At 44.2% G+C, this 71,710-nt stretch overlaps 4 protein-coding genes and 1 pseudogene across 9 annotated transcripts; 3 read left to right on the forward strand and 2 right to left on the reverse strand.

Annotated features, from left to right (window-relative positions):
- Nucleotides 1-8,972: 8,972 nt before the first annotated feature.
- LOC142931396 (homeobox-containing protein 1) lies at nucleotides 8,973-20,890 on the reverse strand. Of its 5 annotated transcripts, none has more exons than XM_076075295.1 (11): nucleotides 20,285-20,889; nucleotides 19,140-19,254; nucleotides 17,575-18,007; nucleotides 17,223-17,308; nucleotides 16,138-16,248; nucleotides 14,709-14,897; nucleotides 13,972-14,128; nucleotides 12,144-12,226; nucleotides 11,189-11,284; nucleotides 10,934-11,049; nucleotides 8,973-10,778 (listed from the first exon to the last, which is right to left on the reverse strand). In XM_076075295.1, exons 2-11 carry the CDS (start codon nucleotides 19,222-19,224, stop codon nucleotides 10,632-10,634), a joined length of 1,503 nt encoding a protein of 500 aa, XP_075931410.1. In that variant the 5' UTR covers nucleotides 19,225-19,254; nucleotides 20,285-20,889; the 3' UTR covers nucleotides 8,973-10,631. The 5 variants fall into 5 exon arrangements, with proteins under 5 accessions (XP_075931410.1, XP_075931408.1, XP_075931412.1 ...); XM_076075293.1 differs by having other exon boundaries at nucleotides 10,934-11,052; nucleotides 20,285-20,657; XM_076075297.1 differs by lacking the exon at nucleotides 14,709-14,897 and having other exon boundaries at nucleotides 20,285-20,890.
- A 1,494-nt stretch (nucleotides 20,891-22,384) lies between these two features.
- Nucleotides 22,385-23,630, forward strand: LOC142972131 (gap junction beta-4 protein-like; annotated as a pseudogene).
- Nucleotides 23,631-25,296: 1,666 nt separating this feature from the next.
- On the forward strand, nucleotides 25,297-26,302 carry LOC142931355 (gap junction beta-3 protein-like). Its single transcript, XM_076075246.1, has one exon. The coding sequence runs from the start codon at nucleotides 25,580-25,582 to the stop codon at nucleotides 26,300-26,302; it is 723 nt and encodes a 240-aa protein (XP_075931361.1). The 5' UTR covers nucleotides 25,297-25,579.
- Nucleotides 26,303-27,628: 1,326 nt separating this feature from the next.
- On the forward strand, nucleotides 27,629-34,297 carry LOC142971956 (keratinocyte-associated protein 3-like). Its single transcript, XM_076112709.1, is given in 7 exon segments — nucleotides 27,629-27,641; nucleotides 28,866-29,062; nucleotides 29,796-29,855; nucleotides 31,833-32,024; nucleotides 33,993-34,139; nucleotides 34,248-34,263; nucleotides 34,266-34,297. Coding segments are annotated over 7 exon segments (657 nt in total).
- A 3,881-nt stretch (nucleotides 34,298-38,178) lies between these two features.
- On the reverse strand, nucleotides 38,179-43,117 carry hpca (hippocalcin). Of its 2 annotated transcripts, none has more exons than XM_076112923.1 (4): nucleotides 43,022-43,117; nucleotides 41,610-41,673; nucleotides 39,263-39,370; nucleotides 38,179-38,637 (listed from the first exon to the last, which is right to left on the reverse strand). In XM_076112923.1, the coding sequence occupies exons 1-4, from the start codon at nucleotides 43,115-43,117 to the stop codon at nucleotides 38,540-38,542; spliced, it is 366 nt and encodes a 121-aa protein (XP_075969038.1). In that variant the 3' UTR covers nucleotides 38,179-38,539. The 2 variants fall into 2 exon arrangements, with proteins under 2 accessions (XP_075969038.1, XP_075969037.1); XM_076112922.1 differs by having other exon boundaries at nucleotides 39,263-39,368; nucleotides 41,392-41,673.
- Nucleotides 43,118-71,710: the final 28,593 nt, after the last annotated feature.

Raw genomic sequence — 71,710 nt, forward strand, 5'->3', positions numbered from 1 at the left:
TTAGTAGAGGGTTAGTCGACTAACTGGTCTTTTTGGTCTTAGTTGTCTACGGTCTTTACTCATTTATTTTAGGCTCTTTAATGCTGAATGATTTATTTCTAAGACACATCTGATAAACACAAGATATAAAGATGTGCTTTCGTGTGATTCTCTTCTGGAGAAACTCAGTTTAACAGATCTGCCGATCAAAGCTAAAATCCAATAATTGCTTAGTCGACAAAAGAGTATGAGTGTTAGTTGACGAAGAATTTCTTTGGTTGAGAATCCCTAGATTTGACACATAACCTTTCAACTTCTTTCATTGCTTCCATATGTTTTTAATGTTCAAGCTCAAATGACATTTTAAAAACTTTACAACAACCATGTCTGCTGTTTGTGCGATTTTGGACTCTAATCGCCCCCTTTACACCTTACCAAACACTTTGATTAGCTGAAATGAAAGCAGTTGAAGTGCTTGAACCCAAATTGACTTACACTCTTGTTCTACAACCTACGTACCGTATTTTCCGCACTATAAGGCGCACTTAAAAGCCTTTAATTTTCTCAAAAAACGACAGTGCGCCTTGTAATCCGGAGCGCCTTATATATGGATCAATTGGTTAATTGGTTGATCCATACTGGTTGTACACGGCGCTCTGTCAAAATGTTTCAGTACGACTGGTAAACTACAAAGCCGCACCGCGGTAAACACCGGTACTGTGCTTACTCCTAGTCCAACACCACTTGTGTGTATAAAGACCCCAAAATGGCACCTTTCAAGAGACACGCTTACGACGCTATTCTATTCTATGCGCCTTATAATCCGGTGCGCCCTATATATAAAAACAGTTCTAACATAGGCCATTCATTGAAGGTGCGCCTTATAATCCGGTGCGCTTTATAGTGCGGAAAATACGGTAGTTATTTTATGCAACAAGCGTAGTTATTTGAACTCAAACCCTGATCTCTTACTAACCAAGTACGTTTGTTGTGTAAGTAAATCTTAAAACGAAGTAATTTTGGCAAAGACACTAAATGCATGTAATAAGCCGAGGCGGGTGCAATGGGCGTGGCTTAGGTATGTGCAACCGGACACGGAGAGGCGGCTGTTCGCTCCAAACGACAATGGCAGCTCCCAGAGAGGTTTAGATGCAACAATAGCTTCAGTTACATCAGAACTGGAAAGTATTTATTTATTGAAACAAGAGCAAAGAACGACACTGAAGATTTTCTCTCAATGGAAAAGGTGTGCCGTCTCTTTTTTTGATTGACAGATGGTTCATCCAAAAACCTGCAGCAACTTCAACTCCTTAAAATGCTTCAACTACATTTCACATGCAAAATAATACCATTGTACCCGGTGTTTACACCTGCAGTTCTCTCTGTGTGTAACCTGCTCCATACCTTAAAGCAGTGTGAATACCATTAAGATATTCCACCCCCACCATCTCCTCCTCGTGATTTCGATTATGATACGAGCTGAGGAGTTAATAAGCGTATTAATTACCTGTGTAGGAGACAAACCAGCTCCCAGAGCGAACCCCCCCCCCCCCTTCCTCCCACGAACTGTCACTGTTGTGTTTAAATGAGCCATCATCGCCCGACTGTCTCCAAGGTCAGCCAAGGCTCTGCTGTTAGCGCAGTTCCCCACTTTGGGAAGTCTCTAAAGTCCCTCAGTAATGAGAATAATTAGAATAAAACAAGGTCAAGACGGACGACAGAGGAATCGAACAGAGGGACGTGGGAGGAGAAGGAGATGGTTGTAATCCTCATGGAGACTGGATGTGATCACGGCTCGATACTTAAGTTTCCAATTATCTCTCTGTTACAGAGAGAAGCAGAGAGATAATTGGCACACACACACACACACACACACACACACACACACACACAAAAGTCTTCAACCTGTCTGGCCATCTCTGAACAAAAACCTTCACAGAACCACTTGACGTGACTGCACGTCTGCCGCTCTCAGCCACACACACCGAGCAACAATGTGATATCTTCTCCAAATTTCAACTGGTATCTCTCCGGGCGCTACTGGGCATGCCAGGGCATGTAGGTGGCTTCTCGCAGCGTGCTCCTGTGGAGGAAGCCAAAAGCACAAGTCGGTAGAGAGAAGAGCATCGGCTCAGCGTGCAGAGCGCATACAACCGGAGGTCAGCGCAGGCCAGCACACAGGACACGCTCACAGTCCAAATAACAAGCAGAACAAACAGCAGGATTTCTATTTCCCAGCTGCAGGCTTTCTCCTCTGAATGCTTATCGGAGCTGGAAGTTCAACTATCACAAGCTGCAAAAGTCACGTTTCGTTGTGTTTAACCCTTTGTTAAATTTGTTCAAAATGAACTTAAAGACGGTAGAGTCACTTGAGGCTTTGTAGTTTAGTCACTTGGTCAGTTGGCATGATCTAAATCAAGTGCGTTGATCAATTAAAGGGAACCACGGATGAATGCTCCACATGGAAGTCTGGTTACGGGTCCTGCTGCACAGTTGGGTCTGAAAGCTACAAGTTTGAATATGAAAACAATCTGTGGGTGTGGAGATGTGAAGTGTTCTTTCCAGACCCCTGTAGCCCCCTCCTCATCTCTGCTGGAAGCTAACGGCTTGAGGCTACATTAGCCACTGCTAGCATAACACACCCGAATCTCCGACACAACTAATGATGGTCGACTTGCATTATGGGTAATGTAGGTGCCAGGTTATTGAAGGAAGAAGAGTGTGAGAAAAACAAAATGTATCCGTTTCTGCTCTAATCTCTCTTTCTTTTTCTGGCTACCTTTTCAGGATTAAATAAACTGAGGTGGAAATGGCATTAAAGAGGACCTGGAACATTTGTTTGTTCATAGATAAGACCTAATGTGAATTGATTGGGTCATGATGGTTCAAACTACTGAAAATACAGATATCACCCAACCACCAGTCAGAACCACCAATGTGCAGATTATCCTGCTCAGAAAACTGTCAAACAGTGCACAGCTGGGTCTCTGTGTTCTTTGGCCCTGCAAGGAAAAACACTTCCCCATTCCAGTCCTGACTCCACCAGTCTATTTGGACTTGGACATGCTGGGATGTTTGATGCCGAGCCCCTTTTGTTTTAGCTGTTTAACCCCGGTCCTCTGTCAACAGCCAGAGAAGCAGCTTCCTCCTGCTAGTTTTTTTCTCCCTCCATCGATCTGTTTACAGCCTCTGGTGGCGACGTGGAATTTGCCGCTTGCAGAAAAAACATTCTGTGCAAACATCTCGGAGGCCAACTGAATCCATTACGGCCGGCCCAGAACTGCTGTTGTTTTTCAACTTCACGGAGCAAACAGTAATGTGGCTGAGGAATTAGAGGCTGGGAGAAGGATCGCTCATGCACACCGGCTTCGGCGGCGTCAGCGACAAGCTTTTATCTCCAGATTGTTGGTTTTCGTGCGTCTGGATACGCTCGGTCTCATTTGCATTCATGCGACAGAGCAGCGGCCGTAAAACTGACATAGGCGGGAGCTTAACGTAATGGCCTTTTTTTTAAAGTAATAATGTACTGAGTGGGTATATTTATATGAATGTTGCCAAGTGTGTGATGGTAAAAGGGCAAGAGTTACAGTGCCTGTGTGTGTGTGAGGTTTATGTCCCTGCTTCATGAGGCTGCTGCACATCATCAGTGAAGTAAAAGAGCATTCTGGCATCTTCTACACTCCACTACTACACAGGAGAATAAATTCCCTCACAAGACCACCCTTTCCACCACACACACACACACACACACACACACACACACACACACACACACACACACACACACACACACACACACACACACACACACACACATATATATATATATATATAATAAAAAAATTAAAAAAGCATTAATATTAGGCGGGAAGAAGTTGCTGAGAAGAGAAAAGCCGTCTAAGCTGTTGATCCTGTTTGCTGCTTTGCAATTCTTTTTCCAGGAAATCTCCCCTTTCAATCTGCTTCACTGAGGGATGAGAGTGTGGCGAGAGAGGCTGGCGGAGACGGAGTCTTATCTGTCGCGGGGCAGCGTAGCGCTGTCTGAAGCTCAGTGCGCTCAGGTGCTTCATCTCCTGTGTCCTCTGCCAGAAAGCTTTAAACCCTTATGAAACGGCGGGAACATGAAATCATGAGAGGAGGGGCCGTCTGGTAGGCCGGGAATCTGAGAGCGACGCGCCGACGTGATGCAGACCGGTCTAAACGTTGAGATGTCTAGAGATTAGGCAGAGAGCTTTTGTCGGGTTTTTGGTCCAACAAGTCCTCCAACATAAAACGTTGAAAGTTTTTTTTTTTTTTTTTTTTAAATCTGCCGCCACTACGGTTATGGTTGAAGGGGAGATATCATGGACTACCGGGACAGTTCAGAGAGGAGGCACCCCACAGGGAGTCCGTTTCCTGTATCTGTGTCACGTGTTTCACTGCCCCGCCCCCTTTAGGAGACTGGCAGCAGGTTGTTAGCTGCTATGTTAATGCCTTAAATGTAGTAAATTGCTTTTTTTTAAGCTGGAATATGTCTGCACAAGTCGTGATTTTCAGATCAACAATGGATCAAATGATCACTTGTAATGCGAAAAGTCTCACTTGCAGAGACCCAACAGCTCTGGAGCGTTTTAGCTTCTTTCAGCTGATTGTTTTGGTTTTACAACCACAACTTTACTATTTTGTTTCTGCTCTCATCAGCATTGTTTCCAGTCGCAGCAGTTTTCAGCCAGAAAGCTTGAGAAGAAAAAAACCCGGCCGTACAATATGTGCCCGTCTCCAAAGACGGACACAGAAGTTAGCGTACGTTGACCGGACGTCCTGGTTCGTCCTGGTTTCAACTTGAGTGTCCTTTTATGGAGAAACGCTAATGTTGCTCTATTGTCTGCTTGAACACTACTAACAAGTTTGCCATATCAACTTTAAAAGGTGATGATCTCTCAATCTTGTACTCACAGATTGTTCCTGCTGCCTCCGTGTGGCCAAAACAAAATAAAAACATCTGTTAGTGCAGGTTTGAAGAAATCCGAATGTTTGAATGTCAGAATGAGAAAACAAAGGCGGGCGTAAACATTGGCCGCCGCCCTTTCTGTTGTTGTGAAGTCTCTTTTGGCCCGAGTCTCAGAACCGGAATGAAAAACTCTCCATCAGGCAGTCTGACCTTGAGCAAGGTAAACCCCACTGGGGCTTTATCAAGCAGCCAGCAGCAGAGCACTGTGAATAATGAGCAACTTTCAACTTGACATTTTATTTATATTGTCACGGGTTTCTGTTTTTACCTGCCTATAGGGACTACGGATGTAAATTAGCATTCTTGCTAACTTTTGCATGTTTACATCTTTTATCCTGAAAATATATGTGTAGCTGTCGTTTGCGTCTCATTTGAACACTTGACGGCTGACGGTTTTGGTGTTTCAGGAACCAGAGGTTGGATTTCTTTCAACATGAAAGACTTCTCTTTTTCTCCTCTGCAGCCGGCAACCCTACTGAGGGGAATGATGGAGGAAAGAGCAAAGCAAAGAGAAAAGAAGTTACGGGGGCCGCAGAGAAAGAGAAGGGGCGAGAGAGAGAGAAAGAAAGAAAGAGGAGAAGCCTCCAAGGAGAGACGAGTTGTGCTCGTGCTATTGGAACCTGCCCGTGCTCATTTGTGAAGTTGCTCGGTGCCGCTGAGGGATGCTCTGAATTATGGGAAGAATAAGTCTGAAAGAGGAAAAAAATTTTTTATAATAAGCACGGTGAGATTGCGACAAGTCCTTTGTGGAAATTTGTATCTGACTGGAAGAAGGGGGACCGAGACCCTGACAGATTCAGGGCACAGTGTGTGTGTGTGTGTGTGTGTGTGTGTGTGTGTTTGTAAGTGTTGCGTTTCCTTTTTATTTGTCCTGTGAAATAGGACATGGTGAAAAAAAGATTCCTACTCACCCAGTCTCGTGTCACTCTTTCAAGGGCAGATGACCCATTTGGCTGTCGCTGAGGCCTTATTTAAAACACACACACACACACACACACACACACACACACACACACACACACACACACACACACACACACACACACACACACACACACACACACACACACACACACACACACACACACACACACACACACACACACACACACACACACAGTAAGAGAAGTCAGAGCGCTGGAGTCGATGGAATGTTCTCTCCTATTCACACAGATTCTTCAGTGTGAAGGTAACCTTTCCCTTCCTCCCTTTATCTTCGTCTGTGTACCACCTTCTCTCCGTGACGTTTCTCACCTACTTTTCTCTCGCCGCACAAAAGGACACCCTCGCTTAAAAAGGTGAGCCTGCAATGAGATGAAATTTAATCAGACAAGAGAGGGGGACATTCAGCAGATCGCCAAAGCGAAGGAACCAACACGCTTTTAAAAGCAGTCCGAGGGACAGCCGACCCGACGGAAAAGGCCCGTAATCAAAACATAACTGTAACTGTCCGCCACAAAGTAATACCCACTGACAAACTGAATCGCCTACTTTTCATGCCACTTGTGTCGTCAAGTGTTTTGCAAGGCAACTAAAATAGTCGGGAAATCGTTTACCAAGGCGGCGGACGGCCTGTGCAGTCAGCAAAAACAGGTGACGGGTCATGAATTCTGTTTTCCTCAGGGAAGGAAAATAAAAAAAAAGAAGAGGATGAAAAATACTTCTGAGGGGATGAATGATAGAAGAGCCACGTTGGTCCTTAAAGCCTGACGTGGTGAAAACACACCACGTGTGTGTGTGTGTGTGTGTGTGTGTGCAGAGCTCTTGTGCAAAACGCTTCCAGTGTGTACGTTTGTGTTCCTGAAAAGGTTTGCATTCAGGTTTTGTGGTTATTGTGTGTTGGGTTTAAAGAGACGGTTGCTAATAAGACCGCTTAACGGCAACACGCCGAACACTCGTCCGCCTTTAGCTCAGAGGCGGCGCTGCGAAGTCACGTGACTCTGGTGTAATTCATTTATAGCCTAACGTTAGCTTTTTACTTATAGCGATTGGATTTACGCTTCAAAAATCCTAAAAGTAAAGTTTAATACTGATGGCCTTCATAAGTAAACAAGACCATCAGAGAGAAGATTGGCGCTTTCTATTTAGTTATTCTTAACGGTCAATCGGTGCCTCTGCTGCAGCAGGACCACGCTACAAATAAAACCTGGGACACGAGGACCGACATCTCATTTACAGACCAAGTATGTAACTCAGTTTCAATGATATCTTCATAAGGACTCTATGAGACTAAACGGTTAGCTCGGATCACCTTTTTTTGAGGCACGTTGAGATGCAGTTGATCTGTCGGATGCAGAGTTTGCTTCAGGCCTTTAAACGCACCAGATGGTTCAACTGCAACACGACTGCTCACGGAGTGTCAGACAAGAAAACAAACACACACACACACACACACATAAACACAGAGAGAGGAGTGCTGATTTGACTTGCAAATATACGTCAGTGTGATTGCCGACACGTGCAGACTCTGGACGTATTGTTTGATCCTGCAAACGAGATTGAGAAGGTGTAAACAAGATGTGGGGGAAAACTTTCCACCATACTTTATTTTTAGATCCGATTTTCCCCCCCAACGGTTTGAGTGTAAAATGAGCAGCACCAGTCCAACACGGATTTACACACAACGTCAACAGCTGCATCTGATTCCAGCGCTCACACATCAACAGAGGACAACGTCTCCCTCGTGTGGCTGAACAGAGGAACAACAGGTACAGAAGAAAAGGCTCACTCGTGTTTTACATCTCATTACCATACAACTTGTAAAAGGCCGTGATTAAGCACACACACACACACACACACACACACACACACACACACACACACACACACACACACACACACACACACACACACACACACACACACACACACACACACACACACACACACACACACACACACACACACACACACACACACACACACACACACACACACACACACACACGATTGAAACATTTGGAGTATCTCCAGACTCGAGGCCAAAACGTTCTGCACACAACAGCTTTCTGAGGGATTTGGGGGGAAATTCTCTCACAAATATCAGTGATTTTTCTGAGCACGTTTGGGGAAATATTTTCTCTGTTAAATGCTTAGAGAAGTCTGTTTAACGCTGAAAAGCTCCTGAAGGATTTGTTCAGCTCCAGGAGATGCAATGTTGTGACGTTTCATTGTTATAACAATGCATCTGCTTGTTATTGTGGACTTTTACTGCCACCTTCAGCTCAGCAGCATGTTAACATTCAGCATCACAGCGACACGTGTTCACACGTTTGACTCCGTCAGGATTCAGACCAGCTGACGTCACTCGCTCCTGTAATGACTTCACGTCTTTGATTAGTTGTTGAGTCACGATGCTGCCATCTTGTGCTGGAGAGATTTAGTTGCAACTTGGCAAAATTTCAGCAATTTGTTGTCTTCCAGATACACTGGGAACGGCAACATGTGGTCACTTACCACAAGAGCAATGAAGTGGAGCTTTGAGCTTGTAGTTTTATTACTACAGAGTAAATTAAGGGGGGGGGGGGGGCATATATCGAAACAAGACAAGCTTTTATGTACAGTACCTTGAAAAATAACTCATTTTCATTTCAATACATTTTTGCAACTACATGTTTTTTTTCTTTCATTCTTCTATTTGGTGTCGGTCCATCACAAGGACCTGAGACAGGAGATGAGCTCCAGCTTTGACCAGCAGTCTAGTTTTGGTGGCATGTAGAATCTTTACCGTGAATTTAGTTTTGTGTGTTTCTTTGTTGCTCACCTGTGTTATTAAGCGTCGTCTTCGTCTGCTCTGCCAGACACGTTCCACACAACGCTGGCACTCTTCACTGCGGGTACTGAATTGAGTAACTCAGCCCTACCGTGCGTGTGACGACAGGGCGAGACACTAAATGGGACACGACTCGTCTCAGGAAGTGCTTGAATCCAGCTCCATCACCTCGACACCGGCTGAACGCTCCAATACCAACCTCTTCAACAAGAAATCAAGACATATCACCGACATTGTTTACAATTTTATTATCGTCTTTTTTTTTTTTTTCCTGGTTGTCAGATAAAAGCAGATAGAGAGAAGCGGAATAATCAGAAACGGCGTGCAGCTTTGGGGTTCCCGTCCAAAGCCGGACGAGAGAACTGTCTGAGGTTGAGTTTACATCATAAACACAGGGTGGACCCCCCCCCCACGTCATAAATGCTACATAACACTGTGCACATCTTTTAAAACAGTCACAACAGCGGCTGCTGACACGTTAATGACAGTCGGCCTGTCACGGAGATATTCTGAGGTAAGCTAGAGTTGGCTAGTGTTGTACTGAGCTAATAAACATCTACGTAGTGTGGGTCAGTGACTGCGTCACTTCCTGCTCGCTCATCTCTACCTTGGCATAGCTTTGGCATTACGAGGTAACGTGGCGGCGCCCGAAGGCGTCCGGAGTCCATTTCATGAACGTTGAGGGAGTAGCTCCCGAGGCCTTGGGCCGCTAAGTACAAGGGGAGCAAAGGTACGCAGAGTTTAAAGTCAGCTATTCAAGTTTGACAAAGAACAGTTTCTACATCAGGTCATCTAAAGGAAAAGCACCCACAGACGTGTGTATCCTCTGGGTTATGTACAGGTCTAGGCCCAGTCTGATTATAGTGAGATCCACTTCCAAGTGCAGCTTTGCAGTCATACAAACGTACAGGAGCTTAAGCTTTAGCTTATTCCAACAGGAGAGAAGGTGCTTGTAGCGCATAGGCTGACGCATTGTTTTCCATCACATTTTGTTTTTAGCGTTCTTTCAAACGTAAAAAAAAGAAGAAGATAAAAGAAAGCGAGTAGACTTGTGTATCTCGTCTAGCTTCACTGGCTGAGTTGAGGTTTGAGACGTGAACGTTGAAATGAGGATACACTACAAAAAGGACCAAACGGCAGCATTCAGTATAACAAAGAAGACGAGATACTGTGATATATTGCTAATATAAAAAGGTATAAATAACACGTCCTGCTTTGGTTAAACACAGTTAAGACGAAAGAAAAGGAAGATGAAGAAAGTAAAGCACGTGTTGAGACAATTCATCGCCGTCCTTTATCCACCGGTTTTGGGATTACCTGAGATTCCAGTTGTCCCTCAGGGCGCTTTTTTTTACGGATTCCGTAGCAACAGCACTCGTTGATTGATTGACCGACCGATTGGATCGACCGATTGAGGTTAGAGTCTCACGAAGGTGTTCACATCACCCGAAACTAGATCCTCCACCACCACCACACCCAAACACACCTGACCTGCAGGCTCAGCACACTCACTCACTCTTTTTAAAAAGGCTAACAGAAGGCATGTAGCGAAGAAACGAAGAAAAGGCTTAGCTTAAAACGGGCGAGGTATCCATTACATAATCCTCCCTCTAAGGAATTTAGGCTTTTTAATACCATCTTGGAATGCACTATATATTGATATATATATATACTGTATATTGCCGTTAATATAAGCAGGATTACTGTTGATAAATACAGTGGCCTCCTTACTATAGAGGCACCTCAGCGAGCTTCAGCACCCTTCTCCCTTTGACTCTTGGGTGCGATAGCCCCCAAAAGGCTCTACGTGGTTGGAGGAGGAGGAGGAGACGCTTTTTCCTATTTAATCTCATTAAAATTCAAATATGATCCAAACTCCACCAGCTTTGGTCACTCTTCATCCACAGTCTCCCTTTTTGAATCCTCCTCCTTGCGATCCGGGACCTGAGGGGTGGGGCTCGGCAGGGCCGCAGCCTCCGTGGTGGCCAGCGAGGAGGAGTCTTGTTGGTCAACGATCCTGTGGGAAGAGGCGTCTTCCTGTGGAGGAGCAGGGGTGCATGTATGAGCGAAACATCTGGATTCTCATCGCTTGATTAGACACAACAGGTAAAGAAAACTAATTCACTTTCATGAACTACAGACACAAAGGGTTACAGTTCCAAGACGAAAACACGGACAACTCCCAGACTTACCTGCTCTGAGAAGCGGTGATTCACCTGGTCGGCGAACTCGTGCATCTCTCCCTCTTCACCATTAGAGTGGCAGCTCGGACTTGGCACCTCGATTCCATGGCTTTCCAAAATGGCAGCTTCTGGTTGTGTTAGACAGGGAAGTAAGGAGTGAGAGAGACACACATGGCTCCTCCTGTGACTCTTCATTTACATGCCATGACGCTGAAAACAAGGCTTTTCTTTTGGAGGTACACACACAGGTCATCAGGTCCTCACCGATATTCGCTCTTCTCTTCATCTCCTTCCGACGGTTGGCAAACCAGTTGTACACCTTCAACGCCGTCACGCGCTCAAACTCAGACAGCTTACAGCCTGGGCGATGAAAAACACAACACGTCACCCACAAAATGACCTCTTGTATATCACTGAACCACCTCGTGGCACCTTGAATTCTTGAGGAAAACTTCTCACACATCCACGGTGGATGAAGAATTTACAAAACGGGGGGAAGTCTTGATGAATGGAAGTAAACGGGGGCTGCAGCGAAACTATATCGAAACATCCTTTCACAAACACAGCCGTGCAGCATGATCCAGGTCTCATTCATCCCAAACGTTTTTGCTAAAAACCTTTGTATTTAGAACTCTTCTGCATGAACAGTCTCACGCTTGTTCAGGCTCGCTACTCGTCCGTGTGAGTTCAAAGTGTTGTTAAACAGGTTTTAGTGACCAGACGACTGGATGAATGAGACTCGGATCCGACCGCACGAGTTGTGCTACAGTTTGTAAACGGATATTTTGATGCAGTTTTTGTACTCGACGTGCAATTGGTCTTCTTGGCCGGCTCGTCATTGAAAAAAAGAAATACAATCTCTACAGGTTTTTTTCTGATTGAATAAAAAGTTACATTTTAAATAAAACTCAAACAAAGAATGTGGTATAAATACTTCAAACTCACAAAAACTGACAGCAGTAAATCTCGTCTTTTCTCTACGAGTGAACAAATTCACACTTTATATCTATTAAACAAAAGACACATTTAAATGTAAATACTATTTAGTTTTAACGGGCTTCACACTGAATAACATTAAAAAGATGACATGCAACTAATTATTCTTATTATCACTAACTATCTGTCAATTGACTAAATAATGAATAAAATAGACTTTTTAAACTGAGTATGCAGAATGCTTCTGAAGAGACGATGTAGAGCAGCAGCTCGTTACACTCGCCTGGTTTCTGAATGACGGAGTTACAGGCGTTGGCGATCTCCTCCCGCTTGGCTTCGTCTGGGTACTGGTTCTCCATGAAGAAGCTGTGAGACACAAACAGTCACGGGATTAAAATCAGATTGCATCACAGCGGGGCTCGAGATGTAGGACGTCCCGTCGTCCCGGGGCTGAAAAAAAAAAAAATAGGATCAAGGAGGATGAAACGTCATTTTAGAAGAGAGAGAAAAAGAAATACCCTGCAAACGTTAGAATATATGAAAATAAATACACGGTTTGTGTAGCACACACGTCTTATCAAAGCTCTTTGATAACATGAATACACACATAAACACACAGCACATACTGCACACCCTTTTGATGTTTTATTGAAGTTAAAGGTCACGTCTTAGTATTGAGCCACAGGAAGGTAAGAACAACATTAACACAGTGGAAGAGCTTCAGGAGAGTCTTCCTCGGCCTCCAGATCCTCTGGTAGAAAACAGAAATTAATAAATCATTTTTGTTTTTCATGTCTAGTTTCTTTATAACCTGAAAAATAATCATTAGCTCGCATTACAAAACACACAGAGATCAATTTCTTCTTCCAGCCCTTCCTCTTCCTCTCACCATCTGAGGTGCCCTATCCTGTCTCTCACACACACACACACACACACACACACACACACACACACACACACACACACACACACACACACACACACACACACACACACACACACACACACACACACACACACGTCCTTGGATGTAAACTAGCTCACGGGGATCAGCACTGCAGTGGGATTGCGTAATCCTGGGGGCCCTGCTGGTGAGTGCGAGGGCCGGTGTGGTCTTATTACTGAGAGTGCCCACACTGCGCCCGATACTTACAGCAAGCATGGAACAGAGAAAATCAATCGCACGCAGCCGGCAGGACGGCCGACTCCTCTTTCTCTGCATCCTTCTTACTCACTGAGGAGTCTGGGACAAATATAACACGAGAAGAGACAAAACACAGCTAATAAACGCCACAACAGTGAGGCACACAGCACACTCGGGTTGCTAATATTACCTCAAGCACTGCTGCATTCCTCTCACATGCGAGTACGACTATGACTGGAGGGTTGAACCAGAGCCGACGTGTTCGTACTCGTCTGGAGACGGCAGCTTCTTGCAGACCTCAGGTGCTCCTGATCAGCTTTTTATTAATGTAAATAAAGAATCTGTTCATTTTAGAGCTGAACCACTAAGTGTGATCAACAGAAAATTAATCTGTTTTGATAACTGATTAACTGTTGAAGCAAAAATACCAAACAGTCACTAGTTCAACTAATGTTTGGAGGACTCGCTGCCTTTCTTTGTTTACACCACCTTTCTTTCTTTGTTTTGTATTTGTTTCATTGGCTTTTAGGAAACTGTCACACTTTTCATTAAGTAACAGCCTCCTTTTATATAATACATCCAAAAGAGAGCTGAAGTCATGACGTCACATCTCAATCTCTCAGTCAGTATTTATCTCATCCGTCTTTTTTTCTTAAATGAAGCATCTTCTGTTTAGTATGCCGGAAAAACATCAAGTATGTCCCAACAAACAGAATGTGCTGCTGCATTTTGCAGTATGCTTGTCTGGCTGTTCTGACCCACAATCCTTTGCACAGAGGAAGATGCATCACATCGACCGATAACTCATAGACAGATATCACGTATATCGGACGTATGAACGAGAGGGTCAAAGTTATGACAAAGTAGGACGTCTGTATTGTCTGCACACTGCACGCAGCAGTGCATACTTTGTAAAGGCAGCTGCAGTATGTAATCAAAGTACGCAGTTAAGAAAGGACTTGATCACCTCTCCATGATTGATTGGCACTCCTTCCTCCAGGTGAACCTGCTTCCTCTGCGCAGCCTCAGAGGCCCGCCCACCATCCCGGCTCTGTCGCCGGCCATGATCCCCGTCCTCCAATCGGGCTCCTCCTTCACCAGGGACCGCATCGACAGGGTGGCCCCTGAAAGAAGAGAGCGCAGGCAGCGATGTAACCGTCGAGCGTTTATGGAAACAGAGACGGTGTTTAGACTCCAGCTTCCTGTCGCACCAGCTGAACAAAAAAAGCCGCTAAGGCGACATGAACTGCTACATTGTGACTAGTTAGTTTCACTCAAAACATTGTTGGAGTGAGGGACGTTTCCCGTTACATGTGCAGTTACTTTTTAACATTACCGCCTATAGCAAGCAAGAGAATAAATATATTTTTATCTCCCAAAGCCTGAATTCTGTGCTTTTTAAGAGCTGCAGATGTCCTGTTGTATGCTGCCTATAATTCCTACACTATGTTCACACTAAGCTACGTTTGACCTTACACATAGCTGGTGTGACAGCCTGCTACTATGGCAGAGCAAAGAGGATTAATAGTATGGAGAAGCTTCATTTGTAGCATCCGGAGTTCAATCCTCGGAGTTTATCGCTGCCATTTGAGTCTGTTGAAAGGCATCCCAAGCTACAGGGCGAATGGCATGCATGCATCTCCCTGCGGCGAGCTGCTGAGGCCGGGGGTGGGGGAGGGGGCGGGTGGGGGGGGGGGGGTTTACCTGGCTGGGCCTGGGCGGCGGCGGCGGCAGCAGTGTACCACGGCAGCAAGTGCATCAGCAGCTCTCTCTGCCTGCTCCACACGGGGTTGGGGTTGAGGTTGGTGTTGGGGTTGGGGAGGCAGCCGCTCGCCCCCGCCACCGTCCTGGGCATGGGACTCACGCTGTGCTGGCTTTCACTCCACCTCAGCCCTTCAGTCGGGACAAAACCAACGGTCAGGCGGGCCACAGCCACGGATTAGGTCATGGACACCAGTTTAAGCTAATTGGAAATTGAGAGTTATTTGGGTAACGTGACACACTCCTGCGGACCTGCCTGGCAGCTTCCAGCCGAAATAAATGTAACAACAAATGGCTGCTTTATCATGTTTTACACTGTATCCGCCGATAAGAAGTCAATTTGACTTTGTTGAGCTTTGTTTTTAGATTCACGGTGGGCAGGTCAATAGGAGTCTATATCGGATGCAAAGCATTGTGGCCACCGAGGAAATTAGTTATTGTTAGTATCGCTGTTAATAACCGGTTTGTTAGGCATGTAGGAATGAAAACCAGCACCAGAGTACCTCCAGCATCAGGGCTGAGATTTACAGAGGAGCTACGGCAAAGCTTGGGTGGGTTGGGGGGGGGGGGGGGGATATAAAGGATTAGGATGAGGGGAGACGGCAGGGTCGGCAGAAGGTCCATCGGCGGCTTTGTTTGTTTCATAGAACTCATAATGTAAAAATGAAAATGTCCGATATGATTTGAAACGTCTGCCTGACGCAGACCAATAAAAGCTCCGAGCATCTTCAGTGTTGTATCTGTTTAACACCAGACCAGTGTGTTTTATATAAGTATCCATGCATCCTAGGACATGGAGAGGTCGACACCTACCCGAGCTGTTACTCTACCCCGGACAGACAAACCGCGTTCCCCCGCTACGGTTTCACTTCCAAACCAGAAGGCCTGATCCTATCGATCAGCCTCTCCTGTGACAGAACTACCTTTATCCTTCGTCTTTCCTCTGAAATGTAGAGATTCGTCTCGTGTCCTTCCTCGACCTCGCAGCACCTCGAGGGCCGGGATGGAGTTAGCGTGAGGAATTAGAGGTGTGTGGGTTTACCATGCAGGAGGGGGAGGGGGGGGAGGGGGGAGGCAGGATAGCAAGCAGCAGTTCACATTCACAAAAAAAAGTTCTTATCCTTCTTTTCAAGCCTTCCTTCATTATCTAATCTATCATCATTAACCCGACACTCAACCTTGAGGCGCTGATCTGCACTTCTTCTCATCATCAGTCCTCCTGTACCGAGCATCCATCATCCTAATGATCTATAATCCCACTCCCCTGCTCTGTAGAAGTCAAACTCCACACCGTGCCTGAAACACGGTCCTGCCCCCCCCCCCCCCCCCCCCCCCCCCCCCCCCGACTCTCGGCCTGCTACCGGAGACTCACCGGGGTTGTTCCTCTCCAGCAGGTACCAGCGGTAGAAGGCGCGGCGCTTGGAGTCGCTCATCTCCAGGCCTTGCTGCAGCAGCCACTGGGAGATGTAGCTCTGGCTGATGCCTGCGTGTGGGGTGTGGGGTGTGGGGGGGGGGGGGTGAGGCATGTCATCTTCACACATTAAAGACATCGATTCATTTCATCTGGACCGTGGGGATCGGCTGTGAGCCAGCTCCTGTTGAGCTAATAAAGCCTCCCCAATATCAATACCTTAATTAAGGACACGTGATTTGGTGCAGTACTTTGAGAACATGCTGCTACTTGTAGTTCACGATTTACTGCCTCGAGGTGGAGCCTGCTGCGGGCGCCACAAGCTCGTTTCTACCGACCTGCTCTGAGCTATTGCATTGTTCTTCCTTCAGCATTATATTCAATAAGTAATTTTAAAAAGGGTTCAAAAAAACATGTCAAGTTCAGTTTTATCTTTGGAAGAAACTAAATAACAAAGGGATGTTGACGATTGGTTTTATCTGTCAGTTATATTTTGATTAATTAATTAATCTTTTAAGACATAACATTTCAGCAAAATGCTCATCAGTTCCTTGGATCCCAATATGACTTATTTTTCATTTAAATAATATAAAACAGAGAAACTTTGAGAAGCTGGATAGCGAGACAGACTTAAACTATAAATAAGTTATCAAAATGGCCGACGATTAATCTTCTGTTTCTGGGTTTCAGCAGGAGAGTTTATCATCTCCTGTTTAACATCAGTGAGAGCACAGATGACACATCTCTCACCCTCACTCCAGAACCTCTAGAATCTAGAGACGGTGTTGTCGGTCCCACACACTTCTCTTTCTGTTCATGTTTATGTTTGGTCAGACGGTGACCTTCATCTTAGCCAGTTAGCTTAGCAGACGGTTAGGTTTCTTATTGTAACTCAGTGGATTAAATACACAGAAAAAAGCCTGATAAAAAGTGTTTTCTACTTATTTAATCAAGTATCAATCCTCATCGGGACATCACACTCAACTCCATCATGAGACTGTGGGAGAGAATACCTGCCCACTAGCTTTACAGAGCAAACACAGTACCTGTAACTTGGCCCACGATTGCCTGAGAGATCCTGCGGTTGTTGAGGAACGTTTTGATCTCTTCTTTCACCAGGTTGCTGTCTCTCCTGCAAAAGCAACAACAAGCCGTGGCGGCATTAGAACGACTACGTGGTGGGTAAAACACCAGCCTTTGCTCTGACTAACCTTATTCACTGATGCTTCTCTTCTCCCAGCCGTCCCTAAAGACCTGACCTGAATTAACTCCACTAAAATTCTGGAGAATAAGCCTGCGCCTCAGGGGAGGGTAGCTGTCATTATCTGGCGTTATAATAGTCTCTCTTTGTCTCGACCATTCTCTCCGATAACCGTGAGCTCCACCACCGTTCCTCACCTCATGTACTCCTCCACCTTCTCCTCCAGGTCCCACTCCTCCTCTCCCATCATGTCGTAGCTGAACGACCGCTGAACGGCCACGCTGGGAGGGTAGAGGGGCGGAGGCGAGGCCTCGTAGCTGTTGCTGGGGGACAGCGCGGCGCCGTCCAGGCCGGAGGTCTGCGTGGTGGCGGAGGCTAGGGAGAGCGAGGAGGACGAGGACGAGGAGGAGGAGGGGGGGGCCGGGGTGGCCGCGGCGGGGGTGTTGTTGTTGGACGGGGCGGGTTGAGAGTCACAGTGGGACGGGCGGTGGTCCGGGTCCAGCCTCTCCAGGGACTCCAAAGCGTGGATGATCTGAGGTTTGGTCATGCCGGACAGACGCAGGCGCTGCAGGAGGTCGATCTGCTCGATGGTGTAGCGCGGCTCCGCCTCACAGCACTCCATCCTGGCATCTGCAGACATCATAAGAATAATAATTTTAGGCTGGCATTTTGAAGGAAACAAGACCAATTTTGTAGGTGAATACGAACCAACTTAAGCCCTATTAATACCCCAAAAGTCTGTAGCTTCGGGTGATTTCTCACCAGATAAACAGCACAAAGTGTTACCAAGACATATACCTCTATATTTATCTCCACCTTTGATGGGTCTTAAATTTAGATAAAATGTCGCAAACGATTTCGGAACCTGCAGACATACTGATAAAAGATGAAAAGGATTATTAATAGATGAAAAACATTTAAAGACATTTAAAGCTGAATCCAAACACGACGCTTCCTTTGTTGGGAGTTTATTTATCTCGACTACAACGCTTTAAATGATAATCAAATTAAATGATTTGAGTTACGCTAATACCAAAGAACTTTGAGTAAAAGTGAAGACTGCATTCTCCTCTGAGGATGCTCTTGGGTCATTGGAAATGTTGGCACCCTTTCAAACACTTGGCACAGACACTTGGGGCTAACCTTGCTCCATTTGTCCAGGGTGGAATTAAAGTAGGATCACCCTGGCATACATAACCTAACATCAGGTCCCGTCACATCCATCCATCCCTTCATGTCCTGTACATGCCTGTCATGTGCAGGGTCTGAAGCCTTCTCCATCAATTATAAAGACTGCTGCTGCTGCTGTGTGAAGATCACAGTAAACTCATTCAGACATCTGGGACAACATAACTTTATACCCATCTGATGGACTTACTCTGCATAGGTGTGATTTAGTGACCTTGTCCATCAATAGTTTACACCTAAACACACGGCTCAAACAAACAGAACTACCTTTAAAAAAGTTGCTATTGTTAAATGGGATGTATGCCGAATTCACCAGAAAGATTCATTTTCTAAAATGTGTCAAATCCAATAGTTTTAGGACAAAGTTAACAAAGTTAACTTGTCAGATACAGAGAATTAGGTTTGAAATGTGGAGTGTTTACAGACCAGCACCTATCAGAGCTACAGTATGTCTGCACACACTGGTAATATTGTGGGTTATTTATGTGCAAAACCAACAAAGATGCAGAACTAAAGCAGCGAGCTGGCTCTCGCTTTAAAAAAAAAAAAGTTAAAGTTAAACCGGTTATCTTACCTCCCGGTGGAGGAGGTGACACAGACAGGAGCCCCGGGAGTGGTTCGGTGCGAGGGGTCGCGGCGGGGACGCACCACTGTCGCATGGCTCCGCGGAGCTCAGCTCGGCTGGACCTCTGCAGAGTCGGGACAGAGGAGACTTGCTGCAGTGTGTTGCGGTTGTTAAGCGGCCCCTGTTAGCATTGTTAGCATGTTGGCAAAAACCCGACAACAGGCAGATGACTCCGCTAGCAGGCTATAGCTGGCTAAGCTAACGCCGTCAAACTCCGGTTGGTTCCCCCCTGAGCACCAGCCTCTCACATCGATAGCTGCTCGCTGCCTTGTTGTGTCAAGTTAGCAAGTGCGTGACGTATAGACAGCGGAAGTAATGCAATGTAACCTTCAGAATAAGAGCAACAGTACAAACTCCCGTTTTTGATCGTTCCAACGTCTCTTTAATAACAAGTACCTGACTTAAACCAAAATAAATACATATTTTATTTACAATAAGTGAGCCAGCAGAAAAAGCCACCACCCTACAGTAACTTACCTAGGTGATAAGGGTACATTTGTTTGAAAGTTAAACTTTATAGTTATATACTTTACATTATAAACAATTAATAAAGCTCGCTGTTTCGGTTCTAATGCAAAGCTTGGCAAGAGTTGTACGTGAAATATTTGGAGAAACACAACACTTCTAATGTAACTCTATGACAGGATGCAACTAAGTAGATTCGCTTGTGTAGCTTTGTTTTTATGAAAAATCAGTGTACAGTTGCGCTTTTATTTTGAAGGCCATATAAAACATTACTACGGATTTTGACTAAATTTACACTTTAGTCTGTTTTATCTTGGCTAACAACTTATCTAAAACTTCCACTTTTGAAGTTACATCGACAGTACATAAGATGGGCGGCTATGTGCGAAACATTTACAGTTAAATGTGGCTGGCAAGCAAACATCTGGTTCGGTAGGTTCGACTGTCTGGGACACAGCCAGATGCTAACTGACTTAGCTCGCTGGCTGGGACACAGCCAGATGCTAACTGACTTAGCTCGCTGGCTGGGACACAGCCAGATGCTAACTGACTTAGCTCGCTTAGCTAAGCTAAGTTAGCCGACAGCTAGCGGCGGATCGTCCCACCGCAGCGGAGCAGCTCTCTCTTACCTCCCGTTGCTGTGGAGAGACAGCAGCAGCCGGGGCTGGACGGAGAGCGGAGATGATGCAAACTGAAGGGAAAGTGGCGGGTTTCCCCCTAAACCCTCTCCAAAGAAATATAAGTCCTGGGTCCGGAGGTGACAGTGAATTAACGCGCAGAGGGTGACCGGTGCGGGGTCATTTTGTCTTTGGGCTATGCAAATGTGAGGAGTCTGTCTCAGTTTATGACCACTGTCAAGCTAGCAAAAATTACAATTATGACTTCCGGTTATACTGTACTTACTAAAATTACGTAGCTAACCAATAACAGCAATGTATTGAAGCCCATTTACGTCGCAAAAAAAAAAAATATATATATATATATAAAGTTATTTTTTTAAATTTACAAAATTAAATCAAGTAAAAAAAAATGTATTGTATTTTTTTGTAAACTTAAAAAAAAAGAATAATGAAATTATTTAATTTTTGTAGTGATTTTTTTTTTTGCTTGCGGAAATTGGCTTCTATAACAATGTGCCTAAAATGAAAGTAAAAAAAAGATTTGGAAATGAATATCTAAAATAAAAAAAATGTATTAATAATGTCATAGGCTACATAATAGCCCATATCTAGTTAATTAAGCATTAGTGGCACTCTATTTTCATAATTTAAGTAGTTTATCCTTTTATTTGGTCATGTTTATTCACATACCTGGTTTATTCATAAACCCGAGCAAATATTTTTAATTTAAAAATAAAAACATTTTCACAATATAAGTAGTTTATTTTTTTTACTTGTTCAGGTATTAAAATGTATATTTTTAAATCTGTCTGCCTCGACGCAGCAACAACCAAGCACATAAGTGCGTTTGTCTGCAGATATAAGCTCATTTGCAAGCATTTATTGAAGAAGTTATATGAAAATCGATGTCGGCAATAATGCTGATTAAAATAATAATGATAATAGCATCTTTTAAATCAATAGCATACTTTTAATCCCACTGCTGAGGGTTTTTCACCAGATGAAATGCTGCGGGATTGCCCAGGAACTCCTCATAATCGTCTGATTTACAATAAAACGCAGTGGATGTGTTTTGTTATTGATCCCTTTTGTTTATAACATTGGCATGTTGTGCCACATCATCACCGATGAAGTCAAATGTACAGTCAAAAACAGCAATTATGATCATAGGCCATTATAAGTATAGCTACTGACTCGTGCTGAAGCGTTGTTTGTACTACTGTAACACTATGATGGTTTCTCTTTACAGTGTAGATACTGTTTAATTCCATCGTCTATCAAACCCCTTCTTAGTTTAAATATGTGCATTTGCTAATGTAGTGCAACACCAGCTGAATAACTCTACGTGTGCTGAAGCTGAAGGGACCAAGTGGATGCACTCCCAGAACCAGACGCTACCTTTATATCTTTTAGAGTAGAGGAGCTTGTCCCCGGTAGTAACCGTCTCGTTCGTACCTCTAAAGGTCATCTGCGTGCCTCCAACATGACAAACACGTGCCTTTAAGATTCCAACAGCCACACAATTGTGCTTTCATACACCTCTGACGATTAACATATAATTCTATGATGTAATTGTCATACTGTATATTATATAACAATTGTAATGTAATGTTAATGATGTGTTAATATTCATAATATTGTGTTATTTTTTATTATGATGCTTTGACATCGTTGTTCTTTTTAAATGTTCATGATTGAAAGGAGAGAAAAAATCAATTGTCAATTAATCAATTATCTGCTATAAACAATTAAATCTGCCCACCGGTGAGAGGTGCTGGTGGGCGGATTCATTTTTTCCAACTTTGTAGAGAGTCTGGTCAGCTCATGGCTGTAGCTTATATTTAAGATGTGAGCGAGGTATTGATCTTTAATCGAAATCTCAACAAGAAAAGTGAATAATGGTATTTCCCAAAATGTCAAACTATCTCTTTAATATTTAACTTGCAGCACCCTGAACAGCAACCTCATTGTGTGAATTAAAGTATCCAGCAATCTCCCTGCCTCTCTCTCTCTCTCTCTCTCTCTCTCTCTCTCTCTCTCTCTCTCTTGTTAAACAAGGTGTTTGCTATCAACCAGCTCCACCAGTGACTCCAGCTGAGGAATGAGTCCATGTTTGCTCTCCTCGATATTCCTCCCTCCCCTTCGACCTGTGCCAAGAAGGCAGCAGTAATAGGTGCTCTATTAAAGAGCCTTCGTGCAAGTCTGAGTTCAGTTTGTGTGAGAGCCTTCTGCCGCATTCTGGTGCCTCCTTTTTCTTCTTCAAGGTGGTCCAAAAGAACATCTGAAACAACACCATGAACTGGGCCTTCCTCGAGGGCCTCCTCAGCGGGGTGAACAAATACTCCACGGCGTTCGGCCGCATCTGGCTCGCCATCGTCTTCATCTTCCGGCTCATGGTCTTCCTGGTGGCCTGCGAGAAGGTCTGGGGTGACGAGCAGAAGGACTTCGACTGCAACACCCGGCAGCCCGGTTGTCACAACGTCTGCTACGACCACTACTACCCCATCTCCTACACGCGCCTCTGGGCCCTGCAGCTGATCTTTGTCACCTGCCCGTCCCTCCTTGTGACGCTCCACGTCTCCTACCGAGAGGAGCGCGAGCGCAAGCACCGGCTGAAGCACGGGGAGGACTGCGTCCCTCTGTATGACCACACGGGGAAGAAGCGAGGGGGCCTGTGGTGGACCTACTTCTTCAGCCTGCTGTTTAAGATATTGGTGGACGGCGTGTTTGTCTTTCTGCTGTTCTACATCTACGAGGCCACATTCTTCCCGCCGCTGGTGAAATGCAACGAGGAGCCGTGTCCCAATGTGGTGGACTGCTACATCGCCCGGTAAGTTTACCTCCGAGGTTCATAGTTACAGATCTTGGAGTCTCAATGGCTGAACTGGAAATGTTAATCTTACACTATGTGACCATTGTGTTCCTCTAGGCCCACGGAGAAGAAAATATTCACCATCTTCATGGTGGTGACCAGCTTCGTGTGCATCCTCCTCACGCTTATCGAGATCTTCTACCTGTGCGGGAAGAGGTTCTGGGAGTGCTGCCGAGGAGAACGTCGCTCGGTGAGGGAGAACTCCTTCATGATGGTCAGAACTCCTCTGACCGGGAAGGAGAACTCTGCGTTCAAGGAGCCGCTCCCGGAGAAGACGGTGGACAACGAGAGCTCAGCCCCAGCGTACAGCATAGCAGTCTCCTGAGAGACATGTTGGGGGAATATAGAACTATGTTTGGTAGCTTTTGTACTGTTGGCCACATTTATCAGCAAAATGTCCGTGGTTTTGAAGAAAATGTTTTTATAAAGGTCATATCCTATTTTCTGTTTCTTCTTTTCTTCATCAAAATGGTGTAATGTGTTTGTCCCATAATGCGGTTGGCTTTTTAAAGGCTTCTGATCTAAAATAACTGATAAATTAAAGGGGATTTACTGTAATTTGACTATTTATAAGAATATATTTGTTACTTGAGATTATTTTGTTATCTGTAAAACTGCTTAACTTGTTCTGAGACGTGAGAGCTGCCGTGTGTGTACTTTAACACAAACGGACTCACTTCAACCAGAAAATAAAGATGATATTTTGTCAAATAAACAACCATCTTGTGAAATTTTGCTTTGCCACATGTTCCTCTTTTATTCCTGCACAGAAATCTTACCTTTAGACTGATTAGCTGAATATTGTTGAGGTCATTTTTTAGAGCGAGAGCTTTGTCAACTGTGTGTTCGGCTCTTTAAAGCATGCAGGGTGCAGCAGTGCAGAGTTAGATGAACCAATAGAGATGTAGATGGTGGAGTACAACATGTCCAAAAATAATCAGAGGAAAACACACATCGTGACGTTTCCAAATGGGCACAAAACGATCAACGCTCGGTTACTGATGGGAGAAACATTATTGACAATCGACCACATCCTGCAATCCTTCAGACCAGCAGGCCGAGAGTAGATTAAGACTGAGTGTACCAATCTCACCTGAGAAAAAGAACGAGCAAAACGCTGTTGTATCTGATTTTGCGATAGTGGGGCTCCGTATCTCGGGTGTATTTGAGTGCAAATGGTTCCGGAGTGCTTGCACAAACAAATGCTAGGTGGTGACCCTGTTTAAATCCAGATTTAAGGATACAAAGGGGCATATCGCCGCATCGCGGCCGCCTAATGGAGCTGATACAAAGTCACCTCTTGAGAAACGTGGTGATCGGAGCAGACAGCCACACCTACATGTGTCTCCAGTAAGGCCTAACTGATGTTCCTGATCACCTGTATTCATCTGCAAACAAATTCCTCGTTCGGTGGAACCCCTGATGTGTGTTTTGCTGTACAATACAACTGTCACAGTAAAGGTGACTTTAACAAGTGGAAGATAAATGAATGCTGACAGGAAGTAGCTGGAGGTTTAAAGGTACATTTTGGGTGGATGCCAAAGAAGTGGCCACACCTCCTGATAATGTCCAACAGTGGTTTCTTGTGGACAGTTAATACGCGATACCCGCTGTCGGAGAGAGGTTGCCTGTCCAGAGAATTCCTCATCTGAACACGATGGACTGAGTGGTTTTCTTAAGGTAAACTGAGCAATTTAAGTATTCAAGAGTCATATTTAGGAGAGGGGGATTGAGGTTCTATAGCTGCCAAAGAACTGGTTTAATAGGAAAAGAGAAGTACTGCGTTAAGTACGCAGTGAATTATTTGGAAGGGATTATAGAATATTTAGCTAAATCAAAGCTGATTTTAAAGGGACATTCAAAAATACACATTTACCCTCTTACCTGTAGTGCTATCTATCGATCTAGATTGTTTTGAGAGTTGCCTAGTTTGGGAGATGTTGGCTGTAGACTCGGCTTGCGGTGTTCAAAGTTCCAAAAAGAAAAACGTTTAAAAAACTCCTCAGCGATGTCTCTTTCCAGGATCCATAACCCGGTTACTCAAGATAATCCACAGACCTTTTTGTGAGCAGTTTCATGTTGGAACTATATACATGAAAACTGTTCACAAAAAGGTCTGTGGATTATCTTGAATAACCGGGTCCCGATTTCTGTTTTTTTCAGTTTTTTTTTATTTTTTGGGATCTTTGAGCTTAACAAGCTGAGTGCCATGTTGTTCCGTTATAGTTGAGAGAATGCAGACGTCTCTACGGCCGATATCTCCAACACTCGGCAACATGTATTTTAGATTTTGGGGTAAATTTCCCATTTAAAACCTTGTGTTTCTCTGAGTAACTGCCTAACTCTGTCATTGTCTCTTCATTGTGTTCTAGCGCTCCAGTTTTTAAAATCTTTCTAAAGAGTCTCAAAAGAAGCCGATCAAAGCTGAACTCATGGATTGGAAATTCCTCCAGGGTCTTCTTAGCGGAGTCAACAAGTACTCCACTGCCTTTGGACGCATCTGGCTATCGGTGGTCTTCGTCTTCCGGGTGTTGGTCTTCGTGGTGGCTGCCGAGCGGGTCTGGAGCGACGACCAGGGACACTTCGACTGCAACACCCGCCAGCCGGGGTGCACCAACATCTGCTACGACTACTTCTTCCCCATCTCCCACATCCGCCTCTGGGCGCTGCAGCTCATCTTCGTCACCTGCCCGTCCTTAATGGTGGTGCTGCACGTGGCCTACCGGGAGGAGCGGGAGCGCAAGTACCGGGCCAAGCACGGCGCGGACACCCGGCTGTACGACAACCCGGGCCAAAAGCACGGCGGTCTGTGGTGGACTTACCTGTCGAGCCTCTTCATCAAGACCACCTTCGAGATCACTTTCCTCTACTTGCTGCACTACGTCTACCACAGCTTCAAGCTACCCAGGAAGGTGCAGTGCGACGTCAAGCCCTGTCCTAACCTGGTGGACTGCTACATATCCCGGCCCACCGAGAAGACCGTTTTCACCTACTTCATGGTGGGGGCGTCCGTCGTGTGCGTGGTGCTCAACATCTGTGAGATCTTCTACCTGATTGCTTTCCGGATGGTGACCCTCAAACACAGAGGCAGCGTCCAGACCCCATCGAGGAGGGTCCACCCGAACCTGGACTGCAAGTCCTCTCTCGCGTCATAATAGGCAATCGATGCTTGTTGTTATGCCTTTAATTGACTTACAATCATTTTTCCCTTTGAGGGTATTTTCATTTAAAAAGTAATTTTATGTATAATTTCTATATAAATATCATGTTGTAAGAAACATTGTAAGAAACAGTCCTATGCTCTGTAATGATATTTAAAAGAAAAATTGTAGTGTAAGTGTAAGTATAATAATGATTTCAGTAGCAAAAAAAAGCTGAATGATTTGAAGTCATTGATCTAAAGATTGCTCATAAATGTCTCCACGACAATAACCAAAACTGACATTATTTGTTACTTGTATTCCCTAAATATATATATATATATATATATATATATATATGTATTGTCCAAGCACTGAAAATATTTTCAACTACATAATAAAAACCACAGCATGGATAAGATCTGCCTTCTCCTCCTTTAATGGCGCCATTTCTCCACCTGGTGGCACTACAGGCTCACTACACTACACTACTTCATGTGACGGATGTGAAAGTCTCCAGAAAACTTGGCAATGATCCCTCCCAGAGTTCAACTGTTGTGCATTATGTGTGTACTGCTGAGGCAACTATACATACTTACAACATTCCTAATTTATATAGTATATGCTGCTCTTTTATCTGGTAATCAGGTGTCTCATGTTTTTTTTCCAGGCTTTGATTCAGGTGTTGACACTGTAACTAGTAGAAGAGGTTAATGTCCATAACGGGAAAAATAAACATAAACATAACATTTATGAATACAGGCAGATGACTGTATTTGTTTTTCAAACACAGAAGGCAGCCAGGCGCTAACAGGTGCACGTTCACCTGTGTAAAGGTTGCAGACATTCTACAGGCAACGGGCAAATAGCAACGTTGGTTTCAAAATAAAAGCATTAAATGTTTTCTCAGAGAAAAACAACAACTAAGTGGACAGAGCATTTTGGGGAATTAAAAAAAGTATTACAAATATTAATTTACTGCAGATTATTAATCGAACATAATCAGAATTTCGGTTATTTTCTTTATTCGTTGAACCAATTGGACTATTTGCTCTTTCTGGAAGTTTCTCTGGCTGTCATCGAGACTACTGCACGTAATTGCTCGAGGTAATTAAATAACTGGTCTTTTAAAGCACTTCAAAACAAACGTATACGTTGAGACATTCTAAAATATGATGGGATCTTATTTTGAAAAACGTGAGAAGTTGTCACTTTACTTTCTGTCTGTCCCGCTGAGTGAGAGTGGTGAGGTGCTTATCGTTTGGAGAGTTAAGAGGACACGCGGATAAGCTCCACGCACGAGACGCGCTGTCACTGTAACCGAATGGTGACCTAACAGAGATGGCCGGTGCAGGTAAAAGGCTCCATGTGTCTGGGAACTGAATTTTAAATGAATTTAGACTGCAGCAGTTTGTTTGTTTCAAACTTTCGGAATGTTTGTTCGGGTGTGGCACACCTGCCTGGAGATGATCTGTGATGTAAGAGTTGATTGCATTAATAATCTAATAGTTTTGAAGTTGTAGTTGTTTCTTAGGATGAATCAAAAGCAGGCCCGTATCAAAGTCCTGATATTCCACGTTCATTTAAGTAAATTAAAGTATGTTTTTGGCCCCCGTGGTGAAAGTATCTGAGGCTGAACAATAGTGTGAATGCTGATGTCAAATGCAAATTGTCTGCATATGTTTTTGTCTCAGTGAATGCAGGAATGTGTGAGTGAGACATATTCAGCTGTGACCATGTTACACACACACACACACACACACATACAGATGTGTAGGTTTATATTAATCATCTTGTAGACCAGATGTACCATCTCATTGTTTTCAGAGGTTGGATTATGAATTAAGCCGAGACACACGTTTGTCCTAAATGTATCTTTTTAATTTGAAAGGTTCTCTGTCATGGGAGAGCAGTGTGTGTTGAGTTAAGACAATAAAGAAAGGTTGTGCCAGCAATAATTCAACGTGATCATTTATCGCCTTTCTAATGGAATCATATCGTGAAAGTCAGATATTGTGACGCACAATTAAGTCGTCTAAATCGATAATCACAAGCACACAACTCAACTTTCTCCAAAACTCTGAAGCGATAAGAATTCTGCTTGTGGTAATACTTCTTCATTGTCTTAATCTAATTACTCTGTATTTGTGTGCATGCATGTAGACACACACACGCATATTTCACTAAAGTTCTTAATTAAATGAGAAAATACTCTATTTGTCACACAGGAGTAAAGAAAAATAGGCTTTGCCAAGTGATTATTTATTTATTGATTGAATTACCAGAAAACATGCTATATCATGATAAATATCTTTATTGATATATGCCATATAGGCAGAAATTGCTAATTTACTATTTCAATTTCATGTCAAATGCAGCGTCACTCTTCTTTTTGCGTTTGAGCGACTTGTTCTGGACGGTTCCCGTCTGAACACCCTGTACTGTAGTTATGTGCTCAGCAGCTAATCATTAATACAAGTGTCATCTCCGCCGTGCGTTTGACCTCGCTCTGCCTCTGATCAATACAACGTGGATGATGTCACGTCATGAGAATTCACCCTCCTCTGTTGTGGTCCAGGTTTGTGTTGTGCCAGCCTGGAGGAGCCCAAGACCCTGATGAAGATGGGTCTGAGCATGATCCTCATCGGCCACGTTAACTTCCTGTTAGGGGCGCTGATGCACGGCGTGGTGCTCCGACACATCAACCTCCACAAGCAGGCCCGGGCCATGGAGTACGCCATCTCCAACGTGGTCGCCCTCACCTCCGGCCTCGTGGTGAGTGCATGAGATCCACCGTGAACCTGTAGCAGCTCTGGGGAACATTATGGCGGATACAGGAACTCGTAGTACACATTCCTTCGAACTAGATTTACAAAATAACAGAGCAATAAACACACCAAAAATGTTCGCATTAGTGCAGACTTTATGATGGTAAGTCGTGGGATTTTCCATCAGGGCTGAGGCTGCACCCTGCAGACCACACTTGCATCTAAAAATGTAGCTAGAATTGATCATAAGTCTGCAGAAAACGTTCTTGATCCAAAAATCAATAGTGCAGGATTCTCTGGGCTTCTTGTCATTAGGGCTACTTGTGAAACCACTTTCCTGAACAAACGGCCCTTGAAGAAACCTCTTTTTTTTATGTACATAGGAAATTAATTTAATTTAGATATATGTAAAGAATGCAGAAAATCGTTTGAATCAGTCAAAGATTTATCTGATAATCTGAATCATTCCAATTGCTAAAATGAGTTAGATGTGAAGTTAAAAGGATTCTGTGAGTGTTTCTTCTTCTTCTTCTTCTTCTGGCTTTGTAAAAACAACAATCAAAGCACACGGAGGTACCTGAAGACATATCTGAAATGCTTGTAGTTGTGTTGAGAGAAATCATCTTTTGACTTCCCCCTCGTGTTGCTACCTTGAGTGCGTCTGAGACTGAGAATGATGTTAATTTTATTTTGTGGTCAACGTGAACATTCTTTGAATCTCGTCCGTCTCGTCTCTGCAGGGAATTGTTGTCGGCATTCTGGCTATCGTCCTGTCTAAAAACAAGAAGAGTAGAGGCCTGGTTAGTATGTTTCCTGTAAACAGAGCTGCTGTCTTCACTCTCTCTCTCTCTCTCTGCTAACTTTGATCTGTCTGTCTGCGCCGCACAAACACTTGCTTTGTCTTTTGATGTTTTCATGCTTTTTATTCTCAGCTTTTGTCTCAGTCTATCTAGTCAAGGGGACTTGAAAAACCCCCCCAAAAAAAGCACCTTTGAGCTCCTGCCTGTCACCTCAGGTGTGTGAGTCTGCACCTGAAGAGCTGGAATAGTTTGTGTTTTCTCCCTGCGGTCGTGCAGAACGGCTTCTCCTCTGTTTACTCAGCCAGCTGTTGGGTTGCTCGGACGGGACTGACGAGCTGAGCCCGAGCTGAGCCCGAGCTGAGCCCGGGCGGACCAACCACTCCCCGTTTCCTTTGTTAGCCACAGCAACCGTAAACTGGTCAAACTCCTCATCGGTCTTGTTATCTTATGCAGTCATCCAGCTATGACAGTGCATGAATAACAAGTAATCGCAACACTCCCTTTTTGTCATGTTAACACAGTCCTTCATGACGGCTACTACAACTTCTAAACTACTACAACTTCTAAACTACTACAACTTCTAAACTACTACAACTTCTAAACTACTTCAACTTCTAATCTACTACAACTTCTAATCTCTCACACAGCGTCAGGCCTTGTTGTTCTTATCGAGTTTCGACTCACAGAGTGATTTTTAATTTCTCCCTGTGCCTACATGTCTAGCCTTCTGGAAACTTGGATAGGGTCACTGTTTTTCTACCCACTTTAGCATTATCATTGCTCACAGCTGACAGCTTTGGTTTGTAATGCTACAGCTTGTTATTGGTGGCTCTCGATGCTTTTAGACATCCTTATAGAGCTCTGCAGGGACGATGGGTTTTAGTAGGCCCGGGTGGTTAGCTTCCCACTGGTTCCCTCGACAAAAAGCAGATGTGATGTTTCCATTGGATTATGGATTACTGCAGAAAATAAACTATGTTTTTGATACTTACTAATGGTTTGTTCAGCAAGATAATCTTCACAAATAATCAACACTTTCAGGATTTTTGAAGCGTGGATGCAATCACCAGAAGTAAAAAGCAAACGTTAGGCTGTAAACAAACTACCTATGCCGCATGAAGGCGGACTAGTCGGCGTGATGACGTCCAGTAGTCTCATTTATCCACTTTTAGTAAAAGTAAAGTAAAAGCTTAAAATTTCCTGAGAGGAATATTTACTGACGTATTTTATATCGTAGAATAAAACATCCAAATCTCGTAATCTTGTGTCAACCACAGACCTTATTTCAGACTTCTATCTAGAAACCTGTCAAAGAAATGTACCGACTAGAGCCCAGGGAACCGAAGAGCAAAAGTGCTGACTCATTTCCTGGCTTTAGGACTCATTCCTGCAGCACTCTCTTCTGTCTGTGGCCTTTTTTTTTTTTACCTACTATAGATGTAAATCTTTAAAGAGTGGTTACAAACATGTAGTTTCAAATTAAAATGTTTTTAAAGAGACTGAATAAACAGCTAGACTCTAGCTTATAGGAAACGTCACTCAAACGACAGTAAAAATAATTTGTTGTTGCCTATTTACAGCATTCATTTTCTGTTAATCAACTAATTCGCAAAATGATGAATTCATTGTTTGTTTTAATCTTTTCGTGGGAATTGGTGTCCTCGAGAGAAATATAAAACCTCGTCAGCCTCCTTTACATCCAGCTATCTTTCAGGCCATTATGAATCCTTTAGGAACTGAGAAGCTCATAGGCCTACCTTTTTTTTTTTTTTTTACTTTAATTTTAGCAAATTTAGCAAATGAAAAATGTTTTGCTTCCATATCTAATGTTTTAATGCAGATTTGAATCTGACTAATTTGCTCCGTCTGTATTAATATTGCTTATTCTTTGCTGTCCTCTCATCTATGTACTTCTGCCTAATTTTCCCAACAGCCAGCGCTGCGTTTCTCATCTCTCCCTCTCTCTTCCTCCCACAGATGTGGTCACTTTTCACGGTGGGCCTGGCCGCGGCGCTCACGGCGGCGGCCTCGGCCACCGGGCTCTCCGTGTCCGTGGTGAGGGCCGTCGTTCACGGCGGGCGGAGCCTCCTGACTCACTGCCGCTTCCCCGATGCCGTCGGCTACTCCAGCATCACCAACGAGTGTCCTTTTGACCCCACGCGCATCTACGTGAGTGCATTCGTGCTCAGCGACGGACGCTGAGATCAAGGCGTGATACTGTGACCTTTGTTTCTCCAGCAGCTGGCTCTTTCAAAACGCTGACCATCGTCACTGCGGCACAAACACGACGGAGCACTGTGGCTGCACATCACGGAGGCTATATGTGTGTGTGTGTGTGTGTGTGTGTGTGCACTGATGGTGTGCGGCGTGAGGCCGGGTGTCTTTTCTATCACTCACTCAGTCACGTTGTGCAGCCGGTGGGCTGGGTGGCAGGAATGCTGACCCGACCCCGTCTGTCCACATCAGGCTCTGTCCTCTTCCAGCGTGCTACAGACGGGCTGTCAGGCCCGCAGCCTCACAGCTGCAGCCACACATCAGCACGACTTTGGCATTGTAGCTCGGCAAGCACACTACAATTTGTCACTTAAGTGACCTTTTGTCTTAAGCTGGATTTATACTCGACGCAGGCGTTAATGCCGGGCCCACTGTAAATACATGCAGCGTTGCTTTTAGGCCAGAGTTCAGTGTCGGATTGCAGCCATTAATAGCTCAAACACAGCATTAGAGAGATGTGCAACCTGCACAGCAGTTGTTTTATTTACTGTGAGAGCGAGTGTGTGTGGGGTTTGACTCGAGTCATTATCCAATTATGACTGCTGTCATGCCGAGGTTTCAGCACATTCTGTCATCACAAGACACATGAAGTAACAAACCAATTAAAGTTAAAGTGCATACAGCAAAAGTGAGGTGTGCTGCAGTTCACCAACAGTGAAACCAGAAGTTAGAGCGTCTTCAGCTTCAGTATGAAGTGACGTTTTCCCAGTGAAAATGGAACATTTGATGCACAGTTACAAGAGGGATTTAAATCAAATCCTTCACATTTGATTGGACCGCTAACAAGTGGGCGGGCTTAGAATGTAGCATGATTCGCTAAAAGTTGCAGATTGATTGATAGTTGGATATCATGATATTATCGGGTGGAATTTGTTGGTACTAGCTTATGTTAGCCCACATCATTAAGTTTTACAGGGAAAAAAAGATGATTGGATTTTGATATAAAATACGAAGAAATTGATTTTTTGCAGTTATTGTTTAATAGGTGCCCAATTGAAAAGGCATTTTTAATTGAATGTCAAACTTGGGCCTTGGTTTTGTAGTTCGCGATTCACTGAGTTAATAACTGAGATCGCTTCAACGACGCAATAAAAATAGGTAAAAATGAAATGAGAGGAAGTGAGACGATCAGACCCCCATGTTAGCCAAATTTATCTGGAAGATAAAATTACGATGAATATTCAAATTGTTACCAATCTTTTCAGATTTCATGAAATTAAGGATTATTTGTATCATTTTGAATGTGCTCACTTTTGGTTTTGCCTCCGAATAAAGTTTAAAAAAGATGACCCAAAATAAAGATAAACCAGATTTATCTTTTAGTCTGAAGTAACTAAGTTTTAGTCTGCTGAGACTGCAGACCACGCTGTCCTCTCAGAGTTGACTATTGGCAAAGGACCATTCAATATGGCTGCCGGGGGGCCCATTACATCACCTGAAAGTGTGTTTTGGGCTTCTGGTTCTGATGTTCATAGCTGCTGCTTAGAGGCAGTAATGATGGTTATGCAAGTTCTTTTTTTTTTTTTTGTGCTTCCTGCATAATTTATCATGCATTCCAAAGAAAACTCCCAACTATTACCATTCATTCTCTTTGTAGTCTGTGAGTCAGCATGCCTAACAAACAGCGGCTCTTCTTCTCTGAGTTCCCTCCGTGCACTTCTACTTTAATGCGTTCTGCTCTACATATTTTATTCACATTGCTGACTCGCTGCTGTGTCTTTGCTCCGCAGCCGTCTGAGGAAAAATAAGGTTCTGAAACACATCATTAACCGCACAGTGTCCCTGCTGCTTCTTGCCTCAGATTGTGTTTTCTTTGGTCCAGCTGGTGGTTGCCACTAACTCCGCTCCTCCATCCCTCCCCAGAGTACCACTCTGATCCTTTGGGTGCCTCTGATCGTGACCTGTGTCATCCAGACAGTGTTTTCTGCCCGGTGCTTCGCTGTCTGCGTTTCATTCCTGGGTCTACCTTGTTACCCGAACAGTAAGAGAACCAGGGACTTTGGCAGAGCGGTGAGATTTCCACTCAAAATGTAAACTTTTGGATGGTGCATAAGACGGCTTTCAATAAAGCCATTATTTAAAAAATTGGACTTAATGGTTAATAATTTGTTTGTGTAGATCAATGTGGTGAGGCCGATGGAGGAAGCTGCTCCCTCTCGCTACCCTGAACCTCCAACAAGCTACACTGAACCACCAATAAGCTACACTGAACCTCCAACACGCTACTCTGAACCTCCAACACGCTACTCTGAACCACCGAGAAGCTTCACTGAACCACCGAGAAGCTTCACTGAACCTCCAACACGCTGCACTGAACCTCCACGAAGTCACCGCGAACCTCCGAGACGGAATACTGAACCTACAAGACAGCAGCGCAGACCTCCACAGCATCCTCCCCATCAGCACCGGAGTCTCCCTCCCTCGGAGAGGCGGCCCCTCCACCAGCCCAACAGAGAAAGGTCAGACAGAGGAAGGCAAGAAACGCGTGTTGGCAGCCAGCAAAAGGCAGCGGAGAAGCACCAACTGCTGGAGAGGGCGACGCTGGAAAGGTCCAGCTTCTGGATTTAGACATGTTAGACATGTTAGACATGTTAGACATGCCAGAGCGTCTTGAAGTTCTGTGAGAGTGTAGACTGTAGTGCGAGCTACAATACTTGGATTGAAACATCATACTCACAACCCCATTGTCCTGTCAGTGCTTCTAAGCTATGAACCTATTGAGCAGCGGCTCAGGCTATTTGCAGTGTGCAGGATGCCGGTTATGTGAGTGTGTGTCCTTGTATTTCTGCTGTAACGAGGGTCAAATTATTCCTATTAGGACGGATGAGACAAATCGTTCCCTGTACAAGGATTAGAGTTGATACAATAGTTTTGGAAAATGTACTTTGTCGCATTCTTGCAGAGAGTTAGATGAGAAGATTGATGTCACTCTCATGATGTCTGTGCGTTAAGCACGTAGCTGGAGTTAGGACTTGCTTAACTTAGCTTAGCATAAAGACTGGAAGCAGGGGGAGACAACTAGTCTCTACTAATTAACAATATGGTTCCAATTTGATTAATAATCGTAATGATTTCTTATGGTGACTCCATGAAGTTACCGTATATGATTATGGTTACAGCAGACAACTTCCCGTAAAAACCACGGGGTCACCTGGCCTGGGAATATGGGACCCTGGGAACATGGGACATTTTAATTAGGACTAGCTGTCCTCCCGTCTCCGTGCTAGGTTAAGCTTATCCTCCTGACCCTAGCCTCATATTTAGCACTCAGACATTTCGATCTTCGAACTCGGTAGGAGAACGAAAATGTGTTTCCCACAATGTGGAGCTATTCTTCTCATGTTCGGGTGTACACACATAATGGAGGCAGGTACAGTATGAATAGGAAAATGTTCTAGTAAGTAAAGACGTGCATGTGCATTTTTTTTCTGCTTTTACAGGCCAAGAGAAACTAGTACTGCAAGTTGTTTTTATTTTTTTCAACGAAGTGAAGTCGACACGTAAATAAAGTATTTATTTGAAGTTTTGCATCTATCCTGTGTGTTTAGTAGCTGAACTGTCACTGAAAACATTTCAGTTTAAAATGTGGCGATGGCAGCAGCAGAGAGTGACCTGACAGGAATGACCGGTTACACTCATGTAGACACGCTGACAGGTTTGTGCAAACACATTCACCCACGTCCTGTTAGGGGTTTGTTAATAAGGACCTACGGAGGATCTTTACAGGCCGCGACACTCAAATGCATGACAGAGATATTCTCTCAGAGAAACGCTCTCCACCTCCTTACATAACCAGAAATGAGAAACCAGTCCACACGTGCAGCTTTGAAACACATAGGTATATTTTGATTTTCAGGTCCAACGGAACAAACATGACAATCCTCACGTGAGGTTTTCATGCAACAAAAAAATAGGAAGCAAGGAAAAAGAGGTTAGGAAGGAAGGAAGAAAGAAAGAAGGCGGCGTATTTATCCAACACAAGGTACCAGTTCATCAGAGGCAGTGAGAATAGAAAAGGGGTTCAATTGTAGTGGATCAGACGGTAGCAACTGGTGTTCCTGATCCTGCCAGCAGAAGGCAGTGACACTATAAGATCCCCAAAGCAGAGGTGCGGCTGATTAGGAAGCGCCTGTGCAAATGTTTGGAATAAGTTACTTCAAGGTCAGGCCCAATGTCGTGTGGCTGCAGCTGCACCAGCACAGCTCTCATTGGGAGTTCACTTTGCCCACACTGCACACGGTAATTCAGTTTGTGAGGTAGTGAAATGTTGGGCTGCTAAACCACCTGAAATGATTTCAACGAAGCCTTTTCAGAAGGACTTTTAAATTATGGATTAAACATTCAACCTTAAAATGAAGCTAATACGAACTGTTTCATATACTTTGGGGCAGTTTAATCTATAAGAATGCAATATGATTTATGAACTGATATGTACTGATTGTAACATTTTAATCTAAAAAGTAACTAACTATAGTTATCAGGTCAATGTACTGCAGTCAAATGTACAACATCTCCCTCTGGAATGTAGCAGAGCAGAAATATGAAGCAGCATAAAAGAATATTGCTGCGATAATCGAGTAACTGCATTTAATTACATTCCAGCACTTTTAAACACCGTAACACTTCTACATTATACTGCATCAGCCTATAGAAGTAAAGAACCTGAAGGTCCCTTCCTAAAAGAATGATGTATGAGTGCATAACTGTCCCAGTCTGCCCAACGCTTCACTGCTTCACAAACAGAATTTGTTTTGTGGTTAACCTCAAAAAACAGACCCGACAATGAGGGCCTTCGATCACGGGAGTGGTGCTGCTATTCCTGCAACCAGCAGCTGTGTTTACACGTGCACGGTATTCTATTCTGAAGGATGTCGCATTCGTGTCTTCCCTTTGCGTTGGAGAGATTGATTGGGTGTCGTGTCTCGACGTCTTCAACTTCCTTGGCGCTCCAAATATTAGGCTAATAAATGAATGTAGTGTAAACGCGCCCACTGATCTGACTGCTGTATGTCTGGAAACCCTGAAAACTCGAATCAGAATAAGTATCTCCTATCTCATGAAACAAGTCCCTTCATCTTACTGCTCTGCAAGCAGACTAATCCAGGAGGTAATAAAAGCATTCAGCTAGAGAGTGATGAACGAGCCCTTAGTGAGTTCTCTGTCTGTCAGAGGAAGGGGGAGAGGTTGAGGGGTGTGTCCCAAAGCAAGACAAATACTCGATCATTTCCGCCGGGTACAATGCTGAGGAGGCTGCAGAGCTACAAAAAGATGGCGATGTGCGTTAACGGTTTGTGTGGATTTAGTCAGTTCGTAGGATCATGCAGTATAGTGACAGGTTACGACTACCTCAGAAGTTTACTGCTCGTTGTTAAAGAACTTCAAAATACTTACAAATTAAGAAACAACACAACATTATAATACTGTAGAAGTTAGCCGCGGGCACACAGTGCATATATCCACATGCACGCGCGCATTCACACCGAATGCACAGCCGTGCTTTATAAACACATGGCGGCTCAGACGATGTGTGCTACTGGTGTCGTCGATCAAAAGCATTATGGGATCCGCTTCAGCCACGAGAGCCTCGGAATCTTCCACTTTAACAAATCCACCAACTCCCAAAGAGATCAATCTCCTCTCACATGTTCTCTCTCTCTGTCACTGTAAACTGGAATACGGTCAAATTCAAAGCACAATAATACGAATAAAAATGAATAAATAAAACAGTATGAAGGAGGTAAACAATATGTACAAATGAAAGAAGAAAAAAACATCAGCAAAATGCCAGTAGATATCAATAAAAAGCTAATGGGATCTCAGGCCTTCTTTTTCTCAGCGAAAGATCATATAGCAGTAAAATCCCAATAACCCCCCCCACCCCCCCACCTACACCCCGACCACCCATTCAGATCAGACCAGGAAGCTGCGCTACATAATACTGCCTTTTCAATGCCAGAGAGTGTGTGAACCATACATGAAGACAAACTTCGTCTTGTGATATACAGAGACATACAGTATATACATGATGTACATGTGTGTTGGAGGACAAACTGAGCAATCCCCACCCTGCAAAAAATCCACACTTTGTCACGAGCTCCTTGGAAATCCATTTTTCCAGAGAGAGAGAGAGAGAGAGATATTCGGGAACATTAGCGGACGCCACTGACGCCTGGTGGTTAACTGTACGCATGTCCCTTCAGTTTTCCCAAATATCCAAAAAAAAAAATGAAAGCAAAATGATAGTGATGGCTTTTCTTATCCTCCTTAAAATCCCGCCTCCATCCTCGCACACAACAACGAACAAAAAAGAGATGATATGAGAGACGAGAACCATCATGCATTGATTTGAGTGACTGTTTCAACAGCAACAGAGAGGGTGAGGGGGATAGGGTCGTAGCAGGGCGAGGGGTTCAGAACTGGGAGGCCGAGCTGGGGTCGCACTGGAGTAGCCGGACGATGGAGGGGTCGCTTTTGGCACCTTTGATGAACTCCTCCAGGGACAATTTGCCTGCAGGGTAGACGGAGACAGAGAAAACCAGGGAAAAAAGCTTTTATTTTGGAGGAATACGACCCTCGTTACACAAAGACTCAATTCTTCTACAATCTGAAGCACTTTGCAATTTCATGTTGGATCACATAAGTTGAACATTAAATCATATAAATATCTAGGCCTCTATATTGATGAACACATGAATCTTATATGACAACGTTGAAACTATTGGAATATAAAAGAGTTCTCGGTAGAACCTCCTCGGTGGGTTCTTGTTAGCACCCTTAAAAGGTTGAAAGGTTCTGGTTTGAAGCTCCATAGAGGGGTTTTGGGTGGAACCATTAACAGATGGTTCTAGGTACAACCCTTCATGTTGGGTTTAGGGAGAACCATTTAAATGTGTTCCAGGTGGAACCTGTATAAAAGGTTCTACCAGGAACCAAAAAGTGTTCTACTATGAAGACAAGCGGTAGAACCCGATGTGGTTCTAGTTAGCACCTTTATTTCTAAGAGTGCAGTAAAGTGAGCAACTTTCAAAGGTTATTGTCAATAAACTGTCACACCCTCCACCCATCCCTCCCTCCCTCCCCTCCTCCTCCCTTCTGCATCTTCACCCCTCCATGTTGCCATTTCCTCCTCTCACCATCGTTATTGAGGTCCATTTGTCTGAAGATCTTATCCGTCCTCTTCTCCGGCGTGGATTCATCCTCTGGCATCTTCATCACAGATGACACCATCTTGTAGATGGCCTGATAGACGGAGAGAGACGGGGTTTGGGGTGAGTGGGTGTGGGAGAGAAAACAGAAAGATAAGTGAATTCAAGCCAGCAGGGAGCCATGAAGGAGACTCAGCAGGAGAGAACGAAAAACACAACGGAACTAAAAAATAAAGCCACTGCAGCTTTCAAGATGCTGATAAACAGGCTTTCTAAAGTCCACATCAATCAATGACATTTGTTACTCCCGATGCCAAGAGCTGCTCCCTGGCCAGCTTGTATACAAATACCCACGCAGGGTCTGTGAGGCTATAAAACCACGCCATGATACCACAGTGGTACATGCCAGCAGTGTGGGGGGGGGGGGGGGGGGGGTTACAAGTAGAGCTTACTGTATTGATCTGATACATCTTCATCTGTTGACCGTTACGAGCCGAGCGCCTCCCGTCCCCTGACAGCATTAAATTAAACTCTGCAAGTGAGCAGAGGGAAACACCGAGTATCAGCTGGCCTCAGACGCAGATCTACGATCAGCTTACGTGCCCATTAAATCAGATGTTCTCCATCGGGAGCACAGGGTGTTAAACTGACACGAGATCGGTGTCACAGCAGCATCCTCAGAAGGGAAGGTAGCTTGCACAAAATAAGCCCTCTGTGCTTTTCTGATACCGGCTATAAAACTTTATCTCTTGGGCTATAAAACAAGTTCATGTCGAAAAAAAGGTTAATAGCTGTGTGTACGTCGCAAAATATAGAAACGTTATACTAAAAGACAATGAGGCTGCCTCCCACGCTTTGGGTTATATATTCTCTTTCATGGTTTGACTTTGATCAACAGTTCTCAGGGTGGGTCATAAGCTTCTGTGACGGCGCTGTTGGTCGGGGGCAGCTGCTATATTGATTCTCTGAATATTGTATAGAAAACCTTTAAGTATCTAACCAAGGACTGACATAGCTGTCTGATAGTTTGAGTGATTTTGCAGACGCATCTTAATTGTGGCATACATGGCCTTCTCCCTACACCATTTTCATTCAATTTAAAAAGCATTAACAATTTACAAGAAAAATGTGTCCATGTTTTGTTGGACATGTCTTTTGATGAGGATGTTGTGAGGATGTCGCTCGTTATCCCATAATGTGATGTAAAACCAATCCACTGTCACAACGGGCCCCTCCTCTCCCATCCAACATAACGTTACTCAATGAGGTTGAGGATAATCCCAGTATTCTGCACACTCAGGGATGAACTCGGGTTAAATTTAACCCGCTAATCTATGAGAACCCAGAAACACACACACACACACACACACACACACACACACACACACTGCAAACACAGACATACGTGAGATCCTCGGGCAAATATCTCGTCTTTATTTCTTCTCTTGAAGAGTGACAGGATTACATACAGCACTAATGTAGGACTGTACTTAACAGCCTCCATGCACTGTTGCCTGTGCCAGTCAGCACATTACGTTAAGTATGTCCTTTCAAGTTTTTGCACATCGGTGCTTGAGCCTCTTTGCACATACGCATGTATTAAGTTGCATGATTAAAGTGAGCATATAGCATAAGTGCTCCCTCTGTCTATTCCTGTCGATGGCTTGTTTTTGGTTACCAAAAGCAAAGCCAAGTTTGGTAAATAACATATTTATGACATTATTTGGGGTCACCACACACGTCATGTTATTACTCCCCGTGTGACTATTTTGGATCCTCTTGTACTTGATTTGTGCCCCATATATTGACCTTAAGAAACTCCACTGATTTACACATACAGCTCAATGTATTTGTATTGAGGAGTATGACTCAGCATGTGAAAAGTTCCTCTGTGTCTCTGGAAGAGTCTGAGGAAATAACTCTGATGATGTCATTGTGGTTATCTCGCCTTGAGCTTGGAAACTAAACATGAATGGCACCATATTGCCCTCTTGTTCAGAAGTCACACATGTGACACGTTTGCTCATAGGCCAGAACAGCTCCTACACTCTTAGAAATAAGGGTTCCAAATGGGTTCTTCCTGAAGCAAACATCATTACCCAGAGTCCTTTGCTCACCTGTACAATCTCCAGCATCTCATCGCGGCTGATGTACCCGTTTCCGTCCAGGTCGTACATGCTGAAGGCCCATTTCAGCTTCTGCTCCAGCTTTCCCCGTGACGTCACGCTCAGGGCGATGATGAACTCCCGGAAGTCTATCGTCCCGTCGTTGTTGGTGTCAAACGTTCGGAAGACGTGCTCTGCGAACTTGGAGGCGTCGCCGTAGGGGAAGAAATTGGCGTAGATTTTCTTGAACTCCTCCACATTCAGGGTACCACTGGGGCAATCCTTCAAGAAACCCTGGAGAGAAGACGATGTGAGGCGATACAAGGGTGAACATAAGTTGCTCCAGGACAATATAACACATCTCTATGATGGAAGAAGTTTTACATCATCAGATCCAACTAAAACCATTTCAAAGCCGGTTGCAAATATCAGGAATCAAATTCATGTCACAAAACTTCAGCCAGTACATGTTTCATTCATGTAACGCTTCGTTCTGAATAGATTGAAGAAGTGCTCTTTGAAAAGGAGCTTAGTCTTTGAGAGTTGAAAGCACTTTTATCTTCTTTTCAAGGAGTCACATTAGTAAAGCAGCACAGTGCCCGAGAAGAAAAAGTCATGTCAGTCTCTGCCATTGTTCAGCAGAAACGAAGCCCTTTTCTTACGAAGGCCTTTAAGACAGAGGCAGAGAGGTGACGAAGTCATTGTCCTGATTTTAAAGGATGGAATTACTTTTTGATCGTCATGTGAAATATTTTCATGAGCGAAGGTGGAAAGTCAACACAGCTCTGCTCTTAATAAAACTTGTTTTTCATTACCAGTGTCTTTGACATTTTCCGAGAGAGCGGCACAACTTTTCATGGATCTATCGTCAATACATTCTCCAATAAAAGACCAGCTGGATAACTTCTCAGTGACCTCAGGCCCCTCGACGACCCGTGGAATATACAATGCGGTCTATATGACATCTCCTTAATCTGCCATCATGACCACTGTCAGTGTGAAGAGACCTGGGTTCAGTCAGGGAGGTGGTGGGATAACATGTACAGTTTGTATTCAGGACCGCTCACACAGGTGTTCCATATGTTTAATCCATGCATGAAGCCGTATCGCCGTTACACAAACACACTGTCCCTGCACACAAGACGAGATAACTCCTGCAGTCAGGTCACTGTGGCACCTCATTATGCCGAGGCTTAGCAGGCTGCTAGCATGTGGTGCTCTGCCTTATAGTCAGACAAACATTGTCATATTCAAGGCTGCAATCGGTGTTATAGATTATTGTCCCTCTCAGGGTTCAATATATTCTATTATTAGATAATATTATTGATGCTATAACGTGTACGCACTACACAGCAAGATGTTGAATCAGGTCAAAGTGGAGCTAATTTATACACATTATACTTTAAATCTATAACAAGGAAACAATCATATGCTTTCATATTTGTAATATCTCCCTCTGAAGTGTAGTGGTGTAGATATATAAAGTAGCATAAAACGGAAATACTCAACTAATGTACAAGTATTTCTAGTATAGTACATGTAATAAGTTACTTTGTAACAGCAGTATTGGTAGTAGTATCTTTACTATGACTTGGTACCACAAATACTGTCCATTTTCTGTGTACAATGTGTGTCATCGTACCTTGTACCACTCCTGCAGCTCGTGGTCGGAGAACTCTGTGTTCTCCCGGAGGTCCTGCAGCATCTCTGGCCTCAGCTTGCTGTTCTGTTTCCCCATCGCAACGGGACAGGACTCTTGGTTTCCTTGACGAGAACGGTGACTACAGCACTAGCCAGGCCGCTTTCCCCACCTGTCAATCAGAGACACAGAAACAGCAGGTCAGCAACAATCAACCAGAGAGACGGACGACCTCCTGTGACAAGCGAGAAGCGAAATACAAGCTGCTCAGCAAATAGCGGGATGTCACTGGAGTCACTCGGCAGCAGGTGAGAAAATATGAGGAGTTAGAGAGGATTGTCCAAGCAAGTGATGCTGTCAGGTACAGGTGAAGAACAAAGGAAAGAGCTTTATCTGTCACCAACCATCTGCAAAACACAGAAGTTGAGTTTGTGCAAATTAAACCACCAAGCAAACAACAGACAAATACCATTAGGCAACTTTTACGCAACTTTGTATTTCCTTTAATGAAATCAAAGCGAGCCTAGTCACATCGTGTCCCAATCCGCTTGACACGGAATGTTACGCAACGCCACAAGTCTTTAAACTGCTGCATCACGTACGCAAAACTAAATAAATAATCCCGAATGCACCCCTGTGACGTCAAGCGCTAGCCCAATGATCACATTTACGGGTTTATCTGGCCAGCTGGGTGTGTGTGTGTGTGTCATATCAGCTGTTTGGTGTGTGTGTGTGTGTGTTTGCCCACTTCTCCTAATCTTCATCTCAGCTCTGAGCTCCCTGTTTGGCAAAACAGGATTTCAACAGATGCAACTACGTTATGGCACCGTCACAATGACCCTGTTGCCTTAAAATGACATGCAATACAGCGCCATTGTTTCATGGATTTAGGTCGTACAAACACCCAAAATTGAAACCCATGAATACAATCATCTTCATCTTGACCCTACAATTGCCCAACGTTGTCTGTTGTAAAGGGTTTCTACATATTAATGTCCTTATACTCCTTGAAAAATATATTTATTTGTCTTTTTACGGCAAAACATGAAGGGGTTAATAAAATGTAAATGTTACGGTGTTTTTTAAACTGTGCATATAGTTAATTGAAAAACCTTCATGCTCACTGAGCTGTATAAAGGAGCATTCAAATGTGAAGTGGAAAAACACAAAGAGAACACACAAATGACAACAATAAACAGCAACGTACAAACACAGCATGATAAACACAATGAGAGATTGAAGGATTAGGTCCAGATCTATAGGATTTGTTGCCTATAGATTCAATTTATCTTATTTTTGTAAGATATAGAAGGTGTTGCTTGTTTATGAAAAGTAACAGTCTCATTTTCAGCCACGCATACAATCCTTATTCGAGCTGTTAATAACTGAGTACAGCTTGTAAAACATCATTAGTTTTCACCTGAAAACAGTTCAGAACTTCATGTGAACAAAGAAGGTGTTTGGTGTGTTTTCAGGGTTGAATTACGGACTAATGAACGGCATTTCAAGGGATCATAGTGCACGTATAGAAAAAGAGCAACAAACAACTTGTACTCGTTAACTTTGCTCCTCTGTACTAGACGGCTAATTAAACCGTGTTTCACCATCAAAGCAGTTGCTTCTGTGTGTGTGTGTGTGTGTGTGTGTGTGTGTGTGTGTGTGTGTGATTGGTGATTTAAATCACAGTGTCAGTGGGGCTTGGACACCTTCCGATGAAACTCGGCCGACCTCTTTGACCCACAGTCTCTCCTCAGTCATGCTAGGTGATTACACCAACAACTTTGTGTGCACAGGCCTGTTTATATTTCTGTGAACTTGACAGAGTCAAACAGGATGCTCTAGTTAATAAAGTTAGACTCGTATTAATTCCCTCGTCCTGAACGTGTTACATTAAATGCTTGTACACTGACAGTGCTTGTAGCTAATTCCCAGGCTGCTGAAGGGATAACTGAAGCCATCAATTATGATTTGCTCCTTTCTGTTTGGGGACTGGCTGCACACTCTGAGGATTAGGAAACAATATAATGGGCTTTTGCCATGTGGCATAAGAATGCAGCGTATTTCCAGACTGTGACGAGGTTTGAAGCTCAAATGTCTGTTTTTTCCCCCTGAAACACACAGAAAAATCATTATGTCACTGTCTTCTTAAATTGACGGTACACATCTCATTTGCCTGGGTTAGTTTGTAATCTTATTTGACGGATATGTCTTTTATTGTTCTCTAGTGTCTACACCCAGCACAGCTCAGCCAGTTTTTAGCCCGATGCACAATCTAAGAACAAAAGGCAGACACAAATTATTTTCTCCTTAAGGAGTAATTGAGTGGCGTCTGCAGCGCTGTAAGCTGTTTGAGAAATGAGCACGTCTCGCTATAAAACAGTAATTTGTGTGTTTCAGTCGAGCACAGACCGAGTGCACCGCTGTGTCTCAGATGAGTGTTTGGAAAACACACACACACACTCGTCATACACGCATTGACGCAAATGCTTTTTAGTACCTGTAGAGATTAATAATAGCCGCCCACGCTGTCCAGTTGACGTTTGGAGAACACAGTCACGAGGCAGTCTGAACCTCTGTGTGTGTGTGTGTGTGTGTGTGTGTGTGTGTGTGTGTGTGTGTGTGTGTGTGTGTGAATTAGAGGTGAACAAGAAGAAAAGCTTGGGAGAGAGGATGAGATTTAATTGGTGAGATAAAGATAGGATAATTAAAGCAGCAAATGCTTCATGATGACACACAGACATACACAGCAAACCATCACCCTAATTGGCTTTTCGCAAAAGTGAATAAAAAGAAAGAAAGAAAGTAGAAAGTTAAAGGTTGAGCTGAGCTCGGAAAGTTGATTTGATTGCTCAGGGTTATCCTGCCGCACAAGAAATACCAACGGCATGAAGAAATAACTCTCTTTGCACAAAACAGAGCTGCCAAGAACTACAAACTACCACCGCAGCTGCAGCAACGATCTGGTGAGGAGTGAGTGAGGAGCCGGGGTTCATATACTGCAGAGTGATGAGCTTGATGGTAGGCAGGTGTGGATAATCAGAGGCGACCGGAAGCCAGGAAGGAGCCAGGAGAGGAGCGGCATGCCCACACAGACACAGGGGGGGGAGGAGTCTGTTAAAACGGACTGAATGTTGGCTTGAGATACAAAATGATCGAGAATAAACAGTTAAAAAAAGGCTCTTAAATCGTGACAGAAATGAGCCATGCCTGTTCAGTGTTGATTAGAAAGACAATTAGCTTCGTTTGGACCTCCAACATGGATCCAAGAGGAAGTGATGACTCATCTGACAGCCCCCGGAGACCAAATCACATCAAGTGTAACCTGACTCTCTACAACCACACAACAAATCCTATTCTAACACACTGACCTCTTCACTGCAATCTCTCTCTCCCTCCTCTTCCCCAAGGTTTCTTTCTTTATTTAACCAAGCTGTGACACAACGTACAAATTATTCTGTCCTCACTGTGTCTTAATCCTCCCCTGTGTCCCCAAAAACCCCCCAAACCCGACTTTCAATCCCTTCGTACCATCCATCTATCGTTCATCCCCCCCATCATGAGGCACGAATCACTAATCCCTCTCTCCAGTCTAAGTGCCCGGTGCTTGTTAGTTGCGGTTGTCCAACCCCCTGCCGTAAGTCGGTGGACGCGCACACGCTGAACACGCACAGGCACAGACTCTGCCCCTTCTGCTCTGTTCCAGAGCCACTAAGCGGGTCACCGACCTCTGGGCTGATGATCCCCGCACAGAGAGGAGAGAGGAGGGCAAGACAGAGGACGGAGAGAGACAAAGACATGCAGGCCATCGATGCAACACAAAGATAGGAATTGAAAACTGGCGGGGGCCGAAGGTGAGCGTGACTCACATCTAAGGATGAGAGGTGCCTCCAGAGACTAAGAGCGTTATTAGGTGGTAGTAACAGAGTATCTCGTGTATCACCATCACACTGCTGACCATCTTTCGATAACCCAGAAAGTCGCTTCACAACACTAACTGCATAGAGTTTTGACAATACAAAAGAATTAAAACCAACTTCCAAGTAGCAATAATTTCCCCGGTTCAGAACAAGGCAATAGCCCGGAGCAGTGTTGTAATCTTAGACATAGAATAGGATTGAAATTTAGGCACAAACTGGAAGAATCTACAACTTTAAAATAAAACCTTTGCGGGCTGATTCCAAACGTATTTGTCATTTAAGCAGCCAGTAGCCAGATATTTCATGGCAGCATTATAATTGGATTTCTTATAAGGCCATTTTATTGCCCTGAAACCCCTCAGCACCTTACAGCCCATCAGTGGACACTAAAAGTAATTGAATTCTTTGAGTTGGGTTAGCCGCCCCTCAAGGAGGACTGAAGCTAGTTTCACTGCAGATTTTACAGACTGTTGAGTAAAATCCTCCCACTCCGAGCCCGAATGATTTCTCTGGACAGCCATGTGAAATAAAAAAATGTCAAAAAAACATATTGACTATGTGCAGCCAGGGAGGTACCGTCATCATCAGAGGTGGATGAGTCTGGTGAGAGTGGCTGGCCAATATCAGCTTTTTAATAAAAGGCCCGTTTCAGTGCGTCAGCAACTTAAGTTGCAATAAATTGAAGTAGAAAGAAAGCGGCGGAGAACAGGCTGAGATGGAGGGAGGGAAGCTGGAAAATGGGCAGGAGGGATGCGAAAACGAGAAAGTCAGAAAGAGTTAGAGAAGAGATAAGTCCAAAGTCCAATTTAACATTTTAGAGAGCCAGTATTTTCCTCCCTCGCTGTTTTATGCTCATAAGACGCCTTCATATCGCCTGCCAACAGCTCAGTCATTAGGGAGCATGAGGGATGGAGAGAGAGGGTGAGAGGAAAGCAAGCGAGAGGAACCGGAGAGCAGCGACGATAGACAACGAAGGGAGGGGTTGAAGTGGTATGAGGCACTACAATAAAGCAGACAGAGCTGATGCCACGTGAAAAAAGAGACAGATCAAAGAAATGACAAGCACCATTGATTTCTTTTTCTTCACTCGAGTGTTTTCAGCCTCCCGTCGCGGCTTCTGAAAGGCCACCTGAGGCGCCGGGCAGCTTATACCTTTCATCCATATTTCTTTTCTTTCTGTGTTTTCCCCCCTCCAGCTCTTTGTGTTTGTATCCCTCCCCGCAATGTCCCATAATTCCTGCCCAACAATTCGCTTTTCTCCTCCTGTAACTTCCATCCTGTTGACCCGTGGCTTCTCTCCGTGACGCTGGAGAGCCCGGCATCGTCGGCCTTTTCTCTCTCAGATTGTTCGCGCTGAAGATTTTCGCGTCTTGCTGATGATGATGATGACTCATGCTGAAGATGCAGTGAGTATACTGTGTAGGTGAAAGGAATGTGGTTCCAAAAAGTGACGTTTTAAAACGCTTTCAGGATCAATCAGGAAGCTCTGACAGAACTTAAGAGTTGTCAGAAGAACAACTCGTTTTTTTTGGGCTCCTTGTTTGGTCTTCTCCTGTCCCCATGGCACCAGATGGAGGGGACAACAAGTGTTATGGTAATAACGTCTTAAGCCCGAAGTATTAAGACTCAGTTGGAAATAATAAATGAAAGTTTTGACAGCATTGTGGGTGCACAAGCACGGACACTTAAGGCTGTATCAAATATCATTTCTCTAACACTCGAAGCTTCCACTGAGGCTTTCAAAGGAAGCTCTGAAAGTCTCTCGATTTATTTTATAACATTATCACCCTAAAGAAAATGGGATTTTGTGTTATTGTGGGTATATAAATGTAATTTACGGTGCTATAGCTGCTCGGCCACCCCGTTGAGAGTAAACAGTTGTTGACAGCAGCTATACGCCCCAAAACATATTTATTCTATTGGTTGCAGTCATAAAATGAGGAACTGAGCTTCTAGATATAAATAATGGATTCCAACGTGAAACTACTTCTCCCATCAACCCTGTGCATCCGTTCCCTTCTCGCTACACATCGTGCCCTTAGTGCCACTGCTAGTCTAGAAGCTGCTGATCGATACCAATGAATTCATTCAAATGCATGCGTTTCCACCTTCAGAGACAGGGAGGGAACAAAAAGAAGACGAAGATGAAGAGGGAGAAGAGAGGAAGGATTGATGAAGATGCAGAGGGTTATTGAAGGAGAAGTCATTTAGGGAGTGGTTAAAAATAAGAATGAGGGCTGGTCCTCAGTGTGGAGCTCTCTCTCTCTCTCTCCTGCTGCACTCAGAGTTTTCAGAGCATGTCAAAACCCTGATAATAACTCTCAAAGAGGGAGTATGCGCAAACCTCATTGTACTCTGCCATCGTCCTCGTTTCATGTTAAATAACTAATGTAAAAAAACACACATAGCCGCTGATGATTTGGCAGCGGACTGACACCGAGGAGAGGAGATGAGAATGTGATGAAGCCACATTTAAGGACACAAAAGTGCAGAAGCGAAGGCTTAAAAGGCTTATGTGGCGTTGACTTCAGAGGGAGAGGATGAGAGACGGACAGTTGGGACAGATCGGGGATGTCTTTCTTTGAAGGGAATAACTACTAATGGGAAAAAAATCATACTCCAGAGATTATCATAACCACATTTAGAGAACTGCAAAAGAATTCGCTCGCCTAATGATTCCTCTTATGAACATGTTCATTATCAGATACCCACTTGTTCTGAGAGCACACTGGATGAAATGAATAATTGTCACGTCTATAAAACAAAGATCTGAAAACAGTGAAAAATGCCCATCACACTATAATAGTGCAGAAATAGATTTGCTTTAGGAACTATTGGAACTATCCCACTCAGTTTACATGAGAACGATTCCTACGACGCAGTGCCAGAGATATTTTTATATATAAAAAAACTAAAATAAATACATATATATATACACTTGTCTTGTAATTCATATGAGCAAAAGCTCTCAATCCAGCTCGTCACATAGCGATGCTCGATCAGGACCTCGTGGAGTATTTCTAACGCACCGGGTAGCCCAACGCGTCACACTATGATGCTCCACTACGGCCGGAGAACACACATAGTTAACTTTGCTTAAAATATCTAAGTCAACTAAGAAAAACATAATAAGAACATAATGTAACAATGTATAAGAAACATAAGAACGGAAAACGTCCCAGACATCCCGAGTATAATTTGAGTCTCAAACAGCGCTCTCAAAGCTCCTGGTGGAAGGTCTTGTGCTTGTTCGACCCTCCCTCCTGCCTCGGCTGAGTTCTTTCAGTCTTTATACCACACGATTGCACTCCCGCAGCCTTTTCTCTGAGCATCTAAGGACGCAGATGGGTTTACATTGGAGTCAGCTGAAAGCACGGAGCGTCTGCATCATATGCCGAGAGGCATGACAAAGGCGCCCTTTGACGCGCTGTGAATGAGAACGTGTGCCCACATGATTTGGTTTCATGGAAGAAGAATTTATGGAGTGAAAATAAGGAAGTAGATCAAATCCGTCTCCCAAGCAGCAGTGAGCGCTCAAGAAAACTGGACTCATCGCCGTTGGCAGAAGGTCTTCAGCACTTCCACCCACCGGCCAGACATCAAGCTTCCGAAATGTCCCCTTACACGACAGGTGACACTGGGAGTCAACTAACGCCATCTGCTGATTGCGTTTTCACCAACAAATGCGAAGGGGACTTTGTAAACGTCATATGAATTACTAATAAAAGGACATTTTTCAACGTTGTGTGTCGGTGGCACGCTTGATGGTGCCGTCGACATGCCGGATTGTCTGATTGAGCTTTGACACACACGTCCCTCTGGCCCTGCAGGACAACAGCGGCAGACCTCTTTTCAGGGACTCAGACCTCCATCTGGGAGGAGGCTGACCTCATTTACAACACGTCCATCAGAGGGCAATGCTATTTCCATCTGGGTCACAATGACACGAAATAGTGTCCTCCATCCAGAAGTAACAAACTGGTTTACGTGACTGAAAACTTCCAGCAAAGCTGAGTGCCTCCACGTATCCATTATTTGGGCTCCAAGCAAGCAAGGATCAATACTCTGTTATGAAATCTGGGACTATTTACGGGCTCTCAAGTCATGCAGGCAAACCTCTTCCCACAGCTCTATGGAGAAAAAGGCGATCCGAGATAATAGCTTTTGTGGCACTGGACGGTCTCATCACAAAAATGTATTCATTCCTGTTCCTGTTTAATAAGAAGATGTTTCTTTTTCGTTCAACAGGTAATGAATATGGCAGAACACCATTTCACGGCTTTGCAATCACACAAAGCATACAGCCATCTTCCCCGAGTGTCTCCTTCTACTGATAACCTCGACCACAAAATCCTCTCTTGCTGTTTAATTTTGAATCAGAAAGAAAATAAAAGCATACAGACGTGTCAGCATACGGGAATGTATTCTTTCCCGTTTCCTTTCAGGGTAGAGATATAAGCCAGCTGATACAAACAAGGAAAGAGAAGATATTCATTTTTGTAGTATTTATATCATATTTTTCGAGCCTCTTTGCTGCCAGTACTCGTGAAATATTTACACGAGAAAGCTCATCTTCACAGTCGGTAACACACAATTCACCGTGCAGCCATGCACGCATTTACTGACCAGTTCTGCCACGTAGCTGCTTCTGTATTCTCTTTCTACATGTATGACACATTACTGCACATAAGAGCTAAATTATACTGGACATTTTGTATGTAATAGTAGCACATTGTGAACGCATACGGATGAAATTTGTCCTGCTGAGTGACAGACGAAAGCAATTGACCCTTCGCTAATATTTCTCAAGTACAATGAGTCATTAATACGAGTGGTAACAACGAAGTTGTATCCGTGTTTTGACCATAACATGACAGCTTGTTTGGTAACAGTATTTTTTAAACCCCGGCCAGATGCAGTAGCCCAAATTTCATAAACAACCCAGTAATTTCACCCCTGCAGAAAAGTGCACAGTCATTGAGCGAGGGACAATCACAAAGAGGAAAGTGTGGGCGGCTGTGATTACAGCCTTAGTTTTTCTGTTTATTTTGGTGAATAAAAGACATAAGTTACAACAGTAAATCAGGCACTCAAAGCCGTTGCTCATAGCATGTTTTCAGCACCATGCGGCTCAGGTCAGCGCGGCATCTGTCCCTTCATTCACAGCGGCAGCAAGGGGAGAGAGCTCGAGCTAGCTTCCCGACTGGAGCGTGCAACGCTCGTGTGTGTGTGTGTGTGGGAAGGGCAGGGTTAGAGGAGACGACGAGCCGAGTGTCTGCACAGTTGGCGCATCAAAGGGAGTCAAGGTATAGCAGTTGTTGATTAGACAACATGTGACTCTAAGAGAGAGCATATGGGCGGAAAATGGACGGAGAGACGAAGAAGAAAGAGAGCAGATAAACAGAAGGATCAAAGAAAACAAGAGGAACATATCCGACACTGCTCCGTGCAGCGCTGTGACCTTTAGAGAGTGTAATTCTAGCACGGGGCCCAAGCATAATAATATATGAAAATCCATAGTGTCTGCCACGCACAGCGCGAACCGAAGACGGGAGACTCGGCTGCTGACAGGCCGAGTCGTGGCCCTCCACCCAGACAGCTTATTATATCAGCTGTAGCCGCGCTCCCATGAGGGGGGGGATGCGGCCACAAGGTAGCTCGTCTTCCTCTTGGAGACAATTTGACCTCAGCAGCTGAAGCCAGGTTCCAGTTCCTCCAGGGCACAGTGGTATATTTAGACGCACTTTAAGACGTCAGTACTGTTCTCTCCTCTAAGATAATCCAACCCTTTGTCAGGAAGCTATGACAGATATTCATGCTCTCGTACAACTAATGTAAAAACTCTGTGCACTCAAGTAAGACGTGCACGGATTTCTGAGCTGATTCTAAAGCCTTAAACTAGATCAGTGCACATTGGACTTCACTGAGGAAAGAGTGGTCTCGAAAAGACTTTCATTCAACAAAGCAGTGACTTCTGTTAAGGTATGGCAATGAAACATGTCCAATAATTACCACCACAGCATCCGTACAGCTATCAGCGTAATCCTGTGGATGAGCTAAGGATTATAAACAGATTAGCGTAGCAGTTCTTACCGATGATACGGCATTCAAAAGCACATACTGAACATGACGTAGAGGTGGATGTTATGAATCAATTAGCTGATTGGAGCAGGTTCATTCAGTTCAAACCGAGATTCACCATCACTGGATTTAATGATCGGTCTTTTTCCCGCCAAATCTTCACGTCATCATTAACGACTATTTGCAAAGTCGTTCAGCAACTTCAGCTTGTTCATTCAGTTCAGGCATATATATATATATATATATATATATATATATATATATATATATATATATATATATATATATATATATATATATATATATATATATATATATATATATATATATAGCCACTGTTTCTGAGGCTGAATTCAGGGGCTTTAAGAAGAAAATCACATGGTTTTCTGTTTTCCTAAGAAAGTCAACGGGGACATTTGTTGGTATGAGAAATAAGCATTAAGTCTATTCTCAGACCAAAATGATATATCAAGTTTCCCATCGATGATTTAAGTGGCATTGCCAAACTGACCCCTAAACAAATCCATAGCATCCCTGGATTCCCCTCTGGAGTCACAAGCTATATTCCTGCCGCTGAGGTGAAGGAGAATCCTGATATACTTCTATCCTTAGCTGCAATCGATATGCTGACATACAACACCCGTCTTCCCTGCCCTCTCTTCTAGCCTCTCCTTTTTGTTTTTATTTTCCTCCCTCCTTCTCCCCCTCCAAAAATGTTGCCAATGTCAGTTTGTCATTTTTTAACAGCCCCTGATCTTTGCTAAATGCCTCGGGCCTAGCTTGCTGCCGCCTGAGCTCCCCTGGTATCGCTGCTCTAGATCTTTCCGTCCTGCTCCTGCCAACGCAAACTGGCAACAAGGACCCGGTGGAACCCCGGCCCTCTGGCCGTTATCCTTGTCACTAAACTACCCAAAAGTGGGTTCGTCATGATGTCCTGGTTTAGTTTTCTGGTCAAAACACAGTAGACATAATGCAGGATAAGAGCCTCTAATCCTTCCACACCTGACATGTAAGTGCTCAGGTTTAATGAGGTTCTAACATGCATGCACATGAACTACAACGCAAGCCGTTCAAAAAGTGGATGCGAGTACAAACCTGCATGCATCGGGAGAGAAGGTCCGTTCAGCAGCTTGTGTGTAAAGCTTGCGGTCAGCTTTAGTTGTTGTTCCGGGTGTAAATGATAGTGTAAGGGGCGAGTTAAATAGGACACTGAATCAAACCTCTCCCCTTTCAACCTGCCAACAGTATCACGTTGCCTGAGAGGTGAGTGTTTAAAGGGTTGCTGCGCCCGTTTTTAAAGCTCTCCACGGGCTCTAAAAAAGGGGACATCCTTTACTGAGAGAGGCCTCCAGGGTGAGGGGCTTTCGAGGCACCGGAGGGTATTTTAGCTCACGTCCCGCAGCAGCACGTTGCAGCAAGACGCACTCACAGCCACGTGCGGGAATCGCACGCACCCTCCTGCAGTCATAAAACACACACACACACACACACACACACACACTGCAGGAACACACACTTCCCAGGATGAAGATGGCAATTACTCTCCCAGCATCAACTTCCTTTCTTTGTCGCTGGAGGCAATTATCTTAGTTATTCAGGTCAAGGATGGTTCTGTGATGAGGAATGAAATAAAGATAGACAGCAACATCGCTGGTGTTTGAGCTTCTCATGGCTTAGCTGAAGTACATTTTTAATGATTTGATTTTAAATACTTCACCAGCAAATACCGACTGTGAGAGTTCAAACTTACGGACACTGTTAACTGATTTATGAATCACAAAATAAAACCTGGTTTTGCCACACAAAGTGTTTCTTCCATAGAGATAAGTGGTTACTGAGTATTTGCAGTCTAACTGAGCCACCAGACTAACGTTAGGTTGACGTTTAGATTGAGGAATAAAAAAAAGTAATGTGACACGTCCGACCTGGCGCTTCAAAAAGCGAACTGAGAAAAGTTCACAAATGTAACACAACATACCAAACATTAGGCTAACAATGTCAGGCTAAATAACTACAGCAAGCAGGTTAGCATTCAAAACTTCATGAATACTGGAAACAGCTTTGCTGAATAATTCTGTTGTAGCGAACATTGAACTCACATGACTGATGGCGACTTTGTTTCCAGTTTGCAACCTCTACTTCTTCTTCTGCTCTATTTACTGACAGGTTGCAGCCATGTAGGCCTGGGAAACAATGAACGTGATACGTTATCGTCTTTTAATGGAATCGTATCGCGATTCAAATTATATATCCAGATATCGTGATACATTCACGTTGTCTAAATTGACAACAATAAGCACACACTAACTCAAATTTCTCAGAGAATTGTATTATTTAGCACCAAAGTTCTTAATTAAATGAGAAAATAGTCACATGGACTATTTATTTCTTGAATTACCAGAAGACATCTCATTATTGAGATATGAAATGACATATTGTGAAACAGTATTTTGGCTATATTTCAAAGCCCTAGTGTAAAGTGTAGCCTACAGCACCAATTTCTAAACTACGATGTAGCCGAGTTTATTCGCTCCAAACCAGTTGATGGAACGAACACGCTAACGTCAATAGTTAACTAACTTAGTAATGGTTTTACAAATAGCCAGTACAGCCGATCCAGGACGAGCGTCCCCTCTGAGCAACACTTCAGTGACGTACGTCAGATATTTCATCACGTAGACCAAATCATTTCTCTTGACACTTATCTCAGTGAATGTTATCACTGTAGCAGGGAAGGGAAAAGGGAAAGCTCCGATCACGTGGAGCTCCGGAGCGTCGGGGGTGTGAAAGGCAGAAGGGAGAGGCAGGAGCGTCAGACTCTTCCAGCTGTTCGGTGGCACACACACGGACGACAAGACTGCGACCCCTCTGGCTCACGTTTTTTTTGTCCTCCCTTCTCTATCTTTACACTTCATTTTCGACACCCCTCTTCTCCTTTTCACACCCCCCCTCCACACATCCTCTGTACTGACCTTTTCTAAACACCCAGTGAGAAACACCAGCATCCCCCCCCCACCACCATTCGCTCCTTGGCTGACATTCCACCTCGTATCCGACACGTGGTTATAACACTTCCTTCGAAACGTGTGACTCATACAACAGCCCTTATTGAATGAATCTATAAAACACTCTTGGCGGTGCTCGTGTTTAGAGATTGTGCGAAGTGAACTGTGGGTGTTTGCCATATTGCTTCATCCTCACACCGGCAACAAATAAGGATATTTACTGTTCATAGCATCCCGTTTGCTGCCCTGAATATAAAATCCTGTTATCTTTACATAATGCAAACATGTCCTGGGAAGATGAACAAATCCCCTCGGTGTGTTACGATTATGTCAACTGGGGCTCTGACGTGTATAGCAGAAGTGGTGTGTGGTTAGAGTCGTGGGAGGCCACGGCGCACCGGCCAAAGAGTCATCACATTAATAAAACATTGCTCTATAATATACTTATATAAAGAGGATTGCATTCTCACAATCATAATCTAACTCTGACTTCTCTCTATTTCCGGAAGATTTGTTTCAAAGGAAACGCAATGTTTTGAACCTACTATGTGACCCAAAAGGCACCCTCGATTCCCAAATAAGGCAGAGGCACGCAGCCTGTGACGCGCTTAGGAAACAACCTAAATCTCATGCTTCGGCCGAGAGGGGTGACTGGACGAGTGCGCCACAACGCCTGGCCACATTACATCTGCCTCACTTTCATATACCCTTTGCTAGTGATGAGAAAAAGAGAGAGAAAGTGTCTAAAAATACCAGCAGGAAGGGAAACGGTCGACTCAGCGAGGATTTGCCCTTCACGAGCGGTCGTGTCGCACCGATAGAGGCCCACGAGCTGCGTGATGGAGATATCCCACAATGCAGCGCCGCGACTCGTACAGTTCCGGCGTGCGGGGCTCGCTCTGGGCTCCGACGGAAAGGTCACACGTTCGGACCACTCCTCGTGTTCGCTTGCAGACTCTCATGTGCTGCCGCTCTGCATGCTCGCTGCCAGCCTCTCGTTTTTTGAACACGGAGCTGTAGATTACAACTGCTGCAAGTGTGACTTACTGCACCTGGCTGATAAGACATTCTTTTGCTCCTTATTTTAGCACTGCACGATTAATGTTTCCACAATTACATTCTGGGGGAAGTTCTATCAAAAGGAGTATAAAATGATAGACACATTTTCCCGTGATGGATTTATAAATCTATAAAACAAGGTATGAGTTTTATATTTCACTCAGGTAAAGCATCATTTCTGTGTTATTGTACATCATGAAGTGTTATTCATTATTCATTTAAATGGATCCCCATTAGCTATCACCAGGGCTGCAGCTTCTCTTCCTCTGCAGGACAATAACTAACTAAAGCAATTTAATTGAACACAAATACAAACAGTTGCTTATTTACACATCCAGCACTTACGGAGCAGCATTATCAAACGGTTGGATTCGTGTCTCTGGCCACCTGGTGAATTAAAGAATGACTCTCCGTCTCTTTAGCTGCTAAATGCTGCAGGACTGTCACCAGCTGGTCGCTGACTTGGTCTTTCTGCTGTTTGGTGCAAACGCGGCAAATTTAAGGGAACACTCATGATATACATAGAAGTTCCAGCTAAATGTCTGCATTGCTGTAACAACACATAAGAACTATTCTGTATAAACAATCAATAATCCTTATGTTACTATATTTTCCATACAGCTGTAGCTCTCTCTCTCTCTCTCTCACCTTCTACCTCCTTTTATCTCCATCTCTCTCTTATTCTCCATCTGCCCCCCCCCCCCCCCTCTCTAGTTATGTGTAAGCATGACGACAGAAACAATTTGTGGATGCATCTCTCCACAACCCCGACCTGCTTCATGCAGTCACTGTCACTGCTTCATCTACTTCTGCTGTAAGTATACTACAGATCTACCGTATGTAAAGGACCGAGGTTGTTCTATTTACAGACATGGAGATAGAAGGTGTTTGTGTTCCTACTACTACTACATCATCACTGATCACCAACATGAACGCTGATCAAACGTTAACACCTGCCGTGTTCTACCTGTGCAGCCAATAACCAAACACGAGAGAGGCTCATTTGGAGATTTGGTGCTGATGAAAATAAAATGCCGTATGAGAGGAAAGACACAAACATAAGCATTATAGCGGTTCACATTATAAGAGTGTCACTCGGTGAACCTGCTCTACGGGATAATACTGCTCTTCTGCTCGCAGCTCCACAGATCGCAGGTTGCAATGTGATTGCACCAGCAGCTGGAGAAAGGAGTCTGCAGTCATTACGGCTGCTTGTAAATGCATCCAAGCCAGCCGGCGCCACATCGATTTTTCTATTTCTGATTGGCCCCCTGTTATTGCCCAGAGAGCCCAGCGAGAAGCTGGCGAGGGGGAAAGCGCTGAGCTTAATTGATGCTGTCATGGTATGAAACAGGGTGTAATTTTTCACTGGGAACATTTTCTTTCGCTCCTCTCACTGTGTCAATACTGCTCTACTCTCATATAAAAAAAAAATACAGGCACAACAGCCACGACTCTGTTTATATTTATGTGGCTGAGGTAGAGACTCAGCTGGTGGTTATTCTTCCATAAAATTCCTCACATTTTGCTCAGAGGTAGAGTAGAGCTACTTATGTCCCACAGGGGCAATTTGGCTTACAGAGAGCAGTCAATAATGAAACAAAAGGAACGGCAAATCAAGCAATCAATAGAATACATACATACACAAGTCGCCATTGTCAACAAAACCATCAGAGAAAGCAGCAAAAGAAGAAAAAGGCAGAAACCACGAGGTACCGATCAATAAACAGGCCACGTCACATTTTGTTTAAAAAGCCAATAACTGATGGAAGAAAATACCTCGTCTCTGTTTGTGTCACCTCTTGGGAGGTAAAACCTCCAATCTGATGGAAGCAAATCAAACTCACTGTTAAGAAGCTGCTGGGAGTCCAGGAAGATGACCTGAGCTTTGGTCTGAGATATGCAGAGTTGTAGGAACGACTGTTCACACCAACGGAACCCGGGACATGACTCACATATTGGTCTTTATATTAAGTCTATTCCTGTGTTTCTATGTTCTCTACTGATGTAGAGGACTGAGATCATGCGAACAGATGTTGTTTTTAAGTTTGTAATTTGTGCTTTTATGTGATGTGTAATCCCCAGGATTGTCCCTCTTACGCATTGCAGCTTCATCAATCTGCAGCTTCATCAATCAGCGCTCTTGGTTCACAGGGAGTTCACCAGTAAAATCGTGTGCATCAAATCGTATACTATAGTTAGTTTTACATCTCCATTTTGGGTGCTGTCTGCCCGATAAAGGGTTTCTTCTGATTCAATAGTTATTTAAAAGGGCCAGCGTGGAGCATTTAGGGAGATCTATTAGCAGAAATGGAACATACCATTAATTAGTATGTTTTCTTTAGTGTTTAATCACCTGAAAATAAAAATGGTTGTGTTTTTAATACCTTACAGGGAGAGGTTTCAGTTGGTTGCGATCTGCAACCTCACCGCTAGATGCTACCAAATTCTCCACACTGGCCCTTTAAGGGATTTACTAATTATTCGATTATTATTTTGCGAGGAATAACCGTATTTTCACCGAAAGTGATGTAAAAATATACTGTGTGTCTGTGAGTTTTTCTAAATCTGCACAAGATTCTTTAAATTCTTTACAAAGTCCTCGCTCTCTTCAGCTGGTAGACTGGAACTAAATGAACAAGACTATGATCAGACGTAAAAGAAGCTTTGCAATATTTACTCTGACGGTGCCACAAAAACTGGAGACGGTCCAGCACCTCATCATGTCTCATAGGGCAGGCAACATGCTGAAGGAAATGACTAAGGGATCCATAGAGTAGCGATGAAAATCCCCCATAATAAGGTTATACTGTAGGTGCATCAGAGGACATGCTCTGCAAACGCCGCATCACTCTAATGGTGACTGATGTTGCATTGTCCGAGTTTCATTTGAAGGGAATTTAATCAAAAGTGATGAATAATTGTGAAAATCCTCCTGGCAGTTAAAAGGCCACAGAGTTTCATGAACAACCATAGTTCTAGGTATGAACAACACCCTCTCCCAGGGTCCCGATCTCAAGGGCTGTGACTCTACACTGGCTGTCAGTTCCTCCATCTTACTCCTTAAAGACTGCACATTAGCGAGCTTAAAAGAGGGCAGGGGTATGCGACGCAGGGGCACTCCTCCCTTCCTTCCCCCCTCTTGGTCGTGGTTCTGTTTGGGTACATTCCACGGTCTTCTAGCAGAGTCGTAATTACAGCACTGAATAAGAAATTCTCGTCTGTACTTGAGTCTGTGAGGCCGGTCGTACGTACTCTTGCAGGTCAAACAGGGTCGTTAAAAAGACAGATATCACAAGAAAATCTCCATGATGACAACGGATCGGACAACAAGACGAGTGAATCTCCCTTGTGCATAAAGGAAGTATCAAACAAACTCACGGAACATAACAAACTAGTAAAGGTGCCATCAGTGGAGTGCAGATATCCATCAGGGAAAACACAAGCTTGGCTTGGATTGTACAGCTTCTTAGTCTAAAGCGAGAATTCAACTCTTACTCCCTTTAGACTTTAGCCTTTTGAATCGGACAGAGAACAAAAAAAATGTACTGAAAGAAGATGAGAGGAAACTTGATGAGGGACAGGATGAGATCTAATTGAGAGAAATAATCCTGCAGTCTGGGAGAGAAATGATAGGTGGAAGAAGAGGATAGACAGAGGCTACATCCACCCTACTACAATTCCTTTTTAAAACGCATATCTTTTGCTATGTTTACACCGAGCGTCCACACTAATCTGGAGGTTTAAAAATACTCCGGAGATAAGTGTGGAAACTCCGGGGTTACCTCGTAGTGTGGACAGGCCGAGCCGCATAACTTTGGAAACGATGACTTGGACGTTCGCTACTTGATCGGGTCTTCGCAGTCACGACGTGTCCTTCCCTGATTCGTCACGCCCCTATCACAGCCAGGTCGTCCACTGATTCTTTTTCAACCCGGATAACAGATTACAGGCTTTACCGGCCTTGCAGCTGTTGTGCAGTTAAATTCTGCATTTCATAATTCTACTACTGCCGACATGTGGAGGAAGCAGCTGTTAGCTGTTAGCAATTAGCGAGTGGCGTGTCCAGCGCTATCAGCCCTACGGAGCGGACGTCTGAACTACCGGTTTGCGTCTTTGAGGAGGACGACTGACACAAAACGGAGGACTTTCCTTTTCTTATTAATGCTTATTGTTCTGCCCAACTATTGTGAAGTTAACAAAGAAACTGTAAAGGAACAAATGCACAAATGCTCTCGAGTGCGACAGAGAATTCAGCCACCGGCAGAGCTACGAGTGAGAACAGACAACAACGAAACCGAGTGAAAGAAGTGTGTTGACCAAATTTATTGACCCATAAACTAGTGAACTTTGGTTTGTAAGTGTTTATTTTAAAGTAAATGTGATGTGTTTGAGAGAGAGACGTTGTAAGTAAGTTTGAAAAATACAACTTTGTCTGTGTGAGTCTAAAGAGGAAGATTATAGAGAAGGATCTTAAGTATCAAGTCCAATCTTTTTATTATTAAAGTACACCGGCACCCGCATGCCCAGTGTACGTGAATAGTCATGTGATATTCGCATGCAGTCGTGTAAGTATGGATGGAAATCATTTCGACGGCGCCCGTGTGAACGGAGATCGTTTTCATTTTAAAACAGAAACGTATTAGTGTGGATGTATCCAGAGGCACAGAGGGAGGAAGAGGCTGCTTTGAGATACGATCTCGACAGAGGTATCGGTGGAGTGTGTGTTCTCCACCACGCCTTATCAGCGGAGAGCCGTTGACCCTTTTATGCTAAAGGACACACACACACTGGTTCAGACACTTTTTCTGCCCGCTGACTTCATTAGCTAAACCACATGCCGAGCTCGGGGAGTAATTGGCTGCCCTCTCAGCCTCCTAATGGCTCGAGGAGAGGAGAGAACAGGAGGCGAAGTAGCAGAATTACTGTTGTTTGTACAAAATCTCCACTCAAAACTTATTTTCTTGTTAGCAACTAAATTGTTTCAACCCGCTGCTCTTTCCTGTTGCATTTGTTTTTTCATGCTTTTGTTAGAAGACAAAAGGAGGAATCACACGCCAGTTCCTTCACATTACTCCAGCCCAGTGTCCTTTGATCGGATTCACTGGCGACAGTGCAGCTAGACCTCCCTACAACGGGGGATTTGAACAATCAGGTTGCTGAAGCTCCACAACTGGTTTGTTCACACAAACCACATATGGAGTTAAAAGCAAACAACTGCAGTCTATTCACAAAAGGGGGGAGCAGCAGCAACCGCCATCGTCCAGGTTGAGTCATACAGTGAGGATGCTCTAACAAGGACCGAGCCCACCACCGGCTGTGCTCTAAACCACATGGAGCGTCTCATTGGGATTCTCTCTCTCTCTCTCTCTCTCTCTCTCTCATCGCAGGCTTTATCAGACTGGATGTGATGGGCAGGAGACGCCTCTCCCTGCAGGATCAGGGCAGATTATGGGGCAGACCTCATGTCGACCCACGCAGGCCACATCCCCACTCCCCTGCGTATATGAAAACATAGCGAGAGGGCTTACAAAGCTTGGTTATTCCTTTCAAAATGGATCTGATTCTCTCTTGTTCCCTGAGAAAGATGTAATATGCCACTATGTCCAAGGCACATGAATTATGGGTGCTGTAGTCCATTAAAGGAGCATGAAGAGTGCTCCTCAGCCAGTGAAAACAGCTGTATGATGCCTTCTGTGACTCTAGAGGAGCTTTGATGAGTCAGAGAAACAACCCCGATGACGCCATAGTGATGTCATCAGGACTATTTTGCCTCTGGCTTGAGAAATAGAGTGCTGCAGGGATGACATGTTTTTGTAGGACAACTCTGGAAGTTAGACTGGCACTGGTTCCCTCGACAAAAAGGCAAAGGGATTTTTCTTTTTGGTTATTGCAGAAACTAAGCTGTGAGGTGAACAAAGGCTTCTGATACTTTCTCACTAGTTTGAAGTCGGTGGGGCTCATTAGTAACACGGTGATGTCACAACCAAAAATCTTATCCAACCAAACCCATACAGTCCAGGTATAAAGATCAGTTTTTAAATGTAAATACAAATAAATAAATGAGAATGTTTTCCAATTAAACTTATTTTTTTTATTAAATACGTAACACTTGAAAGTCTTCTGGCTTAAAAACAACAAACACAAAGTTGAATGTTGGTAAGACGGGACACGTACCACAGTCTCTGTTGTCATCATGCTGCTTCCACCACCGTCATATTTGGCACAACTCGGGCTGCCTCTTTGATTATGACAGTCGATTAGTTTGCTAATCGGTCGTTTTGTATTTAGTTGACTGAGATTTCTTTAGTTGTTTTTTATACTTTTCTTTCTTGCTTAGTGTTCAGAGACTCTTATGAGCACATCTCTGGTAAATGCAACATTGAAAGTGCTGCTTTAACCCCGACCCAACCCCTGGAGGCCTCTCCGGCTCCACCGAGGTCTCCGAGCATCGGGAGCATTCAGAGGTTTTACTTGTCTCTCTGTTAGACTGAGGGCGAGCTCCAAGAGGCTGAGCCTTTGTGCTTCTACCCCATGATCCAGCAGTGACCTGTGCTCACGTGGCAGGACAGAAACCTTAATTCAAAGTGACTTTCAGGCCGTGTACTTATGAATTCCATGCAGACATGTGGTCGGGGGCATCTCGTCAAGAATTTCTGGCGGCGTCCTATAAGAGCAAGGTCACCTATATGAGAAACACTAGACGGATACTGTGAAAGCCTATGAAAAGAAGTGCATGTCAGCAGAGCCACTGGAGAGAGTAAGAGATGGAAATAAAAACCACTAATATCAATAAAACACACCTTTGCTTGGAGCTTAACGCCTCAGAGTTAAAAGTTATGATTGTGTGTGTGTGTGCGTGTGCGTGCGTGCGTGTGTGTGTGTGTGCAGGCGAGAGAGAGAGTAGCGCTCCAGCACACATTTATCTTCTTATGTAACAACTAGCATTAGCACACGGAGGCTAAACTCTGCCTCCTCCCAACCAAAACGTCAGCAGCAACCGGAGCAAATTGAGTCGAGCAGGCTTCCTTCAGACAGGATCCCTAAATATGATTCAATTTGTTAGGGGCCGCACCGTCGCCCGTGCACCACATTCCCATTAACCCCGGGGTCACACCTCATGACCGCCACATCGTCCGGACCTCTCATCATTCTTTCCATCATTAGCCACCCTAAAATGACAACCGCTGAGCGACCGTGGTGCCTTTTCGACCCTAAGACTGCCACTCATGTGACTCCTCTGAATAGTCCTGCAAGGGTCGGGTCAGCTGGCTCTCTGCACAAGACAGGAACCAGTTAAAGCTGAAGCAGCTGGGTGACATATAGGGAAAGAAAAGAGGCGAATGCTTCACATCAGTGTAGCAAAGCAGGGCCTGAATCAGGCCATAAACAGGCTTGTTCTCTCAGGAAAAAGGAGAGAAGAGGTCCCAAACACCTGGTGACAGATGCTTATTGAAGATGTCATGGTATAGACACCCCGGCTGCCTCGTATTGTATTGATTTTGACTACACAACACTGTCAATAACAAGAGATTTCCAGCGTAGATACATTTCCAAATCATGTCTTACGAGATGCATGAGATGCAGAGATTGCAGCTATAAGAGGATGTGGGCAGAGCACAAGCTGCATTATAGCAACAGAGAACGTAACATTTCACTCAGCTCATATCATAGTAATCCTACTCTTCTATAGCGGAGGAATCAGCAGAGATAGCATTAGCAGCTACTGTGAAATATGAGAAGACGTTTTATAGAAATGTCTATAAACTCACTGCAGCAGCCTGTTTGGAATATCGCTCTATGTTGCTATATGAGAAAATACTGCTACATAGTGAGTGTAATTCACTACACACATACTCTGCGGTCTCAAAGGGAATATTATAGCTTATAACTGTGACTTTGGGTGGAATAAGGAAGCAAATAAGAGGGTGCAATTCATCTCAGGGAGATGAATGCACCTCATGACTGTGACACACAGAGGAGAGCTGGAGGATCCAGAGCAGCACCATGCGCATCCATGCTTGCCTCGTGTTCACATCATTCATAAACAATCGCATGGCCGATAACGCGCTCATCCTATTGGCTTGTGCAAAATAGGTTTTTTAGTCCTTTCATTGTTTTTTGTGCGTGATTAAATCGATAAAAGAAGATGATCAACCTGAGTGGGACGCACAAAGGGAAGAAAAGCAACAACATCTGTCTCATTGCAACCAGACAAGCTGCAGGGTATACGGGAATGTGTTCAGGTCACATCGGCTATGCTTTATACTCGGCGGGTTCTTGTCGCCACAAACAGCCGAAATAACCGAACAAAAGCGCCTGTGTCGCTTTTCCACGAGCCGAATTCACGACACGAGCGATGGCGTTACAGAAAACATTACATCTTTAAGAGAGGGCTAAACATCTGCGGTGTATATGTCGCCCCTCTTCCTTACCCGATAAAGCCGAGGTTGTGTCTGTTGCGGGGAGGAGGGTGTCCCTGCTCCGGTTTAGCGGGGCCGGTGTGCAGGACGGGCGGGCAGCGGTGCAGGGATGCTCGGCTCGGCTCGGCTCCGGACGCCTTTTCCTCCGGTGCTCCTGATGCACAGCGCGGGATCTCCGTCTGCTTTACTACTGCTGCTTCTGCTGCTTGTTACCGCACACTCGCGCACATCCACGCGGACTGAGTGACAGACTAAGTGGCCCCTTGGCTACAGCAGCCGAGCCCTGCAAACCATGTTACCGTGCAGGCGAGAGGCAGCAGTGGTGGTGCTGCGGTGCGGAGCTGCTGCTGCTGCTGCTGCTGCTGGCGTTTTCCTCTCCTCCAGGGGTCGGGACGGGATAGCTGCGGCGGGCGGTGCGTTCAGGTGGTGAGCGCTGGTGGAGTGGATTTAAACCGGGAGGGAGGGGGGGAGCTTTCGTCGGGATTACGTGGTAGGGTTTTAATTAGACAGCGCTGCGCCTATTGGCACCGACGTTGCGCACAGCCCTCCTCCTACTTCCCTCCCCTCTCTCTCTCTCTCTCTCTCTCTCTCTCTCTCTCTCTCTCTCTCTCTCTCTCTCTCTCTCTCTCTCTCTCTCTCTCTCTCTCTCTCTCTCTCTCTCTCCCTCTCTCCCGCTAAAAACAGATAGATGTGTGTGTCACAACATAGAATGATGGCGCACCGTGCTGAGTGTATACTAATACAATCTTCTGCGCCACAGTTCTGTTCTTTGTGATGGAGATGAAGATTGCACAAAGGCCACAAACAAGCAATACACTATGAAATACGACTGTAATGTTCCTATATTGACCCAGTGGAGCCAAAACTGTGCTTATTGTACAGTATTGCCTCATTTTTCACTATAATATCATTTTGGATAGGATAAAGCATCTCATTTTATTATAGCACTAGGAGTCTATGTATCTCCATCAGTGTGTACCCTTACAAAATGTCACAGAAATGGAATAATATAAGACATAAAAAATAAATAAATACGCTTCAGCCAAGTTTCCATCCAACTGTGGTAAAGATTTTACTAGAATTTCCAGAAATTGGGCAAATGACAATGCAAGTCATTGTGTGTTTCCGTCCACTACCATGAGACCAAACAGTTGATTGAGCTAATTCTCTGGTGCCATGAAACCATTGCAGAAGGAGAGGGTTACAACAAAATGAGTTTATTTCAAAGCCCCAGTTAAATCAATAAATGTGGAAATCTCAGCTTCCAAACAATTTGGTGTATAATGCACACACGTGGTATTACTTCTTGCTTTTTCCCCATTCACAATCGTTAGAAAGACAGGGGCTGAACTACTAGAATTTGATTAATTCAATCCAATATTTTAAAATTCAAGAAGAGACGCATGATTTCATTGTTTGTCCTGTTAATAATGTGTGCTGGGAGCTCACAGGAAGTCAGCCGGGTCGGCCAAAATGTGGCCCAGTGAACAACTTTCAAAGGAAATACTGTGACGCCATCTTTGAACGTGTTACCCAATTCTCCCAAAAACATCAATGAGGAAAAGTGGTGGAAATATGGCATTTGAAAAACAAATTACTATTATTGTATTAACTGTTGCATGGTGCAAAAACAAAACAGCAGTGAGTGAGGTGTTACAACAATGAAGAAATACCCAAGAAAAGAAGAGGAACTCAAGGTGACATGTGATATATAACAAACGTAAAACAAAAAATAGATGACATGATAGGCATGATAATTCTAATGTTTAATTTTGAATGAAAATTTGATGATAATAATTACTTTTTTGAAAAGTAAAAAAATAATGTCCATTTCATGCAGTAGTCCTTTGACGCAAATCAGTCTCCTCATCGCTTCACACACATCTGATGTTTTTATCTGTATTTTTTCATCTCTTCAGGGGAGAGGAAGTTGTGGCTATGCTTCATGTGCGATATGATTTATTCACTAAGTCTGTTTCTATTGCACTCTGTCACATTCATTTCTTATCCCTCACCAAATTTTCCACCTCAGCCAAGCATAAAATCTTATTGCAAAACTTATTTTGTTCAAAATTCCGACGGTTGCACTCCAGCTTTTCTGTGCACAATTTGAATAAGGCTGCAAACACATTTAATGCTCTTTTACTTTTGTAGGGCAACTTCTCAACCTTGCATCTGGAATCGCACACACACTCACACACATGCACACGCACACACACATCAGAGGCCTCAGATCTGAGTCAGACATTGCACAACCTGTGGATATTTGCGTTGACGCGATGAGCCGAGTACCAGACCTTTCACACACACACACACACACACACACACACACACACACACACACACTCTCACACACACACACACACACACACACACACACTCTCACACACACACACTCACACACACACACACACACACACACTTGGCCATCTGAGCCAGACATCAGCCATATACATCGTCACACCTCACAGAACTTGAGGGAGCTGTGGGAAGTGTTTTTTTTTTTTTTATTATGTCCAAAGGTTGGAGATGACTCACAGTCGGTGGTCTCGTCTGACTAAGTTTGGTTGCTCATTGAAGGGACAGCCGGCCTGCGTAACCAGCGCTGCCCCAACAGGAACAATCAAAAACGACACATTCCCACAGGGAGCACGCAGGCGCCCTGAGCAGAAACAATTTCCAGAGACAATGTCTGGCATGATGGATTGTGGACGTGGAAAGTGAAGCAGAGAGGTTTCATGCATGGTCAGCTTCTTAATCAGCCGCTGTGGCGTGGGATGATCACGTCTCATTAGCCCTTAGTTATTTAGGCAACACGTATTCTGTTGATGCGAGCGTGCGCTCTCTCTCCTCTCCAAATTCACTTCTCATCCGGCTTCCTTTCAGCTGCACCTACTATACTACAACGTGATGGGAACATCACAGCCAGCTCTTCAAAGAGTGCGCCGATGATTATGTGGTGATTGGAAAGATTGTGAACATGAGGTTGGAGGCTGCCACCACTATAAAGTTCTGTATTCCGATTAAAAGGAATAATTTACAGATAAATGTTATTGCAAAGATATTATACACTGGCGTATAAATGAAGGAGAGGGGAAGGAATCGCAGCAGAGTTGGACATAATAAATGCAGAATGAGATGCAACTGGAGGGTCGTCAGAGTGGGATTACAATTTCCATGCACGCTGTGGGATTCATATCCACTGCGTTCAAAGTCTCTGGCCAGATGTTCGGGTGAAGATGTTGAACCGGTTCCAGGGATGTCCAGTGAGAGGACACAAGTCGCAAGTATGAATGAGAGACAACAAAAGTCTCTCTCTCTCTCTTATTGGTGATCTCCTTTGTATGTGACTCTGCTGATTTAAAAACAGTAGATGGCGTTTTGAGCCATTTTCAAACCATCGTTGATGTGTTTCATCAAAGTGCAGTCATATCATTTAGTTTATGACTTAAAAAACACATTCAAGTGTGCCGTTACTCTTTAACATTGACCTTAAGCGGATTAGCTGCCTAACCTTAAACAAAGCGGATTATTTGCCACAGCCTCTGTCTCCAACCATAATCGTATCATACAGTTTGTAGGTTGAACGGTTGAACCACTGTTCTTTTCTGGGGATATGGGTTGACGTCTGTCTGGGTTTTTAGGGGGGGGGGGGGGGAGTGGAAGTGTGGATGATGGGGCTTGGAGAGCTGTGTGTTCAAGGCCTGATGGTGTGTATGTGTGTGAGCATGCGTGCGCTCCTCAGCTCAGAGGGATGAGAGTGGATGGGAGGTTTCTCTAGTTTTTTTAATATGCATGAGCTTTTGACCTTAAAGGAGTGGAGGAGTTACTGTAGCAGAGAAACTGTGTTCGCCCGTCCGGCTTTGTTGCTGGTCTCTCTGCCCACACACCTTCATCCCTCCCCTTGTCTCACCTCTCTTGTTGTTTAACCGAGAGTGAGACAGGGACAAATATCTTACTCAGCTTTTGCTTATTTCATTAGTTGTTCATAACTCTGTCTCTCTGTCTTTCTGTCTCTCTGTCTCTCTGTCCTGTGAATGAGGACGCTGATGTGATTGAATTCCCCCCCCCCCCCCCCCCCCTCCCCTTCTCCTCTTGTTCCCTCTCTCTGTCTCCCAGGTGTTTTGTGTACTGTTGGCACTTTCCCTCCTCCGAGCCAGGGGTTCAATGCTGTTGTTGCACTTTCTCTGGTCTTGCGTAACCGCGCAGCGGTCGTGTTGCGTTGCACCCACCATCTCCTCTTCCCCAGGCGGGATGGTCACTGTGGGAAATACAGCGGCCCAGAAAACTGACCTTCATTTTCGTATTCTAGAAAGAGTTCCCGCACTGCGTGTGATCGAGCTCGACTCCCTCGAAGGACAGCGTCATTAGAACTGTTTGACCTTTTGTTGAAGTAGGATAAAGCATTGGGATCCGCTTCAGATAAAGTCTCGCACTCTTAAATGACAGGAGCCACAATTAGTACATTTCATTATTTATTGATGGGGAGTGTTTCAGCTTTCCGCCGCTCTCAATGTCATTCACCGCTGAGAGACTCACAGGTGTTTAAATACAGGAATTCACGGGCAGGTGCTAAAAACAGCCCGGTCTGAGAGAAATAACCTAAAAGACTGCTAATTAAATGCTTTTTACTCATTAATACTATGACAACAGTCACTTTGAGGACTTACTTCTGGCTTTATTAGACTTGGTTATCCACACAATTATTCATTATAAGCTGTTCAACATGACCCTTGGTAAAAGGACCATGTCGGCGCCGAAGCGTAACGCCAGCGCTGTTCCCGTTGTTAGCAGCTGTTAGGACGGCAATCCCAACTGTGGGATGTAGCGACTGTAGTGGGCCGATCAAAGAACGCTTGTGGTGATTGGCTGCAAGCAAAACCATACAAATGGTAATATGGGTAGAACAAAGGAGTGGTTGCAGGTACCGTTTGACTGGAGAAGTCAAAGACAGAAGGATGGTTCTTCACATGCAGCTAGCTGTGGAGGGGAACATCTTCCGTTGCATTGCCTGAGAGTGCAACGTCACCTATCACGACACGTATGCCATCGTCCATCTCCGTGATGCAGACTTCTCCTTTACATTGCACGGTTCTGGAGACAAGTGTCTTACAAACATACAGTACATATAACACCCACTATTAAATAATGACTCTTACTTTTTGACTGCTGCAAAACAACTCTTAGCGGTGTGATGGAAACCCCTACATTGTCTTGTATACAGTGGCTTCAAATGGTTTCTAATAATTAGTATGAACATATCAATAAGCAGAATGCATGGGACAAGGCAATAAACTGGCAATGTCATATTTTCTTCTCCTAGTTTTGTTACAAAATGAGCTTCCTTATGAATTAAGTAATACAGTAAAACAGCAAGAAATCATTATCATCGCAGTGTTTGTGTTTAAAATATGCTTTTGCTTACAGCATTTTAGATGACGCCAATGTGTTGTGCCTTTATTAAACACAATAGAATTGCATGCTGCTCACTGCGCCAATTCAAAAATAGCCAAAGGATGTTTTTTCCACCGGAGGACAGAATTGGACTAACGTCCTAAATTCTGCTTTCTACGACTCCCTCTACCCTCTTCACTCATCATAAACACCTCAAGCTGCAGGTTTGTGTCTGAAGGAGTTCTGCATATTATAAGAAAAAGAGGATGTTTTCTCCTGTGAATTACAGTCAGGTTCTTCAGTGTTTACATGTTCTGCCTGGCAGGCTTCACTATCAGAGAAAACTTTTATTACCGAGTAGAAGTGCCCGAGGTCTGTTTTTCACCTCCCAGTGCGCTCCTGCAGCCAGCAATGAGCCAAAGCCAAACAACAACAGTTATGGTGAATGCTGGTGCCGTGCCTTTATTCTCCGTTTCCAATAGTTTGAAAAATATCCCATTGGACAGACAGCCCATTCGTCTGACAGCCCATTACACTCCCCCTGCAACAAACATTCTCATTCCAACTACTGATGCTCCCAACCCCGACCCCTTAGAGTCACTTTCTATCGGTAGCCCAGCGTGCAGGCGCAATAAACACGTGGTTAAATCTCTGCTTGGGTTTACGCACGAAACCTCTTAAAAACCATCATGGTTGGACTTAAAATAAGTACGTAAACAAGTAAAACGTAAACGATGTAACAGAACATACATTAACTGTATCCCTGGCAGATATAGGGTGCTAAAATAATCCTTTGACATGCTGATATCTGAT

This window comes from Anarhichas minor, unplaced genomic scaffold (genome assembly GCF_050575085.1).
Source record: "Anarhichas minor isolate MPS153535 unplaced genomic scaffold, ASM5057508v1 ptg000051l, whole genome shotgun sequence".
Taxonomy (NCBI): domain Eukaryota; kingdom Metazoa; phylum Chordata; class Actinopteri; order Perciformes; family Anarhichadidae; genus Anarhichas; species Anarhichas minor.

Excerpts from the sequence above, each read along its gene's own strand:
- LOC142931355 (XM_076075246.1), top strand. The coding sequence starts at position 25,580 with ATGGATTGGAAATTCCTCCAGGGTCTTCTTAGCGGAGTCAACAAGTAC.
- LOC142931396 (XM_076075293.1), bottom strand. The coding sequence starts at position 19,224 with ATGCGACAGTGGTGCGTCCCCGCCGCGACCCCTCGCACCGAACCACTC. Across the intron at positions 14,898-16,137 it reads GCTGGAGAGGAACAACCCCG|GGCTGAGGTGGAGTGAAAGC; the intron begins GTGAGTCTCCGG and ends TCCCGACTGAAG. Across the intron at positions 14,129-14,708 it reads CGCCGCCCAGGCCCAGCCAG|GGGCCACCCTGTCGATGCGG; the intron begins GTAAACCCCCCC and ends CTCTTCTTTCAG.
- hpca (XM_076112922.1), bottom strand. The coding sequence starts at position 43,117 with ATGGGGAAACAGAACAGCAAGCTGAGGCCAGAGATGCTGCAGGACCTC. Across the intron at positions 39,369-41,391 it reads AGATGCTGGAGATTGTACAG|GCCATCTACAAGATGGTGTC; the intron begins GTGAGCAAAGGA and ends TCCGTCTATCAG. Across the intron at positions 38,638-39,262 it reads AATGGACCTCAATAACGATG|GCAAATTGTCCCTGGAGGAG; the intron begins GTGAGAGGAGGA and ends TCTACCCTGCAG.